The 60,948-nt window shown below is 36.1% G+C and overlaps 1 long non-coding RNA gene and 1 other non-coding gene across 3 annotated transcripts; both read left to right on the forward strand.

The window, feature by feature from the left end:
* Positions 1-7,148: 7,148 nt before the first annotated feature.
* Positions 7,149-7,220, forward strand: TRNAA-CGC (transfer RNA alanine (anticodon CGC)). Its single transcript has one exon. It is a non-coding gene; the product is annotated as a tRNA-Ala (tRNA).
* A 7,680-nt stretch (positions 7,221-14,900) lies between these two features.
* On the forward strand, positions 14,901-40,133 carry LOC138695044 (uncharacterized). Of its 2 annotated transcripts, none has more exons than XR_011331040.1 (7): positions 14,901-14,978; positions 19,456-19,619; positions 20,856-20,998; positions 23,719-24,009; positions 26,696-26,812; positions 32,862-32,970; positions 39,883-40,133. It is a non-coding gene; the product is annotated as an uncharacterized lncRNA (long non-coding RNA). The 2 variants fall into 2 exon arrangements; XR_011331039.1 differs by lacking the exon at positions 14,901-14,978 and adding an exon at positions 15,127-15,230.
* The last annotated feature ends 20,815 nt before the right edge of the window (positions 40,134-60,948 follow it).

Raw genomic sequence — 60,948 nt, forward strand, 5'->3', positions numbered from 1 at the left:
CAACTTTCAGATTTTTTGAGAGCAGACTAGATGACAAAAGCTTCTCAACCGAATAATAACAGGCATTTCCCATATTTATTCTGTGTTTAATTTCCTCCCGAGTATCATTTATATTTGTTACTGTTGCTCCAAGTTATTTGAATTTTTCCACCTCTTCAAAGGATAAATTTCCAATTTTTATATTTCCATTTCGTACAATATTCTAGTCACGAGTCATAATCATATACTTTGTCTTTTCGGATTTACCTCCAAACCTATTTCTTTACTTGCTTCAAGTAAAATTCCCACGTTTTCCCTAATCGTTTGTGGATTTTCTCCTAACATATTCACGTCATCCGCATAGACAATCAGCTCATGTAATCCATTCAATTCCAAACCCTCTCTGTTATCAGTACTAGTACTAGTAATAGTACTAGTAATAGTAGGCCTATAGTACTCATAATAGACCTGTTAGTAATGGTAGCACTGGTAATATTAGTACTTCTACGGTATGTCTCATTCTTTCTCTTCTTATATTCTGTTTCTACTTCACTTCTTTACCATATCTTATAAATCTTTCTTTTCCTCCGTCCATGTCTGTTTTCTTTGTCTTCCCCTTTTTCTTCAATTGATGGTTTTCTTGTCGTAATTTAATTACTAGTTTTCAGCTGATGATAACATAATTTGTACCATGTATCAACATAAAAGAATTCAACTAGAATACAGTTTAAATAATACAGACGTGTACAAAAATGCCGTGAAAGGTTATAAGGATCGTTGACATGGAATTCTATTGAAAAAAAATAGGTATAAGACGGCATTATATTTAGCACAAAGAATCTCGACACACGCGAAAATTCTTTTGAAGTGTCCCTTCGGTAAATATGAGAAATTGCACGTGTTACAGTCTACGACCTGTAACATAGCAATGTCATAACAAGACAGACAAAAGAGAGTTGGAAAGCGAAGCCTGCAAGATGCCTTTGAAGCCAGAAGTTGATAAAGTTGATGTCGGACGGATCACAAGAGCGACATCTAGTAACGTCCCGAACATTTAGGAATAAAACGTTCCGGAAAGGAGAATGTCGCACAAAAAGTAGACAGAAAAAAGTGACGAGGCTATGTTTATAGCTAAGCACTGTCAGTGTAGAACCAAGTCAGTTTCATCCGTTGGATTACTCAAACCTATGCGGGATTATTGACTATGAGTTATAGAGTAAAATTAATCTATTGGGAGCTGAAGAACAGTAATAAGTTCGGAAGAATAATATTTAAGTTATATTTAACTACGCACAAAAATAGTAAAACATCAACATCCCTAATAGAAACAACAACCAAATTTCTTGGCTTACAAATCGATAATGTGTTAAATTGAAAAAATCATATTAAAGAAATTAAGATGTTGTCCATGCAGAAGGTGGAGGGCACAGAGCATTTGTTTTGTAGCATGAGGAGTAAAACATGGCGACTCACTAAACTATATGCAATTTGTTATGTAATTATAACTTATTGCTAGGGCTAGGATTTTGATGACCTATAAATCATAAAAAATGTCCTAAAAAATATTGCATTTATGACCTAAAAATCTTAAAAAAATGCCCTTAAAATTCCCTAAAAGTTGATTTTACATTCTAAAATTGGCTTAATAGGAAAAGGAGTTTTGTGCTATTTAATATTTGGACTAGGACTAGTAATTAAAATAAATTCTAGTACCAACATTTAAGTTTATTTAATTTTACATACATTTTTCTAAGTGGTACACTTTAATTAATTATTTTACCTGATGTAATGTCCATGTAGTCGATCACAAGGCCACTCTTATACGGAATTAGCAGGTATAGAGGAGTCTATATTGAAGGGATGGTTGGACTGATCCATTACATGGGGTATATTAGGCCTACGTTAAAAGTGCAAATTTGTGTAGAAAAACTGTTAAAATATTATACAAAACAAATGGGTATTGGCCACCGGCGTAGCTCGGTCGGTTAAGGCGCTTGCCTGCCGATCCTGAGTTGCGCTCGGGCGCGGGTTCGATTCCCGCTTGGGCTGATTATCTGGTTTTTCCCAACCGTAAGGTAAATGTCAGGTAATCTATGGCGAATCCTCGGCCTCATCTCGCCAAATATCATATCACTATCACCGACTCCATCGACGCTAAATAACCTCGTAGTTGGTACAGCGTCGTTAAATAACCAAGTAAAAAATAAAGGGTATTAATGGACAAAATGTTTATAGACAAAATATCAAAGGAAATAAACATTAGTGTATATTAATAATGGGGATCTGTGGCCAAAATTAAATGAAAATGCCTCAAAAATGTCCGAATAACACAAAAGATACTGTTATGAGTTGAAACAGGCAAAAAATGCAAAAAAAAAAAAATGCCCTAACAAATCACATAACATATAAATACTAAAGCAGCTATGTTTCTGGCTTACTAGAAAAAAGATGCAATTTCATCAAAATCCTAGCCCTACTTATTGCTATTGCGGGATGTAGAGCTTTGAAATTAGGTCCATCTTTTTGATACACGGTATATAGAGACTTAGGAATATATATTGTGACGGCCACGTGAGATTCGATCTCACGACCGACGGAGAAGAGGCATCTGCTTCCTGGGACTGTACTATGGCGGAGAGAAGAGAGGGGAAAGGGCGACGCGGCGAGGGGAGGTTGAGCGCGCATCTCCTGCTTGCCTAGAGAGGCCGAGAAGTCCGTCGAAGTGGAAAAATCGCGAACTCGAACTTTCTCGGTTACGTCGCTGTGGTTATAAATTACGGACGCGAATGAACGACAGATTCATTCATGATTAGTTCAGTCAGTAAGCCAGTGAACAGAGCAAGCCAGCCAGTCTTGTGTACGGAGTTCGACTTGAGTGTGCGTCCGCAACTGTGTGAGCATTAGAAGGCCTGAGTTCGAGTGCAGTGGACCGCAGTTGGAGGGACCTGAGTTCGGGTGCAATGGAGCGCAGTTGGAGGGACCTGAGTTCGAGATACTGTGAACTTGAGTGACTGAGCTAGAAGAACTGTGAACTGAGAACTGACAGTTCTGTGTTGTAAATAGTGCTTTTTGAATATTAGTTAAGATTAACAGTTCATTGTTGTTCGTAATAGTCCAAGTAAATTATCATTGTCGTTTGTGGAGTGCAATAACGAACGCTGTGTTGCTGTGTGGAGAGCAAATCCTATTGTTGAGATAATAAAATTACATTGTTGTCTAGTACTGTAATAAAATTTACAATATTATATAGCTTTCGCGTGTTAAATATTACAGTACCTGGTTAACTAGTTTCAGCCTGTTATTGACCATCTTTAGGCCAATAACAGGCTCAAACTAGTTAACCAGGTAATGCAATATTTAACACGCGAAAGCTATATAATACATATTCCGAAGTGAAATAGTGTTAAAAGTTGTATAATAAAGATGTATATATATATATATATATATATATATATATATATATATATATAAAGACTGTTTATTTTTCATATATTGCAGTTAAATATAAAAACAAAGATTTAGAACTACAGTAAAACCTTCGATTACGAGCATAATTCAATGCGAAAACGTGCTCTCAATCCAAAACACTCACATATCAAAGCGACTTTCTCCATAAAAAAAAATGCAAACTCAGATTAATTCGTTTGACAACCTTTTATTCATATAAAATTCAGTATACTTTGGGTAAAATTTAATATAAAATTGAAACACAAATTACATTGCTGTACTGTATTTTCTTTTTTTAGTTTCTTTCACCTGTTTTACTGCTTAGTAAACTTCTTGAACATTTAAAGAAAATATTTTCACTGTCACTAACGGAACCACTTCTGACTGCTTGACTGACTGGAATCTTTTGCTTTGACTAAGAATCTATCCCATGACACCTGCTTTTACCTCGTACTGCTCGTATTACAAGATATCGCTCGTTTAGCAAACACAACTGTTAATGTTAACTCCTAATGTAATATATAGGACGTAACAGTTTGTTTTGTTACAATATAAATTAATTCAGGCCCCCTTATAACCCCCCTTTTAAATAAAGTATTTTGAATGCCATATAGCCTATAATGTAAGTTACAACGCACTTAATTCAGGCCCCCTTATAACTCCCCTTTTAAATAAAGTATTTTGAATGCCATATAGCCTATAATGTAAGTTACAACGCACTTAATTCAGGCCCCCTTATAACTCCCCTTTTAAATAAAGTATTTTGAATGCCATATAGCCTATAATGTAAGTTACAACGCACTTAATTCAGGCCCCCTCATAACTCCCCTTTTAAATAAAGTATTTTGAATGCCATATAGCCTATAATGTAAGTTACAACGCACTTAATTCAGGCCCCCTTATAACTCCCCTTTTAAATAAAGTATTTTGAATGCCATATAGCCTATAATGTAAGTTACAACGCACTTAATTCAGGCCCCCTTATAACTCCCCTTTTAAATAAAGTATTTTGAATGCCATATAGCCTATAATGTAAGTTACAACGCACTTAATTCAGGCCCCCTTATAACCCCCCTTTTAAATAAAGTATTTTGAATGCCATATAGCCTATAATGTAAGTTACAACGCACTTAATTCAGGCCCCCTTATAACTCCCCTTTTAAATAAAGTATTTTGAATGCCATATAGCCTATAATGTAAGTTACAACGCACTTAATTCAGGCCCCCTTATAACTCCCCTTTTAAATAAAGTATTTTGAATGCCATATAGCCTATAATGTAAGTTACAACGCACTTAATTCAGGCCCCCTTATAACTCCCCTTTTAAATAAAGTATTTTGAATGCCATATAGCCTATAATGTAAGTTACAACGCACTTAATTCAGGCCCCCTTATAACTCCCCTTTTAAATAAAGTATTTTGAATGCCATATAGCCTATAATGTAAGTTACAACGCACTTAATTCAGGCCCCCTTATAACTCCCCTTTTAAATAAAGTATTTTGAATGCCATATAGCCTATAATGTAAGTTACAACGCACTTAATTCAGGCCCCCTTATAACTCCCCTTTTAAATAAAGTATTTTGAATGCCATATAGCCTATAATGTAAGTTACAACGCACTTAATTCAGGCCCCCTTATAACTCCCCTTTTAAATAAAGTATTTTGAATGCCATATAGCCTATAATGTAAGTTACAACGCACTTAATTCAGGCCCCCTTATAACCCCCCTTTTAAATAAAGTATTTTGAATGCCATATAGCCTATAATGTAAGTTACAACGCACTTAATTCAGGCCCCCTTATAACTCCCCTTTTAAATAAAGTATTTTGAATGCCATATAGCCTATAATGTATGTTACAACGCACTTAATTCAGGCCCCCTTATAACCCCCCTTTTAAATAAAGTATTTTGAATGCCATATAGCCTATAATGTAAGTTACAACGCACTTAATTCAGGCCCCCTTATAACTCCCCTTTTAAATAAAGTATTTTGAACGCCATATAGCCTATAATGTAAGTTACAACGCACTTAATTCAGGCCCCCTTATAACTCCCCTTTTAAATAAAGTATTTTGAATGCCATATAGCCTATAATGTAAGTTACAACGCACTTAATTCAGGCCCCCTTATAACTCCCCTTTTAAATAAAGTATTTTGAATGCCATATAGCCTATAATGTAAGTTACAACGCACTTAATTCAGGCCCCCTTATAACTCCCCTTTTAAATAAAGTATTTTGAATGCCATATAGCCTATAATGTAAGTTACAACGCACTTAATTCAGGCCCCCTTATAACTCCCCTTTTAAATAAAATATTTTGAATGCCATATAGCCTATAATGTAAGTTACAACGCACTTAATTCAGGCCCCCTTATAACTCCCCTTTTAAATAAAGTATTTTGAATGCCATATAGCCTATAATGTAAGTCACAACGCACTTAATTCAGGCCCCCTCATAACTCCCCTTTTAAATAAAGTATTTTGAATGCCATATAGCCTATAATGTAAGTTACAACGCACTTAATTCAGGCCCCCTTATAACTCCCCTTTTAAATAAAGTATTTTGAATGCCATATAGCCTATAATGTAAGTTACAACGCACTTAATTCAGGCCCCCTTATAACTCCCCTTTTAAATAAAGTATTTTGAATGCCATATAGCCTATAATGTAAGTTACAACGCACTTAATTCAGGCCCCCTTATAACTCCCCTTTTAAATAAAGTATTTTGAATGCCATATAGCCTATAATGTAAGTTACAACGCACTTAATTCAGGCCCCCTTATAACTCCCCTTTTAAATAAAGTATTTTGAATGCCATATAGCCTATAATGTAAGTTACAACGCTCTTAATTCAGGCCCCCTCATAACTCCCCTTTTAAATAAAGTATTTTGAATGCCATATAGCCTATAATGTAAGTTACAACGCACTTAATTCAGGCCCCCTTATAACTCCCCTTTTAAATAAAGTATTTTGAATGCCATATAGCCTATAATGTAAGTTACAACGCACTTAATTCAGGCCCCCTTATAACTCCCCTTTTAAATAAAGTATTTTGAATGCCATATAGCCTATAATGTAAGTTACAACGCACTTAATTCAGGCCCCCTTATAACTCCCCTTTTAAATAAAGTATTTTGAATGCCATATAGCCTATAATGTAAGTTACAACGCACTTAATTCAGGCCCCCTTATAACTCCCCTTTTAAATAAAGTATTTTGAATGCCATATAGCCTATAATGTAAGTTACAACGAACTTAATTTATATTCCAATTTTCATATAAATCGGTTCAGCCATTATCGCATGAAAAGGTAACAAACATCCATCCATCCATCCAGACAGACAGACATACAAATAAAAATTTCAAAAAAGCGATTTTTGGTTTCAGGATGATTAATTATACATGTTGACACTCATTATTTTTGGAAAATCGAAAATTACCAGAAAAATTTCGGTTGCAGATTTATTATTGGTATAGATTTCTTAACGATACAAACAATCCGTGGCGCCAAAGCCCTTGAAGGGCCCCAAGGACAAATAACTGTGACATCTGTGAGATGCACATCATAACTAGAATCGATTTTGAAGTCATTAAAAATTTGTCCACTAGATGGGAGGTGTTATTTGAACATACAGTTCGCACCATCTTGTGGCAAAAGGCTGCAATTCGTGTAGATTACCTCCGTGATCTGTGATTGCCTCACCCTGCTGTGTGTGGGGGTGTAACTCAGTGGTAGAGTGTCTGCTTCGCATGCAGAAAGTCCTGGGTTCAAATCCCAGCTCCTCCATTACTTTTACATTCCATGTTTCAATACAACACATCGTCCAAGTTAGAAATGAGTTTAGAAAATGGCTGAAGGACCCCTACACTAGACGGAAAAATGGGACAAAAATTAATGAAAGTTTTAAGGGGAGAGGATGGTATTTTTTTTAACTTTTTTCCTATTTGGTGTAAATTATTAATTTTTTGTATGTAGAGAGCTCATAGCTGTGGCAACTCAACCAAATAAAAGTATTTTGAAAAAAAAAATTATTTGGGGGCCCAAATTTGAAAAAAATATATACCCAATGCAGGATTGTACTAAAACCGATATATCTAAACCGTTTTTAAAGATATATTCAAACAGTTTTTGCAATGTATTTGCAAAAGCATGCTCTACAAACTGTCTGTAACAGAATTTTGATATTAGTCCCTACGTTTGTAAAATAAACAATTAAAATTTAATAACAATTTTCTGATTTCCTTTCTTGCAAAGAAACGGACGTATTTTTAAAATGAAATCAATTAACAAAATTCTGTTACAGAGAAAAGTTTCCTAATAGTCTAAAGAATGTGTGTTCTAAATTTCATGCATGTATCTTTAATAGTTCAGAAATTATATCCATTTTTGTCTGGCAATGTAGCAAAAAAAATTAAGTTACTGGAAACTGATAAAAGCGGGCATGTGATTTAAAAATCCACAGCGCAGGAAGTTTAAAAATGACGTCTCAACATCCGATAAGGGCACAAATACCCACAAAATGTTATGCAATGCATTCCACACATATCAAAGGGTATTTTAAAGAAAAAAAAATTTTTTTGAAAATTTAATTTATTGGAAACAACAATAAAAGTGGGCGAGTGATTTAAAAATCCATAACGCAGGGAATTTAAAAATGGCGATCCACACACATCACAGAGTATTTTAAAGAATATATATTTTTTTTTAATTTAGTCATTTTTCATCAAAAATACCATCCTCTCCCCTTAATACATGGCCATAATTCTTCGGTGTCTTAAAAAATTGTAAATTACCAACAGAAACACAATGAAAACTATTTAAAAAATTGTTTAAATTTTTTAAATAAAATGAAGATGTTCAGAAAAAAAGTTTTCAAAATCAAAGCACAAAGTTTAAAACAAATTATAAACATTTTTCTAGATTACTAATCAGAAGCAATTTGGCTTCTAACATTACTCCTACTCAAAATATTTCAGAACTTGAAGACCTCAAATAATTTTATGACATTTTCAAGAGCCTCAACTTTTACAGTAACAAACTCTAAAGTCGGGGCAAATAATGGCAGAGTTACGAGTAATATCATTAGGGTAGTGGGAGTGAGAACAACCAAGCCTAAAACCGAAAGAAACATGTACCGGTATTCAAAAAGTCTTATTACCAGAAGGGATTAGTGATATTTCTTATTCTAAACCTGAAGAAGCCTTTAATAATAAGTAGGTCTATGCTACTGGAATGCAGATAGTGCTAAAAGAGAATAAAGAATATTAAATTATTTTTTTATAAATACAATATCGATTTCTAAAAATGCAAAATGCAATTTCTGAAACTAAAAATTCATTTCAAGAAACAGATTTAATTTCAACTGAAAACTCATCAAATACTTAAGGGTTAGCTACAGCTTACAGCACTAAAATTTTTGGAAATATTCAACATTTTTTTCCTCTGTTACTGTATCTTGTACAATAATGAATATTGGTATGTGTAAAACACTGTCCTTCTGCTATATGAAAAAAATATTCTTAAGATTAAAAAAAATATATATATATATATTTTTTTTTCAAAATTAAAAATGGTGGCAGTTCACAGTGCAGTGATGAAGCGTTTCCCTCATAACTCATAAACTTGTTAACTTTCTCATGTTCTCTCTCTTTTATTTTATTGCTGAAACTCATGTTTACAATATCATGCTCTTTCAACTACATTCCTTAAAAAATAATATTATTTTTATTTTGTGTTAGAAGAAAATACTGATATTTGACCATTTTTAAAATGAATTCATTTTTTATCAGACAATCTATCAAACAATTGATTAAATGGCGATCTTACTCTTGTTAATTATGTAAGCATGTGTGGCTAACAGCTGTTTCGGTGTTACTTGACACCATCCTCAGAGCCTACTAGATCTCTGTGCTATCTCAACTTCGCTGCGTATTGTGTGGGTACGTTCGTGTGATGAGTTGTGTCAAATAGTGTGTGTGTTCTGAAATTGATCTGTGTGTTGAGAATTTGATCAGGGTGTGTTTTAGTGTGTCTGTATATTTCATATTGTTCTAGTGTGTTGAGTTTTTGGTTTTTGGGATGTATGTGTAGGATTTCCATGTCTGTATTTATGTTATTGTATGTGTGGTTAGCATTAGTTATGTGTTCGGCATATGTAGATGTATTGTGTCCTCTGGTTATTGCTTTAATGTGTTCTTTGTATCGAGTTTGGAATGATCTGCCTGTCTGTCCAATATAGAAACTGTCGCAACTATTGCATGTGAGTTTGTATACGCCTGTGTGGTTGTATTTATTTGTTTGTGTTGTTTGTGTGTTGAGATGTCTTTGTAGTGTGTTTTCTGTTCTGTATGCTATGTTATATTTCTGTTTTCTGAATGAGGATGCGATCTTGTGTGTGTTTTTGTTTTCGTATGTTAGTGTGATGTATTTCTTATGTTTGTGTTGTGTTTTGTGTGTTTTTGTGTTTGTTGGTTTTTGTTTTGTCTTCCTTATGATGTTGTCTATTATGTTTGGGTTGTAACCATTTTCTTGTGCTATGTATTTGATTGTGTTCACTTCTTCATTCAAATTTTAAAATTGCTTCCTTTTATATTCCAACAGAAATACCAATAACTATTTGTCTGATTTTGTACAATGCATACATATTATATTCCGGTATAGGGTAAAAGATTTCATTTTCTTCTATTGTACAGCCTGATTCGTTTGGGTATGGATAATATTAATTCATTATTATAAAGTACAAAAATTTCTTGCTGGTTATATTATGATTAAAAGATTTGCATTTCTTGTTATTGTTTTCAATGAGATTTTTCAGATCACTAGGCATTTTATTTAATATTTATCAAAAGAAATCACTGGACATTATTTTTTGTTAGAAACAATTAAATACAGTAATACTTATCATTTGATCAAACAAAAAAGAACAGATTTTTGTCAGTTTTTTTTAAAGCCTACACTAGGAGGTGAATTTTCAGGGTGGAAATATGTTAAACTGTCAGAAGGTGAAATATTTTTAGAAATAAGGTACCGGTACAATTATTTTTTTAAATATTTGACGGCATTCTGACGCAAGTTAACACTAGATTTCAAGACATTGAACAGCTTCAGTTTTGCTCTCTTGCCGATACTTTAAAATTCCTTCAGTATTCAACAATTTTTCCCACTAATGCTCTCTCCACTCTACAAAACACCTTCCCAAATTTGTTCAAGGTAAGTCATTTCAGAACAGAACTAGAGCTTCTCTATGCAGATCATGAGTACCAGAATATTCCTCTGATACAAGCACTAAAACTTTTAAGAGGAAACAAAGACATATTTGAAGAAACCTGTAGGCTCTTTTCTCTCACTGTGACAATACCATCAAGAAGCCTTTCAGTGGAGCGAAGTTTTTCTGCACTCAGCTGCATAAAGTCAAATCTTTGCAATTCAATTACACAAGGGAGATTAACATCATTGGCGTGCATCTCCATTCACAAGGACTTGCTACATGAACTAATTGTGAAGCAGCCATTTCAATACGGCATCATTGAGAAATTCTCCATCTGTTGAGATCAATCAATCTTCTTAATGTATCCAGCTGTTTGCTGACAACAAAAAGTCCACTGTAGTCTATTCAGTTGTTGTTTTTCACGAGAAATGAGGGGTATTTTGATCGGTGTTCATTATAGATGCCTGTTGCTAGTAGCCAGAGTTGGGGTGTAGTCAATATATACTGCAGGGCTGTGTCTTCTGCAACTGGTACTGATGATTTTAATTTACTTCTTTTGTGGTTTATGGATCGACAGTATAGAAGAATGTGTTCCAGATCTTCATCATGATTATTACACCACAGACAAGTAGGATTATCAGAAAGGTGAAATAGGTGTAGGTACAATTGAGTGACAATGTGACCTGTTCTGGCTCCTGTTAAAAATGTTTGAACATGTCTGGGCAAGTTTTTGTACATTTCCAGGTCATTTGGTTTCTCTTGTACAATGGGTACCGGTACTCACCTTGTCATGGTGAGGGGGCTTAAACTTGTTGTTTAAGCTAACAAGTAACAAAGAGATACCCACAGAAGCTGCATTAACACCAATGCAGTCCCACTATATTTTCACTTTCTCCAGAGGTAAAATAGTCCCTCAATCGGATCTCCGGGTAGGGACTGCACTGAGAGATGCCAAGAATCGTACTAAAGTACTTATTTGGAACACCAAAAGTCTCACCATCCAGTCAATCAGAGCCAAGTTCAATATTGAAAAGAACCATATAATGAGACAAAGAGGCAACTATAATACCAAAAGGATTGAAATGTGGTGTCAGTCCAATGCAGAAGCAAAATCCATTCTCTGTAATATAAAAAATGAGGCTAAAAAAAAAGAATAAATTCCATGTCTCATTGGGTAGTACATTTAAAGACCGAGAATTAAAACGAAAAGGCAACATTAACGAAAAAGATATAGACACTCTAAAAATTTTACAATGGAACTCTACGTCTTTAAGAAACAAAATGGATTTATTAACGCAAGAAGTTCAGGACAAAAAGCCTTCTATAATATGCATACAAGAATCTTTTCAGATTGCTGATATTTTAAAATTTTACAAATTTGCTGACTACAAAATTTTTAATCTGCTTCGTGAAGATAGAGGGAGGGGGTGTGTGTGTGTGTGTGTGTGTGTGTGCGTGCTCGCGCGTGCGTGCGTGCGCGTGTGTGTGTATGTGTTTTTTTTTTTTTTAATGCTCTGGATTTAACAATGAAGTCATCATCCTTCTTGCTTCCCAATATTTTGATGGAAGGTCCAAAAATGTCCTAAGAGTTTCACAATTAGCCAGGTGCTCCATCTCCATGTCCTCTTCTCTGGTGCACAGTAAGCATTTAGGTGAATTCAGTACTCCAATAGGATGGAGGGGGGTGGAGGTGTTGTTACCATGATCCACAACTCCATTCATGTAACTGAATCTAAACAACAATTTAAAGGCCAAATTGAATACATTAGGACAAAATTATTACTTTTTTTTTTTTTTTTAAAGATATTATGAAAATCTACTTTAAAGTTGTGCTCTGTAAAATGTACTCCCTTTACAGAAGTGGGTAATAATCTGTTTCTTTCATCTTGCCACTGTATCTCCATCATCTGAAAGTCTCTTTCAAAACTTGAATTGGAGCCATACAATGAAAAATGAAATTCACAAATTTTCCAGAAAAACATTCTTAAAAAATTGAAGAAAGAATTCACTCTGAACATTTAGAAATGTTTTCTGTTCTTGATAATGGCGAACAACACTAACAGATGTTATAGATCTCTTGGATATGGAACAACAAGTTTTGATGGAGAAATCACTGCAATAAGTGAAAGTTTCAGGAATCTTCTATGCCACATCAATAAATTTAAGAATGCAGTTATATTGTCAGACTCCAAAGCAGCTATTCTATCAATAGTCTCTGAACACACACTTTCATCTCAAACAGCAGAAATAACTAAAATGCTCTCTCAATTAATATCACTCAATAAAAGAATTGTATTCCAATGGATACCATCCCATTGTGGAATCCTGGGAAACGAGAATGCGGATGCTTTAGCAAAGAAGGGCAGCACTGCTACTTACAGACCTGTTACTAAATCTACGTATTACTCTGTGAAGAGATTTATTAAATCTACATACTTAGACTTCAACAAACAAAATTTGATAACACAATCCCAAGGGAAAAAATGGAACTCTCTGCATCATAATCCCGATTTACCACGAAAATCGTCTGTAGCTGCATTTACCGGCCATGATTGTTTGGCCAAACACCTGCATAGAATTGGAATATATCAGTCCCCTAACTGCCCATTGTGCAACTCAAACCAAGCAATGGATTTGGAACACCTCAAAATCTGTGCTTCAGTGGCTGACCATGATAATATCTTTGAAAAATATTGGAGTGCAAAAGGTCAAATGACTTTATTGTCATTAGAAAACAACAACATTTACTGGGATCTGTTAGAAATTCTCCTGACCCAGAAGAGCCAGCTTACACGACGTTATTGGTCTCCTGTATGGGGTACCATTTACATGAGAGTCAGCTGCAGGCATTTGGCTTAGTTCAACAGAAAAATTTAAAGCTTCTACCTCCGTCTTTAAAGTTGAAGCCTCAACACTAGCGGGAAGACTTTTAATAACAACCTGAAGAAGTTTTGTTTCACGAGGTTCATGAGAATATAATTGTAAATTTTTAGATTGTAGTATTTCATATAACTTGTTATAATCAGTTCTGCATGAAGCATGATACTTAATGCCGTCAGTAGAATAGCTGATTTTCATGGGTTGACTTAAAAGGTTTTGTAATTTTCGATTATGATAAAAAAATGTTACTTTCGTGAGGTTTTTTGACTACTATAGGAAGGACTCTTGGTTTTCTTTTGAAGGAATCATTATTGGTACATTTTGTTACTGAATGTGAAGATAATGAATAATTTTCACTGACCTGAGGTTCTAGTTCCATCTCGTTAGTTAGAGGTTCAAATGAACTGTGTAATTCCACGTCAGGATGAACTACTGAATCCAAGACACCAGATTGTGGATTAGTAGCATTTGTCTCTTTATCGCTCTTAATTTCATCACTTGATTAAAGTTTCTTTGACGGTGCAGATGTTAGATTACCTGTTTCGATTTCAATGTTGATAGTTTTAGTTTAGATGCAGATTGACGTGAATAAGTTTTTAGCACAGGAGAATTTACGGAACAATATCGTAATTCTAAATCACTATCCACAATGTGTTGAGTATCCTCAGGCGAGGGAAACTGACGTATATTTGTAATATTTTCATTAGACATTTCAATATTGTACGTGTAATGCGTTGCTAAAAATAAAACTGAACTCAATTAGGGGCACAGAAAAATGTCTTATTTAACACAATATTATTAATGTCAAAGACAACTGTTATTAAATTATAACCACAAATAACACTTAAACAATTAAAACACAAAAACACTGATCAAATTAAAACGAAACACTGATTAAATGTTTTTATTCCGGGTAGACTACAAATTCAAAAGATCCGCCATTCAGACCCTACAGAGCAAAGTGTCTTCTTCATATAATCTAGGATATTAGTCATTAGCTAATAGTTGATCTTTCGTCCGTCAGATGGGAGGCACTGTTTGACTGTACTATTCCTGCCATCTAGCGTTGACATGGTGCAATTCATGCAGTTCCGCTCTGTTATCGACTTGATTGTCGACCTGTGTGCGATTTGTGTTATCGATGGGCGGAAAATTTACATCCTGCTAGAGGATTGCCAATTCCCCGATTTTTCCCTCTAGAGCTGGATTTTTTTCGATGTTAGTTTAACGAGTAAATTTATGAAAGTTATAACGCTGATATAAGAATTTAGCTGTTTTTCAACAGTCACAGTCGTTAAATATTCTCATTTTACATTGACAAAATAAGAATTTTGCTGTTTCTGCATTGTTCCATAGCCTGTTTTTTTAAATCTAGTTGGCGGCACTGTGACCATTCGCCATGATTGCAAACTGAGAATAATATGGAGAGCAGCAAGTGATTTCCAACTGGTTTTAAGGTATTTATCTGAATTACTTGTGTAGAAATTTGTATAATATATTATTTGTACTTTGTTTTTATACTATTTTCGACTATTGGAGATTAATGTATTTTATAATACCGAACAGTATTTTTTATGAAGCAACAGTCGGCAACCCTGTAACGAGCGGGACTAGAATATTCAGATCTTCAGCTGTCACCTTTCCCTCCATGTTACGTCCTCATTTCGGCGTCTCTGTAGGTGGAGTATGGACGTAGGATTTACTTGCTGGTAATTTTATATATGTGTTGGAGGGTTATAATGTATTGTAGGTAGACTGTGCGCAGATAGTTTTACTGGCCGTAACATATTTGGCAGTTCGTAATGTTAATTTGCAATATGGCTACATAAAATCTATCACTGTAGATTGAAATTTGAAGCATGCTGCACAAATGAAAACTAGGATAGGCGTAGTGTTTGCGAAATATGGCTGCTGCAAAATCGGACGTGTTGGTTACTATTTTCCGTTGGCATTCTTCCTATGCTCATAACTGTAAATGAATTATCCAGTACCCGTCACTTTTAATTGCCATAGCGTGTAGCGTGGGAATATTATTAATACAGAATTAAATGTCTAGTCTTCTTTAAAAGTATATCGTGGCCATTATAGATCGAAGTAATTGGACATATTGCCCAAAGTCTGTTGCGCTCTGCGGCCATAGCACGTCTCATTTGTAAGTTGGTAAGGTGAATGATTTTAAGATCTGTTTCCACTATAATTTCCATCATTTCAAGCTTCGTCCCAACAGAAATTTGAAGGTACGTTTAGACGTCAGTTGTAGGTTTGTGTCATGCTAGGAATTTGAGATTTTGCTTGGAAGTCCATGGATCTCGGATTATAATCCACGTGTTTCGGATCCGGTGACAATATAGGCCTAATTGTTCAACTAGTACCGACCACTACCGAAGTTTTAATATCTAAAATTCTATGCGAATTTGTGTACGAGAGGTCTAACAAAATTAGAAGTCTCACTTGGAAAGTCATACACTGGTTATAAAAAAAGAAAAGGCCAATACTAAACTGTGCGACAGCACTGTTCCCAAAAAAAAAAAAAAAAACTGAGTATAAATTTCAGAACACAGATACCTTCCTTTTCTTCTTACTCCAAAATTTCAACCCCGGCCACATAAGATAAATGATTGACACTGAACACTTCCGTTAAATGTTAAGCACAGGAACGCCATTTCGATTTCATTTAAGAAACATGCCAAACGAATTATCTTTGCATCAAAAACGGATGCTCCCTGGACCAAATTATCTGTTAGTGAGGTATCCGTATACTGAAATTTTCCCTTCAGTATGGGTGTAGTGTAGACCAGGCTCCTATGGTGCACTCTGGGTGACTACTATGTAAATTGGTCTATGCAAAAGGCTTCGTATGGGTGAATGAGGAAAAGTCAAGTACCAGTATCTGCCATTAGAAAAAAAAAATTCCAGCTCAAACGTCTGGATTTAATGTTCCTAATTATGTTAGGTGTGAAGAATACAATGTATGCAGTTTTGCGTTGTGCGATTTTCTCCTTTCTCCAGTCCTCTTAGCCCCAATTATTTTCCTAAGTATCTTATTATTCTTGAATACTCTTCCTCTTAGCCCCAATTATTTTCCTAAGTATCTTATTATTCTTGAATACCCTTAACCTCTGTTCCTCTTTCAAAGTGAGTTCAGATTTCACAATCATACAGCACAACTGGTATTTAACTGTTTTATAAATTCTAACTTTAAATTTTTTTGAAAATAGACTATATGACAAAAGCTTCTCAACCAAATAGTAGCAGGCTTTCCAATATTTGTTCTGAGTTTAATTTCCTCTTGAATGTCCTATATATATATGTTATTGTTGCTCTATGGCAGGGGTCATCAACACAGAGCACGCTGGGGCTAGTCTCTCTTACCCACGGGTGCACTCCGTAGCTGCTAGCGGGTATGCTCTCTATCTCTCCTTGTTGCACGACAGTGCACACGGGACAGAACTGTGTACCCTTTGCACATTTCAGTGAGTGCTGACGACCACTGCTCTAGGGTATATGAAGGTTTCCACTTCTTCAAATGATAAATTTCCAATTTTTATATTTCCATTTAATATAATCATATACTTTGTTAACCACTGGCGTGGTTCAGTCAGTTAAGGCGCTTGTCTGCCGGTCTGAAGTTGCGTTTGGGCATGGGTTCCATCCTCGCTTGGCCAGATTACCTGGCTGGGTTTTTTCCGAGGTTTTCCCCAACCGTAATGTGACTGCAAGGTAATCTATGGTGAATCCTCGGCCTTGTCTTGCCAAATATCTCGTCATCACCAATCTCATCGACGCTAAATAACCTAGTAGTTGACACAGCGTCGTTAAATAACCAACTAAAATAAAATGTACTTTGTTTTTTCGAGATTTACTTCCAAAGTTATTTCTTTACTTGCTTCAAGTAAAATTCCCGTGTTTTCCCTAATAGTTTGTGGATTTTCTGCTAACATATTCACATCATTCGCATAAACAAGGAGCTGATGTAACCCGTTCAATTCTAAACCCTGTCTGTTAACCTGGACTTTCCTAATGGCATAATCTAGAGCAAAGTTGAAAAGTAAAGTTGATAGTGCATCTCCTTCAGCTTGCAGTGAATTGGAAAATCATCAACTGGCCTATACTGACTCTTCTGTGTGTTTCACTAAGACACATTTTAATTAATCAAACTAGCTTCTTGGGAATACCAAATTCAATAGTAATATTATATAAAATTTCTCTTTTAACAGAGTCCTATTTGAAATCTATGAATGTGTGATGTACTGTGCCTTCACTTTTACATTAGAAAACCGCATAAGAAAGATCTAGTGGATAAACTGTGAGAAGGAATTGCGAAAGAATTTAATACATACGTGAAACCAAATACATTAATTTTATTCGGAGAATAAATCTAATAATATCTATTTGTGATTTTCTCCTGGTAAGGACACAAAATAAATAGGCCTAGATCATTGCTACGATTTCGTCATCAGTTGCCATCATGTCATAATTAAGTAGCAGTACATGGGAAAACGAAATTCTGTTTAGGACAGACCGAAACAATCTTGTCTGGTATCAGACGATCCGAGACAAAATTTGTTCCCTCTGGGATGGAATGTCCAATGCAGTATATTGCCAGCCTAAGTAAAACACGTCTAATAAGCATAGGTCCCAACTCATTACCCTCAAAGTTTCAAGTCACTTGTTTACATATCAACGTCCGGGATTGGTTATACAGGGCATCCATAAAGTCTGGAGTCATAGGACATAATACACATACATGCATATTAGCATTAAAGACTGTGTTCCACATGTCTGCCACCATTTTCAACACGTTCTCATGTGTTTTGCACAATTTCTTTGAATAGTCTTCAACATACGTGGGTTAAGAGCAGCACATGCAGCAATAATTCTTTGACGGAAATGCTCCACATCCTGAATTTTTTTTCAACTTTCACAATCCCCCAAATGGCAAAATCCATAGGGTTTAGGTCTGGTGACCTTGGTGTCCATTCCACAGGTCCTCTTCTCTCAATCCAGTGTCCTGGAAACATTTCATCTGGCCAGTGCCGATTGAAACTTGCATGAGGTGGGGCCCCATCTTGCATAAACTACTCTGGATAGCCAATACCATGAAGTTCTGGTATCATTTCATCCTGAGATAATGTTCTCCGGTGACTGTTGAGTCAAAGAAGAATGGACCAACAATCTTATCATCCCATAAACCACACCACACCATACCATCACTTTTGGAGAGCCTTGCCTTTTATTGGGTTTGCTTGTGAACAATACCTCAAATTTTGTTTGTTCACCTCCCCACATATGTAAAAATTTGCCTCGTCTGAGAACATCACTGTTTCCAGAAAATAGGGATTTACTGTTATTTGGCACAGGAACCATTCACACCTCTCAACCCTTCGGTCAGGATCGTCCTCCATTAGATGATGCATGATCTACAACTTGTAAGGATGGAATTTGGAACCTTTTAAAATTTTATGCATTGTGCTCCGGAGAACACGGATTTCCAAGCTCGTGCACCAGATTGATTTCTTTGGACTAGCGTGAAACTTTGCAAGTACCGGTACCGAAGTCCTGGTATATTCATCTACCGATGGTCTGCCGGAACGCCATTTATCGATCCTGTTTCACGAAATTTCTTCAGTAATTTTCCAACTGCACTTTGTGTTATTGACTTCTCTGGATGCCTACTGTTGAATTCGGCCTGTACGTCTCTCTGTGACCACCCCTTTCTCGTCCACAAAGAAGAATGATCTCCACTCGGTGCTCTTTCGATAGTGACATTATGAACCTATGAACAAACAGAAAAAAATAGTCCTTCTCCTATGATTCCAGACTTTATGGATACTCTGTATATACCAGCAGAAGATATTATTTATAATGATTTGAAATTATTTCATTCAATTTAAAAATCGTTTGCATGACTCATTGTTAGTTTTCGTGTTGCAGGTCGGCCTCTCTTCATCCTTGGGTTCTGCAAGCAGAATTACTGATGTACAACCTTGGTGTGAGTCTGCTGCCCCTTACAAGCATTTGTCTGCCTGACCAACGCTGTGCAGGAGCATCACATGAACTCACAACTGGCATAATGCTGCACCATACTGCACAAGGCTGTAAGTATTGCAGTGTCTTACCAAAATGATATTTCTGTGAGCTATTGAAATGTTTGTTACAGCTAGCTAACTACAGCGCACCCATTTTATTTTCTTACCTCTAATCAGCACTTCCACTTCAGCCCATAGGACAGTCTCAAAACAATCTTTGTATAGGGTGACCAAATTCACATCAATAAAAAAGGACACAAAGCTTCAAAAAGGAGGACATTGTTCGAAAAAAGAGGACAAAATATGTACTTAGATTTAGGCTTGGCCTATATTATAATACTTTAAATTACGTCTGGCTAGCACGTCTGGCCGCAAAACCAGATGACCCGGGTTCGATTCCCGGTTGGAGCAAGTTGAAGTTTTTCGGGGTTTTCCCTCAACCCAATATGAACAAATCCTGGATAACTTTCGGTGCTGGACCCTGGGCTCGACTGGAAGAGGGTGCCTACTGGTAGCGAAAGTAACCAAAACAGTATAGTACATTATGCAATGAGCCTATAATGAAGGTAATTAAGAAGCGAGTATGGATATTTATGAAACAAGCGCAAGCGAGTTTCATAATTTTCATACGAGCTTCTTAATTACCATTATAGGCGAGTTTCATACGACTTTTTATGCTCGACCATATTTCTAACTTGATATTATTAATTTTTGAGCAATGTCCCATATGTTATGAGATGTGCGCAGACGCGAAAGTATTTATTTTTTCCGAGGAACAGATGTCCACATTGACCTTGGTAGGCCATAAGAACCTACAGAGATAACATTGAAATTAAATTAGACATTGAAAAACGAGATGACAAATTGAATTTATTTGAATATTATTTACAATTAACGCTAATTATTATAGTAACAGAACATAACCTTCTGCGACAGTATTGGATTTCCAGCCTCCGTGACTTTTAGCTAATTCTCTTTCGATTGCATATCCGAGAATAATCGATACTTGCAGTTTTATAATGGTAGAAAACTGACCTGTCATTGGCTGAACAGTTGTAACCTGAGTCGTCATTGGCTGAAAGACCTGACCTTTAATGAGTAGGTGTACTTTAATGACATGCATTAAAGGTCTGCTACCAGGTGTATAATTACTACATTTCGGCATGGTCGAGCATAAACTAATTTAAGCAATTGGTGACGAAATTAACGAAAAATAACTAATTAAGAATACTTTAATGATCGTGGTTAACGAAATTACACATATTGTTCTGCTTCACTTTTAATCTTTCTTCGATCTTGGTTAAGGTGGAGCTGAGGGAGCGGTCTGACACAGCTGATGTGACGACATCTGGATGACCAGGATGTTGACCAGCACATAGGTGGTGCTGTGCCTGGATGACTAGTCTGCGTGTGGATTCTGCTGGTGTAATTCACTCATTGATATACAGGTGAGATTTGGGGGCTCTTGACAAATTTATTTTATGAATTACTGGGCTTCTCACGTATGACGCAACTCGAGGTCCCCGGCATTGCTCGGAAAGCATTAGCTTTGTAGGAAGGCAGCACAGCTGGCGGCCTCCCCCATTTCTCGTAACAAAATTAGTCTTGCTGGCTCCTTAGCCGTAAACAATGCATATTACTCAGCTAGTTCAGTTTCATTTGCTATGTGATTGAGTACACGTTTGTTCATTCTTATTGTATGTAGTTCCGTTCACTATGTTATACACTAGGGAGCAACGAGTGTTTAGTGTATTAAACTATACAAGAACAGAGTCGTATGTAGAATGTCAGCTTGCTTATATACAAAAATTTCCCGTGTACATTTTCCCAATAAATCGACAATATGCAAATTACTAGAAAAACTTAGAGAGACTGGATCCATGTTGTACATAAAGAAAACTAGAAAACTAAGTGTTCTTATTAAAGAAAAATTAGATGAGATAGGAGCGGCCTTTAGAAAGCGGTCCGAGGAAATTGTTGCCTCGTTTAGCATTTCAGTAATTTCGGCTTCAGCAGCCGAAAGTGGTAAATCCATGAGTGAAGCGAGTGGATTTATCTGGGAAATCTCAGACCTCAAGTGACATTTTATTAAGACTATTTCGTGAATAAAATAAAAATGTAAATAATATATCCCTAAAATTCGATCACAAAATGTTAATAATTGTATATTAATGAATACTTAACTTGTTCAGACATTGTGAAGTTGAAATAGATGAATATCGATTACTGCAATAAAGAAATTCGATGTTATTATTCAGTAATGCCAATTGCGAAAAGCAAAATACAGGTTTAACAATGTTAATTACATGTACTGCACTTTCTCTTTATTATTATAACATATTAGTACATTATGCAACGAATCTATAATGAAGGTAATTAAGAAGTGAGTATGGATATTTATGAAACGAGTGCAAGCGAGTTTCATAATTTTCATATGAGCTTCTTAATTACCATTATAGGCGAGTTTCATACGACTTTTTATGCCCGACCATATTTCTAACTTGATATGATTAATTTTATTGTATCTGACCTGGAGCAATGTCCCGTATGTTGTGAGATGTGCGCAGACGCGAAAGTATTGATTTTTTCCGAGGAACAGATGTCCACATTGACCTTGCTAGGCCATAAGAACCTACAGAGATAACATTGAAATTAAATTAGACATTGAAAAACGAGATGACAAATTGAATTTATTTGAATATTATTTACAATTAACGCTAATTATTATAGTAACAGAAAACCTTCTGCGACAGTATTGGATTTCCAGCCTCCGTGACTTTTCGCTAATTCTCTTTCGATTGCATATCTGAGAATAATCGATACTTGCTGTTTTTTAACGGTAGAAAGCTGACCTGTCATTGGCTGAACAGTTGTAACCTGAGTCGTCATTGGCTGAAAGACCTGACCTTTAATGAGTAGGTGTACTTCAATGACATGCATTAAAGGTCTGCTACCAGGTGTATAATTACTACATTTCGGCATGGTCGAGCATAAATACATTTTCATTATCTGCTGAAATCATAATTTAATTTAACAGTAACAGTGGGGACAGCTATATACCAATGCTTATGTATTCACAGCGAGACATGTTGCTACACAGTGAAGCCATCTCTGTATAGATAGGCCTAATTAAAACACGAATTTTATTACGCCATATGGAAAGCAGTTTGATCAAAGACATTATTACTATGCAAGGTCTTTGGGTTTGATATGCGATGATGTTACATAAATTTGAACATCTAACTTTCTATTAATTGTTTCATTTCATTCACAAAATACAAATTTTATAGGCTACAATTATAGGTTAAGTTACCTGTGGGAGCAGGACCAATGTAAGCTTGCCTTATTTCGACCTTTACAATCAGTGCTACACTAAAGCATTTTTTATAGCTCGAGAAACGTATTCTTGCTGTAGTGTGTAACGGAACTAAAGCTGCATCTACACAGTTCAATATTCCAATCGCGTATGCGTGCAATCTGGGAAGAATATTGAAAGAATCAAGTTAAAAAGGTACGTTCAATTAAGATGCATAAAGATTTTGTGTCTACATGGTGAGCTGTTTTGAACGTCGTCTTCACTGCGTAAATATATTAATTAATATTAAATATCAATCTTGCATTCATTGCTTTAAAGTTGAAAGGAAAGTTTAACCGTGTAGTTGCATCTTAATGTATTCGTGATCATCAATTTACGGGGAAACAGTTGGCGACAACGACTAAACGAAAGAACGACCATGCGATAAATTGATAGCTATAAATCTGCAAAAATTGTCGCAAAGTGTGACTGTGATTGGTTGGAATTCAAAATTTCATGACTCATTGGTCGAAAATGGAATGACGTCATATAAACGAAATAGTTATTGCAACGCGAGTTTATCATTACATCGGTTTTCATTGTACGGAGGTTGAAATGTACTACAAAAAGTCTATTGCGAGATAAACTGTGTTCAAATATATGTACTTTTTTTTTTTGTTTCATTTAATATTTATTTCATTAAAAGTTGATTGTATTTGATCCTTTCAGAGTTATAGTTAACTGTTTGTAGGGCATATTTGCATGCAGTTGTCTTGGTATATTAAGTCGTCCCTACTTATGTGATACTAATTGAAATTCTATGGATTTATGGAAGAAATTCTATCTGTATTCGTTACTGTCTAACCTTTACAGGACAACAGGAGCGACTCCAGCATCCACGGACTTGGTGTAGGGCAGACTTGGCACTGAAAAATCCTCCTTCCACATCTCTACAAGGGCACCAAGTACAGCTGTGAGGGCCAGTCCTTGGCCATTGTGGAGTTGACATCACTGCAATGCTGCCTGACTGCCAGCCTGAGGGAACGACAACTGGCATCTGGACGATATTGACGCTAGTGATCAGCAGGTAGATGGTGCTGTGCCTGGATGACTAGACTGCCTGAAGATTCTGATGATGCAGCCCACTCTCTCAAGGATGCACAGGTGAGATTTTATAATAATAAATAATATTCATTCATTTCATTCTGCCCAAGGGTAGGTCTTTCACTGCAAACCCAGCAATCTCCAGTCTTTTCTATTTTCTGCCTTTTTCTTAGTCTCCACATTTAATCTATATATCTTAATGTTGTCCATCATCTGATGTCTTCTTCTGCCCCGAATATTTTTCCCGTTCACCATTCCTTCCAGTGCATCCTTCAGAAGGCAGTTCCTTCTCAACCAGTGACCATTCAATTCCTTTTACTCTTCCTGATCAGTTTCAGCATTATTCTGTCTGTCCATTTCACACATTCCATTCTTCTTCATATCCACATTTCAAATGCTTCTAGTCGCTTCTTTTCACTTCATTGTAATGTCCATGTTTCTGCCTCATAATACTACACTCCATACAAAGTACTTCACTAGTCTCTTCCTTAGTTCTTTCTCCAGTCGTCCGCAGAAGATGCTGCTTCTTCTATTAAAAGCTTCCTTTGCCATTGCTATTCTCTTTTTTGATTTCCTGGCAGCAGCTCATGTTACTGCTTATAGTACACCCCAAGTATTTGAAGATGTCCACTTGCCATACTGCCTCATTTAGAATAAATAATAATAATTAATTTATATTATTTTATTTTCTCGTTGTATGAAATGTAGAGAGAAAATACTATGACAAAAGGTGACATTAAAGAATTTTCTAGGTTGCCAGATTACAACAAAATATTTCTTAAAATACTTTGGTTCTTAGAAAATCTTTTTCAAAAACGGAGGTTGGAAATGAAGTTATTTGCGAGTTAGACGCATATACGTTTGTCATATTAAGCAAGGTAGAAAACTTATGTCTTATGGGCCTTTAGTTGGGACCACAGATTATTTGACGTTAAAGGTGAGGTGTCGCAAAAAACGAGGTCACTATAACCAAGTTCTACTGCACTTCAATAAACAAAAGTGAGATGACTGGAAATTTGTCATTTACTCATCACAAAGCAGTCATAGTAAAAGTTCTTCCTCCTTGAGCAGAAATGAGCATAAAAATCTTATTGAATGTAGTTTTTATGGCACTTCCTTAAATAATAATTGACCTTCTACACAAGCTGTTAATGACAATGTCTTCTGAATATATGCGAAACCAATGATTTAAAATTCACTTATAATTGTGAGGATGCCACTCGAAGAATATGTGATAATACGGCAAATGTCAGGTATTTAAGTTATGGCGAATAATCTGCCTTATCTCTCCAAATAAAATTTTGCTGTTATCAATTCCATCGACGCAAAATAACATGGTATTAGATACGACGTCGTTAAATAGTCAATTAAAAATAAACAGCACTTGAAGACATACTTGGTACTGTAATTTGTTGCCTTTATTCAATGTAAAAAAATTCTTCAGAAAAACCAAGATGTTAAGAAACAGTAAATTCTCATTCATCCCTCGCGATCCAAGAAACAGTAAATTCTCAATCATCCCTCGCGATCCAGCTTTCAGGGAGCACTCACTATTACCGTAGAACTTGGTTATAACGACATCCAAGGGACCTTGAAAATTATGTTGTTATAAACGAGTGTTGTAGTAATCGAGATTCATGTTATCAGTCTAGTGACGTGGAAAATGAAAAATAATAAACTTAATTAGGCTTATTTTACATTTATGTATTCACTTTTAAGCATACCATGAACACAAAATACATGTACAGTTATAAATACAGTATTGTGTATTAAAACAGTTTGTTCATTAATCACCAAACTTATTTACTGAGGAGTGAAGTAATCAGTCATTTTACTCTGTTGTCTCCTACTTGGCCAATATACACTTTCTAAATTACATTCTATGTTCATTATTTCAGTTGCAATTTCACTGCTCCTTCTTCTAGCTTCATAGAAATGTTCACAATTCTAATGGCTTCTAAAGTGTCACTCACTTCTTTTAACGGCCATACTGCGTTAAAATGCGTGCACTTAGTGAAAACTGGCCGCATGCAGGTACCGTTAATACTGCATGAATTCGGGCAGGTTGCAATGGGGTGGGGGATCTGCCTGCACTCCAGAGATCTATGATAGAAGGGAACAGTAAAAGATTTGCCAGATTTCAGCAAAATACTTTGGTTCTTAGAAAATGTTATTCCAAACTGAGGTTGAAAATGACGTTATATGCGAGGTAGACGCATATGTGTTTGTCGTATTAAGCAAGGTAGGAAAGCATATGTCTTATGGGGAATTAGTTGGGACCACAGAATATTTGACGTTATAGGCGAGTTGTCGCACAAAATGAGGTCACTATAACCAAGTTCTACTGTATTTTGATGGTGTTATAAATTTTTCCTGCTTAACCATTTCGGTCTTTTATTTTAGCTTCATCAGTTCAACTTGCTTAGAGTAGAGTTATAGGGGGATTATTTTGCTCTTTCTGGAACTTCAAAGCAAGTACAATGTTATTAGAGGGCAAGCTGAAGTTTTAAAAGAGAATATCCAAAACAGTGAGAACATACACAGTCTACTGAAAAATGCTGTAAACTGGTGAAGTGTCCTGATAAAAACTGAATACTGTGTTAGTATAATAGTAAAAGTTACGATTTTGAAAATAAACCTCAGACTCTCCTTCTGTGTTGGCAGTGCTTGTACATGTTAATGGGATGAAACTGGTGGAGTATGTTATATAGCTGTGTGGAGGTCTCATTCATAGTTGCTCTTACAGATCCTGGTTCGTGATGAAGGATGTCTCTGCCATTGCTTCATATCTGAAGCCACAGCAGTCCAGAGTGATGGTGTGTGGAGGTGTGATGTTGCCTGTCCTGGACCAAGGAGACTGAAGGTAAGATGCCTGTAGGATTTATCTTTCAGCAATTTTATTCTTAGTTTGAGGTCATTTATTTTTTCGTAATGAATTTCTTAGTACTGGAAAACCTCTTTTATATGTTTTGCACAAATCACCAAAGCTTGCAACCCGACCCTTTGAAATTTTAACAAATTTTGTCAGTTGCATTCGGTCATGGGCTCGATTCCCACTTGAACTGATTACCTGGTTGGGATTTTTCCGAGGTTTTGCCCAACCATAAGGCACATGTCAGGTAATCTATGGTGATTCCTCGGCCTCATCTCACCAAATATCTTGCGATCACCAAGCCCATCAGTGCTAAATAACCTAGTAGTTGATATAGCGTCGTTAAATAACTAAGAAGAAATTTTTTGTTGGTATAGGATTCATTGTGAGAATGAAATTGCCCCTGATGTTGTAGGGACAATTTTGATTTTTTACATCTGTTGATTCTTTCACTTACTATGAACCATGCATGATATTAAATTTTCATATAGTCTTGGAAACTATTCTCTAACAGGTATACACACATGGATGAGGGAAAGATACTAAATCGTTGTGGCAGCATGAATTAAAATGCTCATTTACAGTCATTCCTTTAAAATGAAGTGCTTGATGTTTAGTACATGTATCATTTATTGGACCTATATGAAGAGTTCACTGCAAAATGAAGGAATGTCGTAAATTTGTGAAAAATGAGATGAACATTCAGTACTATAGATTAAGAGAGTAGAATGCAATACACTTTGTTGCACTGCAAGAAAGATGAAAGCCACCGGCGTGGCTCAGTTGGTTAAGGTGCTTGCTTGCCAGTCTGAAGTTGCGCTCGGGTGCGGATTTGATCCCCACTTGGGCTGATTATCTGGTTGGGTTTTTTCCGAAGTTTTCCCCAACCATAAGGTGAATGCCGGGTAATCTATATTGAATCCTCGGCCTCATCTCGCTATTACCAGTCTCATCAATGCTAAATAACCTAATAGTTGATACAGCATTGTTAAAGTCCACACCTGTGGAGTAATGGTCAGCGCGTCTGGCCGCGAAACCAGGTGGCCCGGGTTCGAATCCTGGTCGGGACAAGTTACCTGGTTGAGGTTTTTTCTGGGGTTTTCCCACAACCCAATACGAGCAAATGCTGGGTAACTTTCGGTGCTGGACCCCGGACTCATTTCACCGGCATTATCACCTTCATTTCATTCAGACGCTAAATAACCTAGATGTTATTAAAACAACACAATAAAAGAAAAGCATCATTAAATAACTAACTAAAAAAAGGAAAAAGAAAGATAAGGTCCAGATCGTGTTAACGAATTGTTATACAACACAAAAATGGAAATGTCAAAGGTTAAATTTCATTTCCTACAAAATGAAATAAATTCGACATTCCCCCTTTTTGCAGTGGACTCTTCAATATCATAATTTTCACACTGTCTTCATTTACAATTTCCTCTCTTGATGCATTGTTCATGGTACCAATGCATTTATATAGACATGCGTCTTTCATTTATTTTTATTTTTTATTTTAGTAGGTTATTTTACGACGCTTTATCAACAGCTCAGGTTATTTAGCGTCTGAATGAGATGAAGGTGATAATGCCGGTGAAATGAGTCCGGGGTCCAACACCGAAAGTTACCCAGCATTGCGTCTTTCATATCTTGAAACTCTAATATTTCTATAACCCCTACCACTTTTCCTTGGATGGCCACGGGCATACATTATGAAAGGATCACTTTGCAATGCTGTAAGAATCTCAGAACTTTTCTTTCGTCATTAACATTTTCATATAACACACTTAATTTACAGTCTTCTGTGAAACAAATGTAACAGTTTCAAATGTGTATCCTGTGAAACAAACTAAAATGGGAAACTGTCTGAAATGCTTATCCCATGAAACAAATGAAACCAGCAAAGATGTCGGCTAGTAATGTCCTAGCAATTGTTATTGACGTTCTTTACTTTCAGTTTAAATAATTTAACATCCAAATTTTAACATTACATTTTTCCTGCAGTCATGATGTTAATAACTTCCGATTGAAACATGACACAACTTCGTAGGTTTTATAATTTTCTCAAAATTTTCATGCCAAGTTCAAATTAAATGCATATTTCAGACCTACTTTCATTTGTTCATATTCACATATACAACAATAATATAACCATGGATGAATATATAATAGGATGCGAAACTTATTGAGTTTCCCGTAATACTTACTAGAGGCGCTGTTGTAGAAATTGATTTTGCTGCCACCTGTTGAGGGGAGTGGTGTTATTACATCTAACAGCGCACCAAGTAGCGAAAACAGTAATTACTCCATGCATATAGCAGCGCACCTGGTGACGAAAATGTTAAACTGTGCAGAAAGTATTCCCTCCCACTCTCATTGATATTCAAAACTAACCCAATTTAAAATAAAACATTTACATTTGTATTCCTCACAGCATCTTCTACTGAAAATTCTTACCAGAGCCAACAGGAAGATAAAGGAGACGATCTATTTTACACTACACTATTAAAATATAACCAGACAGAGACAAAAAATAAAGCAAAAGGTTAGATAATTGGGATTGTATTCTTAGGGTATTTATTGTACAGCGAAGTGGAAAAGTCTGCAAGAACTACTTAGATAGTTCAATTTATTATATTACTATTACTTTACAATACATTCAACATCACTAGTTTTACAACGTCCATAAACATCACTGTTTAACATACACTGCTTATACACACACGTATCACTTTATGTTCACTTATTAGCAAGTTTCTGTCTGCATCTCGTCCCCTCGAGCAATATCCTGAACGGATAAATAGAGAACTCTGGGTAATGTACCCAACACATAGTTCTAATGTTCCCACCTACGACGTTGGGCGCTGATCATCTTATTTCAGCCCCCTGCCGCCAGATGGTGCTGACTGCAGTTTCGCATCCTATTATATATTTATCCATGATATAACTTTTGATGATCCTTGAAATTGTACATGTGCCCAACTCAGAAACGTTCGTAAAAGCAAAATGTTGTCATTCGCAAAAAATTAAGTACTGGTAGTTCATATCATTTTCGTAAATTTTACAGCTTGTAGTTTTCCTTGTGAATTTCATTAGCAAAATTTTCCCGAGCATTCAATATTGAACTAGTTAATACATACAGGGAATTTTTTTAAGAATCAAGTAAATTAGTATTTTATATTTGAGTAACCTTGATATTCTTAGGTATATTATAAATCTGATCATTTTTGTGGTAAGAACAGCACCAAATAGGCGAACTCTAATGCGTGATGAGTCTTGAGCCACGTAGCTTGCAGGTCTCCCTTACCCTTCTGAGAAACAAGGCAGGTAGATGGTGCATTGTTACTTCTGGGTGATGGGGAAGGGCAGGTAAATATTTCTTCTCTGCACTTTACCAGGTGGTCCATCTCTTGAAGTAGTCTACAGCAAATATACTACAACTTCTTCCCTGTAATAGCAAAGTAAGGGTATCCATGTATGATAACATTTGAGTTCAGTGCACATAAAGACACTGTCCATTACCACAATGAGTTCGAAAAAAATATAAAACAAAAGATGCTGGTGTGGAAAAAATATAAAAACAAAAGATGCTGATGTGGAAAAAATATAAAAACAAAAGATGCTGATGTGGAAAAAATGGTGTGGAAAACAAGAGATGCTGATGCGGAAAAAATGGTGCGGAAAAAATATAAAAACAAAAGATGCTGATGCGGAAAAAATATAAAAACAAAAGATGCTGATGTGGAAAAAATATAAAAACAAGAGATGCTGATGCGGAAAAAATGGTGTGGAAAAAAATGTAAAAACAAAAGATGCTGATGCGGAAAAAATATAAAAACAAAAGATGCTGATGTGGAAAAAATATAAAAACAAAAGATGCTGATGTGGAAAAAATGGTGTGGAAAACAAGAGATGCTGATGCGGAAAAAATGGTGCGGAAAAAATATAAAAACAAAAGATGCTGATGCGGAAAAAATATAAAAACAAAAGATGCTGATGTGGAAAAAATATAAAAACAAGAGATGCTGATGCGGAAAAAATGGTGTGGAAAAAAATGTAAAAACAAAAGATGCTGATGTGGAAAAAATATAAAAACAAAGATGCTGATGCGGAAAAAATATAAAAACAAGAGATGCTGATGCGGAAAAAATGGTGTGGAAAAAAATGTAAAAACAAAAGATGCTGATGCGGAAAAAATATAAAAACAAAAGATGCTGATGTGGAAAAAATATAAAAACAAGAGATGCTGATGCGGAAAAAATGGTGTGGAAAAAAATGTAAAAACAAAAGATGCTGATGCGGAAAAAATATAAAAACAAAAGATGCTGATGTGGAAAAAATATAAAAACAAAAGATGCTGATGTGGAAAAAATATAAAAACAAGAGATGCTGATACGGAAAAAATGTGGTGGAGGAAACAAAATGACAAAATGCACTGGCAGCAGTCTTCGATGATTAATAAACTCTGTGATCTGTATCAGTACTGTGAGTAACAAATCACTATGTGGTATCAGCATAATTGTTTCTTCAAAAGATAGAAGAAAGGAAGACTACTATGAAGAGCTCGAATTACTGCAAGTAATTAATAGAGCTCATGCCTTTTGTCAAGACACTCGCAATGTGCAGTATAAATAAATTACAAAACAAAAATCGGACTTAAATAAAAAACTAAAGATTATATACAATGAAAGAAAAAAAGTAAAAGCCGAATTTCTCGCAGATTCTGTATATGGTTCAACATTCTTTATTGCAACAGGATTCCATGGATTGCATGTAATTTTATTATTGGAACAACGTTTCTGTGGAGGGGGCAGGAATAGAAGGGAAGGTCGGGCATGTGTGTATCGAGTTCAAGGCAAAGACAAACTCATTCCCCTATAATTCGTAAGTAGACCCATCCAGTCTCCGGCAGTTCTAATATCCGGCAGCCAATCGCGTTGCAGGTCAGCTACATTTAAACGTGTGCGTCTTGTGATTCGCTGAGGAAGACATTATTCATTTCTTAAGGCTCGATAAATACTTAATATAATCGCCCGCCAATTTGGCTCTTTCATTGGTGTTCGCAGAAAGCACACGAAGATGTTATTTGCTGCTCAATTATTTGCTGAATTACAGTGCATTTGATTTATTATCATAGGAGCTACGACATGATAATGTTTAACGGTGTGGCAAATAGATTCCTTGTATGGTAGCTCGGCAACGAAAGAACAAAAATGGCGAACAATACTACCTACCTAGACTTTATAGAGCCTTCACTTCCTAAGATGTAAGCAAAGAGGAGGAGTCACGCTGGGAATAACAGTGTCGCGGCTTTAGTAGCATGGAAACCTTAGTAGCAATTTAACTCTAATGTATTGGAGCAAGTTCTGAATTTATTACATTTCTCTTATGACATAAATTACGCATTTTTACGCGTCGTGTAGAAATTAATTTTTTATGCGTAACTTCCAAATCCTGACTGTAGCACACTTTAGTGTATCAATGATATCAGAGCAAGCCAAGAAAGGTTTAGACATACTGAGGTTCCATCCTAGATTTACAGTGTGTGTAAGAACCTTGTGGCTGAATGAGGGGGTTCCAAAATTCCTCGTCTGTGTCAAAATTTGGAGGTAAAAGAATGAGCATTCCATATTAGTGGCCAAAGTGCACGTGGTCTTATCCCATATTCCATTTTCAGACCATATCATCACATCCTTCTCTTCTGTCGTATCAGCCCTTCCTTGTTTCTCTGTTCTTATATGTCTGTGATTTTTAGTGTTGAGTTTAGTGCTTTAGTAGTAATCCTGATCTCATATATAACAGATTGCTTAGCCTTATAGGCTTTGACGGCAACAACTTTTATCAATTTCACTATGCTGCCGTCTAGTTACTGCGGAAGTCACGTTGTGACTCTCATTTGAATTGCAGTTGTTCTCAATCGATGGTAGCAATCCTGGTGGTTCTGTCGTTTTTAACATGTGGATGGCCAGTCTGTTATATATGTGATCAGGGGTACGTACACTGTTCTGACTCTGATGTAATGAAAAATGTTTCTTTTTTGCAGCCAGAAGAAAATGAAAGTTGCTGATTATGGCTACGAGAAGTGGGATGGAAAATTGGTGTCAACTGGACTAGATCTGGAATGGAAGTCTTCATAGATTACAGCAACAGAGGCAAGTGTTTTTGTTTGAAATATAAGATCATGTCATACATATGGCTTATAAGTAGATTATTCTTTTCCATGATACAAAGAATACAGAAAGTATTGTCATGCTGCAGAAAGTATATTTCGAGATTTTTACAGAAACACACTTTAAGCATCCCTGATGACATATTTGTGTGCAGCAGTTTGTCCTGATCTGTTCGACTTCTGGTCATATTCATTACCTATAAAGGAATTTATCTGGGAAAGTACAGTTTGTAGTCCCGCGCCGTGGCATCGTGGTCTAAGGCATCCTGCCTAAGACTCGCGTTACAGAATGCATGCTGGTCCGAGTCCTCATGAGGGAAGAAATTTTCTCATGAAATTTCGGCCAGTGTATGGGACCAGTGCCTACCCAGCATCGTGATGCACTTGGGGAGCTATGATAGGTAGCGAAATGTAGTTATGCAAACCCAGCTATAACGGCTGGGAGGCTCATCGTGCTAACCACATGATACCTCCATTCTGGTTGGATGATCGTCCACCTCTGCTTTGGCATGTGGTTGTGAGGCCAGGAGCTGGCTGGTAGGTCTTGGCCCTTCATGGGCTGTAGCGCCACGGATTATTTTTTAAGTACAGTTTGTATGAAACAAAAGATTACCTGACAGAAATTATTTGTACTTGTGTACAAGTTTTTACCTGTACTCTTTCTAGGGAATAGGCAAAATTGAGAATGATTAAAATAGAGAAAGATAGTTTGCCATGAAGTTTGATGTAGGGGGTACATAGAAGAACTTATGGCTGGGAAGAGATGGCAATGATAATTGTGAATATTGATGAGAATGCAAATAAGAAGTGTAACAGTGATACAGACATCCTGTATTCCACCTGTTCCCATTTTCAAAATTCACTAAATGCATATGACTACTTAATTTATTTCACTACACACAAAAATTTGTGACAAAATAGCAGATGACATACCTGAAATTACTATTGGTGTAGTCTGAGCCATTTAGGAAGACGTTCAAAAGGGAGGAAACGTTTGAGTGAGAGCACTGACTTCTCCTAGAGAAGGGTTTGGAACATGTACAGGTCACTGTAATATTTCATGTTTCTCGATGCATGGGATCCTCAGTAACTTTGTGATCGGACAAACTGCTGTACTGCTATTTAAGACCTTGCAGTAAGTAGTATAGTACAATAGTCGCTTGCCAAATGGGGAAAACAATATTTTAAAATGACAAAATATCATGACGAAAACAGTAAGGACCACGATAAAAACAAAAATCATGACGAGAATTACAGTAAGGTCAATGACCTGGACTGTGATAAGGATCACAAGAACTACTAAAATAATGGCTATGACAAAGACAACAAGGACCACTAGGTCAGTGACAAAGATCACTACAACGACCACACTTGTAACAGCAACCAGGATAAGAAACATGACAATGACAATAAATAAAACAAATAGCACAATAGGAACCATGGCCAAGACAAAAAGGACCACAAAGTCGGTGACAAGAGCTACGATTAGAAACATGACAAAGATAGGGTCCACAAGGACAAGAAGACCATAATAATGATCACTAAAAGAACCACGCCTATGAGTTACCACAATAAGGACCATGATAAAAACCATGGCAAAGACAAGGACCAGAATAAAAACCATTACAAAGACAACAAGGACCATAATGAGGACTGTGATGAAGACAGCTTGGACCACAACAAACATGACGATAACTAAGGACAATGATATGGAACATGACAAAGATGAGAATCACTGCAAGGATCATATGAAAGATAACAAGGACCACGACAAGTACCACAACGACTAAGATAATAAGAAAGACAACAAGGAACAAGACAAGGACTATGATGATTGAGGTAATGGCAATGACAAAGTCAAGAACCATGATAAAGATAACAAAAACCACAACAAATATCACGACTAAGATAATGACAATGACAAAGTCAAGGACCATGATAAAGATAACAAAAACCACGACAAATATCACGACTAAGATAATGACAATGACAAAGTCAAGAACCATGATAAAGATAACAAAAACCACGACAAATATCACGACTAAGATAATGACAATGACAAAGTCAAGGACCATGATAAAGATAACAAAAACCACAACAAATATCACGACTAAGATAATGACAATGACAAAGTCAAGGACCATGATAAAGATAACAAAAACCACGACAAATATCACGACTAAGATAATGACAATGACAAAGTCAAGAACCATGATAAAGATAACAAAAACCACGACAAATATCACGACTAAGATAATGACAATGACAAAGTCAAGGACCATGATAAAGATAACAAAAACCACGACAAATATCACGACTAAGATAATGACAATGACAAAGTCAAGGACCATGATAAAGATAACAAGAACCACGACAAATATCACGACTAAGATAATGACTTTGACAAAGTCAAGAACCATGATAAAGATAACAAGAACCACGACAAATATCACGACTAAGATAATGACTTTGACAAAGTCTAGGACCATGATAAAGATAACAAGAACCACGACAAATATCACGACTAAGATAATGACTTTGACAAAGTCTAGGACTATGATAAAGATAACAAAAACCACGACAAATATCACGACTAAGATAATGACAGTGACAAAGTTAAGAACCATGATAAAGATAACAAAAACCACGACAAATATCACGACTAAGATAATGACAATGACAAAGTCAAGGACCATGATAAAGATAACAAAAACCACGACAAATATCACGACTAAGATAATGACTTTGACAAAGTCTACGACCATGATAAAGATAACAAGAACCACGACAAATATCACGACTAAGATAATGACTTTGACAAAGTCAAGAACCATGATAAAGATAACAAAAACCACGACAAATATCACGACTAAGATAATGACAATGACAAAGTCAAGGACCATGATAAAGATAACAAGAACCACGACAAATATCACGACTAAGATAATGACTTTGACAAAGTCAAGAACCATGATAAAGATAACAAGAACCACGACAAATATCACGACTAAGATAATGACTTTGACAAAGTCTAGGACCATGATAAAGATAACAAGAACCACGACAAATATCACGACTAAGATAATGACTTTGACAAAGTCTAGGACTATGATAAAGATAACAAAAACCACGACAAATATCACGACTAAGATAATGACAGTGACAAAGTTAAGAACCATGATAAAGATAACAAGAACCACGACAAATATCACGACTAAGATAATGACTTTGACAAAGTCTAGGACCATGATAAAGATAACAAGAACCACGACAAATATCACGACTAAGATAATGACTTTGACAAAGTCTAGGACTATGATAAAGATAACAAGAACCACGACAAATATCACGACTAAGATAATGACTTTGACAAAGTCTAGGACCATGATAAAGATAACAAGAACCACGACAAATATCACGACTAAGATAATGACTTTGACAAAGTCAGGACCATGATAAAGATAACAAAAACCACAACAAATGTCACAACTAAGATAATGGCCGTAACAAAGGCAACAAGGACCATGATAAAGAGAACAAATGCACGACAAATATCACGACTAAGATAATAAACATGACAAAGTTAACAAGGATCACAATAGGGAACATTACAAAGATGACAAGGGCCACAACAAATATCACAGTGACTGAAATAATGACCATGACAAAGGTAACAAGGACCACAGTAAAGAATATGACAAAGGCAACAAGAACCATGACATATCGCGATGACTAAGTTAATGGCTGTGACAAAGAAAACAGAAAGGACCATGACAGGTACTTCTGTGACTAACATAATAACCATCAGAAAGGCAAAAAGAACCACAATAAGAAACATGATAAAGACGAGAACCACAATATGGACCACGATAAAGATAACAAGGACAGCGAGAAATACTATAAGTAAAATATTGACCATGAGAAAGGTACAAGGACCACAATAAGGAACATGACAAAGACGAGAACCACAATATGGACCACGATAAAGATAACAAGGACCACAATAAGGAACATGACAAAGACGAGAACCACAATATGGACCATGATAAAGATAACAAGGACAGCGAGAAATACTGTAAGTAAAATAATGACCATGAGAAGGGTACAAGGACCACAATAAGAAACATGACAAAGACGAGAACCACAATATGGACCACAATAAAGATAACAAGGACAGTGAGAAATACTATAAGTAAAATATTGACCATGAGAAAGGTACAAGGACCACAATAAGGAACATGACAAAGACGAGAACCACAATATGGACCACGATAAAGATAACAAGGACAGTGAGAAATACTATAAGTAAAATATTGACCATGAGAAAGGTACAAGGACCACAATAAGAAACATGACAAAGACGAGAACCACAATATGGACCACGATAAAGATAACAAGGACAGTGAGAAATACTGTAAGTAAAATAATGACCATGAGAAGGGTACAAGGACCACAATAAGGAACATGACAAAGACGAGAACCACAATATGGACCACGATAAAGATAACAAGGACAGCGAGAAATACTAAAAGTAAAATATTGACCATGAGAAAGGTACAAGGACCACAATAAGGAACATGACAAAGACGAGAACCACAATAAAGATAACAAGGACAGTGAGAAATACTATAAGTAAAATATTGACCATGAGAAAGGTACAAGGACCACAATAAGGAACATGACAAAGACGAGAACCACAATATGGACCACGATAAAGATAACAAGGACAGTGAGAAATAATAAGTAAAATATTGACCATGAGAAGGGTACAAGGACCACAGTAAGGAACATGACAAAGACGAGAACCACAATATGGACCATGAGAAGGGTACAAGGACCACAATAAGGAACATGACAAAGACGAGAACCACAATATGGACCATGATAAAGATAATAAGGACAGTGAGAAATACTGTAAGTAAAAATAATGACCATGAGAAAGGTACAAGGACCACAATAAGGAACATGACAAAGACGAGAACCACAATATGGACCATGATAAAGGTAACAAGGACAGCGAGAAATACTGTAAGTAAAATATTGACCATGAGAAAGGTACAAGGACCACAATAAGGAACATGACAAAGACGAGAACCACAATATGGACCATGATAAAGATAACAAGGACAGCGAGAAATACTGTAAGTAAAATATTGACCATGAGAAGGGTACAAGGACCACAATAAGGAACATGACAAAGACGAGAACCACAATATGGACTATGATAAAGATAACAAGGACAGCGAGAAATACTGTAAGTAGACCACAATAAGGAACATGACAAAGACGAGAACCACAATATGGACCATGATAAAGATAACAAGGACAGCGAGAAATACTGTAAGTAGAATAATGACCATGAGAAAGGTACAAGGACCACAATAAGAAACATGACAAAGGTAACAAGGACCACAGTAAAGAATATGACAAAGGCAACAAGGACCATGACATATTGCGATGACTAAGATAATGGCTGTGACAAAGAAAACAGAAAGGACCATGAAGGTACTTCTGTGACTAAGATATGACCATCAGAAAGGCAAAAAGAACCGCAATAAGAAACATGACAAAGGTAACAAGGACCATGACAACTAAATAATGGCCATGAAAAATGCAAGAAAGCTATAAGGCTCATGACAAGTACCATGATGTTAAGATAATGGCCATGACAAAGACAAAGGACCACAAGGTTAATGATAAGAACCATGCCTGCTATAGTGACCATGATAGGCAACTAGAACCATGATGAGGGTCATGACAAGGACAACAAAAAGCATTATGACGAGATAACCATGAGAGAGAGAAAACTTCGTATATGGCTATGTCTGAGGGATGCTTGAAAATTGTAATTTTCGAAATGGACGGTCTTATAGCATTACATTTTCTCTTTATATGAGATAATAAAAAAAGTGTATTTTGTTTGATGCATTATTAAAGCCTTGGTTTTCTGAACTCATGCATGTGACATGCAAGGCCTGCTTGCACAAATCTGGACTACAGGAGAGATAGTGAGCGGTTTCTGTAGTTGTAATCCTACATCTCGCAGTTATAGAAATCATTGTCTGGATTTGTGAGGTGGGCCTTGCATATCATGTGTTGCTTCAGAAAAACCAAGGCTTTATGGAAATAGATCTGTACCAAGCATATGCAATTGAAAAGTGTGATCCCAAAACTTGCCCAGTCTATTTGGCCATTTTTATAATTCATACATGTATATGATTTTTTTAGACCTCTCTTGTTTTAAGCTTTTTTCCTTCAAAAACAACTCAAAACCTTGTCTAAAAGTTTGTGTTATTGTGCATGTCAGTTGAAAACACGCTCAGTCTGTAGATAGACGGGTGGATAAAAAATCTAGCCCAGTCCTTTCATAAAAATGGACAAAGCATGTGGGATCATGCTCTTCAGTTACAGAAAAATCACTAGTCTGACAACTCTAAGTAAAAATCCTGTAAAATATGTCAATTTATTGTCTTTCATCTGTTTCTCCCAAATTATCAGAAAGGTTCTGTAATACTAGCATTGCAGGCAATAGCCAAATCCGAATTTTTTCTTAGCATGTTGGGCAAACTGTGCCTGCAAGCTGAACATTGCCAGTTCCAACTTTCTTATATCAATAAATTCCAAAGTCTCAATTATTTCACACTGAATATAATGTACTGTTTCAGAATAACTATAAGTGCAAGTCTTAGAAAAATAGTACTGGTACAGTTTAAATACAGGGAGCAGAAGTGAAATTTGTTGTATGAAGTAAATGCTCGTAAATTCCACTTACCCTAATATTTCTCTGTAAAACAAAAACCCTCTCTAAATACATGTTGTTGCTGATATTTATTTTTGCACTATGTGAAATAAATGGAGCAAGTTTCTTACCAGTCTTTGTACTCTTTCTTTGCAGATTTGCTGCAGCCACTACTGGACACTGCAGGTTTGGATGGAAGACTGCAATATGTAGGCAAGATTCTGCTTGCTTCAAGTGTTGATAGTGCTATCCATTGAAGACTGTCAGTTCTTCACAAGTGTTTTAAGTTTTATCTGAGTGCATTGTGGACAGTAGATATGAACATGAATGAGATGAAGTTATAGTGAAAGTATTCTATCTCTGTAACTTGTATGATATATTTCATGAATAAATTGTGATTATTGTAAGGAGTGCATTTATTTGTGGACTAGAATATAAAACTGTAGAACACCCCCTCTAAAAAAAATTTAATTTTCCCGCCAAAAAAGATAGTATATATCAGCTATACCTGCCTTTTATACTAGCTGTAGATGTGCTCGAGGCAGAGCTGTGGTTTTAAATGAAGTCATTTGTTTTTAAAGTCCTCAATTTATAGGCTACACTAGAGAACTCTAGTGTACAAATTGTATACTATATTATGCTGAGTGTATGGTATTTTGTACTAAGTTCTTGATTGTAAATTGTTAGAGTTCATTTCATTACAACTGCTACACTAGAGCTCTCTAGTGTAGTAGTTGTAATGAAATGAACTCTAACAATTTACAATCAAGAACTTAGCACAAAATACCATACACTCAGCATAATATAGTATACAATTTGTACACTAGAGTTCTCTAGTGTAGCCTATAAATTGAGGACTTTAAAAACAAATGACTTCATTTAAAGCCACAACTCTGCCTCGAGCACATCCACAGGTACTATAAAAGGCGGGTATAACTGATATATACTATCTTTTTTGGCGGGAAAATTTTTTCAAACGAAAAGGGGTCCCTCTAGGAAAGGTGGAAGTTCCAGGAGAAACAACAAAGCATAAGACATATACTCTTCAATTAAAACATTTAATTAAGCAGCACAAGTCATGTTACAAAGGTATACAACTGTAATCTCATTGATTCCTTGGAAAAAAATCCACAACACTTTAACATTATTATGAAATAGGCTGCAATACAATTTTATAACATTTAAATCACAAAGATTTAGTGAAGATTATGGCCAATTTCATCCATCTCTTTAAAATTCTATTTCTGTGCTTATTAGTACAACAGTTTAAATTTTTAAGACTGCTGCAAGACATTTTCCTGAACATGAAAGAATTTAGCCAGTTCAAATAGGGAAACCACTCAAAATTCAAACTTTTCATAAACCTACATTTTAAAGCTTCATATTGCTGTGAAAAATCCAATATGGGAGCTTTAAAATGCAGTTTTCTCAAAACTTTAATTTTGATTTGGTTTCCTTTTGAACTGGGCTGTTGAAATTATGTTTATCTGAAAACAAATGCACTAGTTGATACATTCAAGCTATCAAAAACTGTTTTATGAAGGGTATTAGAAAAAAAATGGGAACAAAGAATGTCCCCAAAGTTATATACAGATTTTTAGGATATAGAACTTAGATTAGGCAATTTTTCCGTTCTCATATCCATTCTCAGTTTATTGTGGACCAGGCCTTACTGAATCTGAATGGCTTGAAACAATGAAATTCATTCTTGCTTTTACTATTAAAATGCAACTGAAGACAAATCTACAGTATAATTCAGTGTTGCAATCAAGAGAACTTAAAAAGAAACAGAATACATAAACCAGTTAATAAAGTACAGTGAAACCTCATTGCATCTGTCCCATTACAGTTTCCCCACCTTTTTCCATTCAATGTAATGTTTTTAATATTCTACTATAGTTTGCTGCTATAGGTCTCGCAACCAGATTACCGACAGAAGGAATGCAAATCAAACACTGCAATAAGGAAGAGCGGGCAAGGGGAAAGGTCACGAGATAATCTGAATGATATTCAAGAGTACAGTCGGAAGAGAAATGACATCGATAGAATCAGTCTTGCGTTGTGATAGTTACATTACAACTTTAGTTTGTTCCATTGCATGTGAATGCATGTCTTGTATCGCATGGTATTATTATTTCATTCATAAACATGTTGCACATTTAATTAGCTTCGAATTTCTCTCTTGCTACATTCTTTATTTCCACAGCAATGTCCTCATTTGTTCACCTTCTTGGAAGAGACTACTTCCATCAGCTCGCACCTCTACCCCTCGGCATGCCTACATACACACGTCAAAACAGACAGCAACACCACCATTGCTTTTTGGTAATCGTTTCTTGCGCAAGCTATACAAGGTTTGAGTTCTGATATGTGAAGAATAATACAATCACAGGTTGCAGTGCTGGGAGTGGCAAACAAGGTGTTAGTTCAGGTGAAATAGTTGTTTGTTTTGTACTTGAGTAATTTACAGTGTCTAAGTCTTATTGATGGTAATAACCAGTGGTTCATCAGAATCGAAAAAGAAAATCAGCTCTTTTACAAGCCAAAGCCATGAATTTATATACAGGTCACATGAATATTTTAAGAAGCGAGACAATGGAGGATCATTAAAAGTGTAGCGTCTTTCTACTCGAGTATTAACAGAATGTAAGTAAAGTAGAGTCTGTTTCATTTGATATACTTTCATTGTAATGTTTATTTATTTATATATTTTTTTGGGTTATTTTACGACACTATATCAACATCTAGATTATTTAGAATCTGAATGAAATGGTGATAATGCCAGTGAAATGAGACCGGGGTCCAGCACCAAAAGTTACCCAGCATTTACTCGTATTGGGTTGAGGGAAAACCCTGGAAAAAAAAAACCTCAACCAGGTAACTTGCCCTGAGCAGGATTCGAACCTGGGCCACCTGGTTTCGCAGCCAGACACACTGACTATTCATTGTAATGTTAATGCTATTCCCATAGTCTGTGGTAATATACTGTATATATGATTTACATATGTTTTCGGATTAGTTTTTATTCTGTTATTTATCTGTGTACATTGACGAAAGATATGCTCTACATTTGTGTAAAATGATTTACATACACATTCGCATTAGTTTTTTGTGATCTACACTAGCTGTGTACATTAACAAAGGGCGTGATCTAAGTTATGTGTAAAATGATTTATAGGCACACCTACACATTTGAATTAGTTTTTATTCTGCAGCTCAAAATCGGCTGGCAAGTGCACAACAGTTCTCATTCAATCTGTACATATCGGCAACACTGTCTCCCTCAGTCACAAGAAATGTCAGAGCCACAGAACGACTGGCTGTACTATAGTGTGGGACACTGGAACTTTAACGTGAATAATACTTCAAAAACCAGTCCGCATAAAAGATGATTGGTCTAGACCTAAAAGTATTATAACACTAGCAAACAACAGCTCACAACCAATTTATTGTACTCAACTGAAGGAATTTATGACTATTGGCTTAATGCTAACATCCCGTAACTCCACTCAATTTATTTTTGTCAGCAGATACTATTTCTCGCACATTCGACCTAAAGGCTAAAGGTACTTCGTGTTGCAGTAGCGGCACGTTACTTTTATATATTTCTGATTTTGATAAATGGAAATATCCATGTAACGATTATGCAGTGAAATTTTGAAATCCCGATCAGTGTGTCTATATATAAGGGTGCGAACATTATACAATAACGATGATTACACGATGAAATACAGTTAATATATAATCACGAAATTAAGCAAAGATATACAGCATTAACTCAAAATCCCAACAAGAACAAAACATTACACAGCATGTACTGTAAAATTTTACATTATATCCGATTCATAGTTTTCTGCCCAAAGGCAGATCTTTCATTGCAAACCCAGCATTCTCCAGTCTTTCCTATTTTCTGCCTTCCTTTTAGTCTCCGCATACGATCCATTATATCTTAATGTTGTCTATCACCTGATATCTTCTGCCATGAACTTTTCAACAGTTAAAAATTAAATGAATCCATTGTGGTGGCTATTATACACGTAAACAGTAATTTTTAATGATTTCTCAGTATTATTTTCCTGTATTTATCTTTTTCTTCCCAGTTCCCCCTAAAAAGAACTACGGATATCTTCTGCCATGAACTTTTCAACAGTTAAAAATTAAATGAATCCATTGTGGTGGCTATTATACACGTAAACAGTAATTTTTAATGATTTCTCAGTATTATTTTCCTGTATTTATCTTTTTCTTCCCAGTTCCCCCTAAAAAGAACTACGGATATCTTCTGCCATGAACTTTTCAACAGTTAAAAATTAAATGAATCCATTGTGGTGGCTATTATACACGTAAACAGTAATTTTTAATGATTTCTCAGTATTATTTTCCTGTATTTATCTTTTTCTTCCCAGTTCCCCCTAAAAAGAACTACGGATATCTTCTGCCATGAACTTTTCAACAGTTAAAAATTAAATGAATCCATTGTGGTGGCTATTATACACGTAAACAGTAATTTTTAATGATTTCTCAGTATTATTTTCCTGTATTTATCTTTTTCTTCCCAGTTCCCCCTAAAAAGAACTACGGATATCTTCTGCCATGAACTTTTCAACAGTTAAAAATTAAATGAATCCATTGTGGTGGCTATTATACACGTAAACAGTAATTTTTAATGATTTCTCAGTATTATTTTCCTGTATTTATCTTTTTCTTCCCAGTTCCCCCTAAAAAGAACTACGGATATCTTCTGCCATGAACTTTTCAACAGTTAAAAATTAAATGAATCCATTGTGGTGGCTATTATACACGTAAACAGTAATTTTTAATGATTTCTCAGTATTATTTTCCTGTATTTATCTTTTTCTTCCCAGTTCCCCCTAAAAAGAACTACGAATATCTTCTGCCATGAACTTTTCAACAGTTAAAAATTAAATGAATCCATTGTGGTGGCTATTATACACGTAAACAGTAATTTTTAATGATTTCTCAGTATTATTTTCCTGTATTTATCTTTTTCTTCCCAGTTCCCCCTAAAAAGAACTACGGATATCTTCTGCCATGAACTTTTCAACAGTTAAAAATTAAATGAATCCATTGTGGTGGCTATTATACACGTAAACAGTAATTTTTAATGATTTCTCAGTATTATTTTCCTGTATTTATCTTTTTCTTCCCAGTTCCCCCTAAAAAGAACTACAGATATCTTCTGCCATGAACTTTTCAACAGTTAAAAATTAAATGAATCCATTGTGGTGGCTATTATACACGTAAACAGTAATTTTTAATGATTTCTCAGTATTATTTTCCTGTATTTATCTTTTTCTTCCCAGTTCCCCCTAAAAAGAACTACGGATATCTTCTGCCATGAACTTTTCAACAGTTAAAAATTAAATGAATCCATTGTGGTGGCTATTATACACGTAAACAGTAATTTTTAATGATTTCTCAGTATTATTTTCCTGTATTTATCTTTTTCTTCCCAGTTCTCCCTAAAAAGAACTACGGATATCTTCTGCCATGAACTTTTCAATAGTTAAAAATTAAATGAATCCATTGTGTTGGCTATTATATACGTAAACAGTAATTTTTAATGGTTTCTCAGTATTATTTTCCTGTATTTATCTTTTTCTTCCCAGTTCCCCCTAAAAAGAACTACGGATATCTTCTGCCATGAACTTTTCAACAGTTAAAAATTAAATGAATCCATTGTGGTGGCTATTATACACGTAAACAGTAATTTTTAATGATTTCTCAGTATTATTTCCCTGTATTTATCTTTTTCTTCCCAGTTCTCCCTAAAAAGAACTACGGATATCTTCTGCCATGAACTTTTCAACAGTTAAAAATTAAATGAATCCATTGTGGTGGCTATTCTACACGTAAACAGTAATTTTTAATGATTTCTCAGTATTATTTTCCTGTATTTATCTTTTTCTTCCCAGTTCTCCCTAAAAAGAACTACGAATATCTTCTGCCATGAACTTTTCAACAGTTAAAAATTAAATGAATCCATTGTGGTGGCTATTCTACACGTAAACAGTAATTTTTAATGATTTCTCAGTATTATTTTCCTGTATTTATCTTTTTCTTCCCAGTTCTCCCTAAAAAGAACTACGAATATCTTCTGCCATGAACTTTTCAACAGTTAAAAATTAAATGAATCCATTGTGGTGGCTATTCTACACGTAAACAGTAATTTTTAATGATTTCTCAGTATTATTTCCCTGTATTTATCTTTTTCTTCCCAGTTCTCCCTAAAAAGAACTACAGATATCTTCTGCCATGAACTTTTCAACAGTTAAAAATTAAATGAATCCATTGTGGTGGCTATTCTACACGTAAACAGTAATTTTTAATGATTTCTCAGTATTATTTCCCTGTATTTATCTTTTTCTTCCCAGTTCTCCCTAAAAAGAACTACGGATATCTTCTGCCATGAACTTTTCAACAGTTAAAAATTAAATGAATCCATTGTGGTGGCTATTCTACACATAAACAGTAATTTTTAATGATTTCTCAGTATTATTTTCCTGTATTTATCTTTTTCTTCCCAGTTCTCCCTAAAAAGAACTACGGATATCTTCTGCCATGAACTTTTCAACAGTTAAAAATTAAATGAATCCATTGTGGTGGCTATTCTACACGTAAACAGTAATTTTTAATGATTTCTCAGTATTATTTCCCTGTATTTATCTTTTTTTTCCCAGTTCTCCCTAAAAAGAACTACAGATATCTTCTGCCATGAACTTTTCAACAGTTAAAAATTAAATGAATCCATTGTGGTGGCTATTATACACGTAAACAGTAATTTTTAATGATTTCTCAGTATTATTTTCCTGTATTTATCTTTTTCTTCAGAGTTCTCCCTAAAAAGAATTTCGGATATCTTCTGCCATGAACTTTTCAACAGTTAAAAATTAAATGAATCCATTGTGGTGGCTATTATACACGTAAACAGTAATTTTTAATGATTTCTCAGTATTATTTTCCTGTATTTATCTTTTTCTTCCCACTTCCCCCTAAAAAGAACTACGGATTGAGGTTTCACTGTACAATTTTCAATTTTGAACAGAAAAATATAATTTTTAAAGGGCTGTAGAGTCATTAACAGACGTTGGAATTGGCCATTATTACGTGATTTAAAATTTTACAGAAATTTATTTAATCTGATGTTTAACTTATCCTATTAATCTATGTAACCATAACTATCTGTATACACAATATATACTTTTCAATCTGATTTAGACTTCAAATACATTTTACATTACAATTCATTACATTCTAATCCATTCCAACTTAAACTCACGACATCCTTGTCAATTTTTTCACTTCTCCATACCAGTTCTGCTAGATGGTCTCAGGAGAAATTGTTGTCCTCTCTGCTGGCCCATGGAGAAACGACCTGGAGAAGAATACAAAAGAATATCAGTTCAATGTTAGGTGAAATCACAGTCTAGTATATACAGTCACAAAGCTCAATACGTAGTAAATATGCAAACATTAGATAGTTGCTCACCACTAGGATCGCTAATATCACCTCATTATAGGCAATACAAAATAGTACCGCCACAGTCTATTGTTTCTAGCACCCTCAAAACTCAAGCTTCGTGACTGTATATAAGAGATTGTGGGTGAAATGTACTTTATCTATTTTAGAATTTATTTTTCAATATCCTCATTCATCCTGGCTGAGGACAGTTTTAAGTTATGCAATTATATGAATTTAGATCATGCATGTATACCACAGGTTCTGTGGAATACCACAATAATATGAAGAAAAATGGGTTTGTTCTTTATAATGAGATTTCAGTCCGCATTACTATTCCTGTCACACTGCAGTATGTATGTAGGTTTGTTTTGTGTACTGTAGTTTTATCATCACTGTCATACTGCAGTAAATATGCAGATTTGTTCTGTGTGGTTCTTATCTTAACGGTCGTAGTCATGATTCTTGTGTCCATGTCACTGTCCTTATTGTGATCCTCGTTATGGACCATTTTGTGATTATCATGGTCATGGTTAAATGTTATGTTCTATTTAACGACGCTCGCAACTGTTGAGGTTATATCAGCGCCCCCAGTGTGCCGGAGTTTTGTCCCGCAGGAGTTTTTTTACATGCCAGTAAATCTACTGACATAAGCCTGTAGCATTTAAGCACACTTAAATGCCATCAACCTGGCCTGGAATTGAAGCCGCAACCTCGGGCATAGAAGGCCAGCACTATACAAACTGCGCCAACCAGGTCGACACAGTCATGGTCCAAATAACCCTTATCGTGGTCCATGTCATGCTTCTTATTGTTGTCCATGCCATGATCCTTTTCATGATTGTCTTTGTCACGGTTCTTGTTGTCTTTGTCATGGTTTTTGTTGTCTTTGTCGTGGTCGTTATCAAAGTTCTTGTTTCTATGTTCCTTATCATGGTTCCTGTTGTGTCATGATCCTTATCGTGTTTCTTGTTTTTGCCATGTTCTTTTATCGTGATTCTTATTGCCTTAGTCATGGTCCTTACCATGGTCCATGTCATAGTTGTCTTTATCATGTTCATCATGGTTGTTTTTATCGTGTTCCTTATCATGGTGCTAGTCACAATCCTCCTCATGGTCTTTATCGCAGTTCTTGTTGTCTTTGTCATGTCCCTTACTGTGGTCCTTGTCATTGTCATGTTCCTTATCGTGCTTCTTGTCTTTGTCATGGTTCTTGTTGCCTTTATCACAATTCTTGTCAAGATGCTTGTCATGATCATTTTTCTCGTCTTCCTTATAGTTGTCATTGTTGTCATGTTCTTTATAGTGGTCACTGTTTTCGTGTGTTCCTTACGGTGGTTCTTCTTGTCCTTGTCATGCTCTTTATTATGGTTCTTGTTGCTTTCATCATAATCCTTATCATGATGCTTGCTGTGGTTATTGTTTTCGTTGTGTCCCTTATAGTGGTTCTTTTTGTCTTTGTCGCAGTTTTTGTTTTCTTTGTCATGGTCCTTACCACAGTTCTTGTTTTTATGTTCCTTATCATGGTTCCTGTTGTCTGTCGTGGCCCTTACCGTGGGCCATGTCATAGTTGTCTTTATCATCTTCATCATGTTCCTTATCGTGGTTCTTGTTGCCTTTATCACAATTCTTGTCAAGATGCTTGTCATGGCCATTTTTCTCGTGTTCCTTATTGTTGTCATGTTCTTTATAGTGGTCACTGTTTTCATGTGTTCCTTATAGTGGTTCTTCTTGTCTTTGACATGATCTTTATTATGGTTCTTGTTGCCTTCATCATAATCCTTGTCATGATGCTGTTGTGGTCATTGTTTTCGTTGTGTCCCTTATAGTGGTTCTTCTTGTCTTTGTCATGTTCCTTATATTGTTGTTCTTGTCTGTCATGTTCTTTATCATGGTTCTTGTTGCCTTTATCACAATCCTTGTTATGATCCTTGTCATGGTCAACGTCATTGTGTTCCTTATAGTGATGCTTGTCTCTATCATGTTCCTTATCATGGTTCTTGTCGTTTTTGTCAGGTTCCTTATTGTGGTTCCTGTTGCCTTTGTCTTGGTCTTTATCATGGTCCTTATGGTTGTTTTCTTTGTCATGAATGTCATGATCCTTATTGCCTTTGTCATAGTTCTTACCTTAGTCATCATGGTCGCAGTCCTTGTCGTGATTTTTATTGTTCTTGTTGTCTTTTGTCATGTTTCTTACATAGTCGTCCTTGTTGCCTTTGTCATGGCCCGCATCTTAGTCATCTGTGGTCATGGTCCCTGTGATCCTTATCATGGCCCATATCATGGTCCTCCTCAATCTTTGTCATGGTCATTTTGTCATTGTATGGTCCTTATCGTGGTCCATGTCATAGTCTTTATCATGTTCCTCATCATGGTTCTTGTTCCTTTGTCATGATCTTTATTGTGGTCAATGTTGTGATTGTTTTTATCATGTTCCTTATCATAGTCCTTGCTGTTTCCCATGTTCCTTATGATTCTTGTTGCTTTGTCATGGTGCTGGTCACGATCTTCGTCATGGTCCTTACTGTGGTCCTTGTTACCTTTGTCATGTTCCTTATTGTGGTTCTTGTTGTCTTAGTCATGTTCCTTATCGTACTTGTCTGTCATGGTTCTTATTGCTTTTATCACAATTCTTGTCATGATGCTAGTAGTGGTCATTGTTGTCATCGTGTTCCTTATAGTGATTCTTGTTGTCTCTGTCATGTTCCTAATATCGTTGTTTTTGTGTTTGTCATGCTTTTTATCATAGTTCTTGTTGCTTTCATCACAATCCTTGTCATGATGCTTGTGTTCATTATTTTTGTTGTCTCTCTTATAGTTTTTCTTGTCATATTTGTCATTTTCCTTTAATCGTAGATCTTGTCTGTCATGTTCTTTATCTTGGTTCTTCTTGCCTTTATTACAATCCTTGTCATGAGTCTTGTCATAGTAGTCCTTGTTGCCTTTGTCATGGCCCGCATCTTAGTCACCTGTGGTCATGGTCCTTGTGATCCTTATCATGGCCCATATCATGGTCCTCCTCATAATCTTTGTCGTGGTCATTTTGTCTTTGTATGGTCCTTATCGTGGTCCATGTCATAGCCTTTATCACGTTCCTCATCATGGTTCTTGTTGCCTTTATCATGTTCCTTATCATAGTTCTTGTTGCCTTTGTCATGATCTTTATTGTGGTCAATGTTGTGGCTTTTATCATGTTCTTTATAGTTCTTGCTGTTTCCCATGTTCCTTATGATTCTTGTTGCTTTGTCATGGTGCTGGTCACGATCTTCGTCATGGTCCTTACTGTGGTCCTTGTTACCTTTGTCATGTTCCTTATTGTGGTTCTTGTTGTCTTAGTCATGTTCCTTATCGTACTTGTCTGTCATGGTTCTTATTGCCTTTATCACAATTCTTGTCATGATGCTTGTAGTGGTCATTGTTGTCATCGTGTTCCTTATAGTGATTCTTGTCTCTGTCATGTTCCTAATATCGTTGTTTTTGTGTTTGTCATGCTTTTTATCATAGTTCTTGTTGCTTTCATCACAATCCTTGTCATGATGCTTGTGTTCATTATTTTTGTTGTCTCTCTTATAGTTTTTCTTGTCATCTTAGTCATTTTCCTTAAATCGTAGCTCTTGTCTGTCATGTTCTTTATCATGGTTCTTCCTGCCTTTATTACAATCCTTGTCATGATTCTTTCATAGTAGTCCTTGTTGCCTTTGTCATGCCCCGCATCTTAGTCATCTGTGTTCATGGTCCTTGTGATCCTTATCATGGCCCATATCATGGTCCTCCTCATAATCTTTGTCGTGGTCATTTTGTCTTTGTATGGTCCTTATCGTGGTCCATGTCATAGCCTTTATCACGTTCCTCATCATGGTTCTTGTTGCCTTTGTCATGATCTTTATTGTGGTCAATGTTGTGGTTGTTTTTATCACGTTCCTTATAATTCTTGCTGTTTCCCATGTTCCTTATTGATTCTTGTTGCTTTGTCATGGTGCTGGTCACGGTCTTCGTCATGGTCAATATTGTTGGTTCTTGTTGTCTTTGTCACGTTCCTTACTGTGGTCCTTGTCATTGTCATGTTTCTTATCACAATTCATGTCATAATGCTTGTCGTCGTGTCATTGTTGTCATCGTGTTCCTTATGGTGACTCTTGTTTTTGTCATGTTCCTAATATCGTTGTTTTTGTGTTTGTCATGTTCTTTATCATAGTTCTTGTTGCTTTCATCACAATCCTTGTCATGATGCTTGTGTTCATTGTTTTTGTTCTCTCTCTCATAGTTTTTCTTGTCATCTTTGTCATTTTCCTTAAATCGTAGCTCTTGCCTGTCATGTTCTTTATCTTGGTTCTTCTTGCCTTTATTACAATTCTTGTCATGATTCTTGTCATGGTCATAGTTGTGATCATGTTCCTTACAGTGATTATTGTTGTCTCTGTCATGTTCCTAATATCGTTGTTTTGGTGTTTGTCATGCTTTTTATCATAGTTCTTGTTGTTTTCATCACAATCCTCGTCATGATGCTTGTGTTCATTATTTTTGTTGTTTCTCTCATAGTTTTTCTTGTCATCTTTGTCATTTTCCTTAAATTGTTGCTCTCGTCTGTCATGTTCTTCATCTTGGTTCTTCTTGCCTTTATTACAATCCTTGTCATGGTCATAGTTGTCATCATGTTCCTTACAGTGATTCTTGTTGTCTCTGTCATGTTCCTAATATCGTTGTTCTTGTGTTTGTCATGCTCTTTATCATAGTTCTTGTTGCTTTCATCACAATCCTCGTCATGATGCTTGTGTTCATTGTTTTTGTTCTCTCTCTTATAGTTTTTGTCATCTTTGTTATTTTCCTCAAATCGTTGCTCTTGTCTGTCATGTTCTTCATCATGGTTCTTCTTGGCTTTATTACAATCCTGTTATGATGCTTGTCGTGGTCAAGGTTGTCATTGTGTTCCTTATAATGGTTCTTGTCTTTATCATGATTCTTATCATGGTTCTTTTGCTTTTGTCAGGTTCCTCCTTGCTGTCTTTGTCATGGCCCATATCTTAGTCATCTGTAGTCATGGTTCTATTTTTGTGACTTGAAAATTATACTGGTTTCTCCAACTGACAATAACTTTTGTATTACACAAATGTAAATCTAGTCTTCATTGCAAGGTCCTAAATTTCAAAGCTTCATGTTGCTGTGAAAAATCTAACACACTAATTAGAAAGTTACAGTGGATAACAGAATTTGGAATAATTTCAACAATCTTTGATTTTTCACAGCAACATGAAACTTTAAAAAGCAGGTTTCATTAAACTTTAAATTTTTAGTGGTTTCCCTTTTGAACTGAGCTGTCAAAATAAGCCTACAAAGAGGAAACTACAATGGAAAATTATGTCAAGTTAAGATTCTGCTAGTGGAAACTAACATTTTGAAGTAAGACTACATATTTAGTTTTCACTTTTAATGATAATAAGTAATTGTCTTGATTATTTCGTACTGTCTTACAGGTCACACAGTGGAAGTCAATACGTGTGCATGCAGTTACCCAGTTGCAACGAAGATTGCAATACAACGCAGAAGTATCATTCTGATAAGACACTGCAATACTCACAGCTGCACTGTAAAGCGGCATTCTGTCACTTGCAGCTACAGCTATGGTCCACGTGATGCTCCTGCACAGCGTTGGTCAGGCGGTCAAATGCACCAGGATGCAGCAGACACACCCAGGTTGTACATCAGTTCATTCTGCTTGTGGAACCCAAGAATGAAGAGCGGCCGACCTGCAACATGAATAATAAAATACAGATCAGATTTCTTTTTAAATTGTAACTTAATTGGATGCCTTAAATATCAATAAACAATATATATTATTATATATGATGTTGTCTAATATAATTTACAACAGAAGTGACTTTACTAGAGATTCCTTTCAGATTGTATATGCAAGTCGCACAATGGAAGTCAAGAGAACATCTGTGGACAGTGAAAAAGCACTGCTTAGATATAAAAGTAAGAAAGTAATTATTTACTTTAGCTGACATCGCGTTTTCTCAACGAAATTTATCTAAACGCATTGATGTGACTTCGGGAAATGCATACAAATCACTAAAATTGAATGGAAAGCAATATAAAATAGCTCTAACCTTGTCAGAATCCTCAGTCTCCTGTCATAGCTATCCTCTCATCTAATCCACTTTAACCCCATCAGCCTCATGTCACTAGCTACCCCTTCGCCTAACCCACTCTAACCTTGTCACATTCCTCGACATCACGTCACTTAGCTACCTCTTACATAACCTAATCTTCAACTCGCAATATTTATTTATATGCCAGTGGAAAGTAAAACACAGTGCGACACGATCCCCACAATGTGACACTAATGCTAATGTATCTGTTTCCATTATAGCACAAGACAAAATGACAGACCAAGTCGTTAACACATCACAACACCCTCTATACAAAAGAAAACGAACACACCAACCCTCAGTTGGACCCTGTAAACTATATTGTAAAGTGTACACTGAAGAATACCCAAGAATACATACCTTAAAGTACTAATTGTATAAAATGGAAATATTATTTTCTGCTCTATTTTAGTAGTTTATATGTATTTCTAAATCAAAGAGTTCTGCATAAATTTTGTCTAGAAAATGCGTCGCCAAGAAAAGTAAATAATTAACAAGAACAAAATGGTTCACATAGTCACCCAGTTGAAACTACTCTAATAGCACACAGAAGTATAATTCTGGTAAGACACTGTAATACTTACAGACTTGTATACTATGATGTTCCTCCACAGCATTGGTCAGGCAGTCAAATGTGGTATGGGGCAGCAGATTCACACCCAGGTTGTACATCAGTTCATTCTGCTTGTGGAACCCAAGAATGAAGAGCGGCCGACCTGCAACATGATCAATAAAATACAAATATGAATTCTTTTTAAATTTTAACTATAACAATCTGATGCCTTGATTACCAATGCACCAAAGATTCTAATAGCACACAGACAATGCATTCTGGTAAGATAATGCAATACTCACAGCTGCACTGTCATGCAGAGTTCTGCAAGTTGCAGTCACAGCTGTCGGTCCAGGTGATACTCCTGCACAGCGTTGGTCAACCAGTCAGATGCTTGTAAGGGGCAGCAGATTCACACCCAGGTTGTACATCAGTTCATTCTGCTTGTAGAATCCAAGAATGAAGACAGCGACCTGCAACATGAATAATAAATACGAATCCTTTTTAGATTTTAACTATAACAATCTGATGCCTTGATTACCAATGCAACAAAGATTCTAATAGCACAATGAAGTATCATTCTCGTAAGATAATGCAATACTCACAGCTGCACTGTGATGCAGCATACTGCCAGTTGCAGTCACAGCTGTCGGTCCAGGCGATGCTTCTGCACAGCATTGATCAGCCAGTCAAATGCTTGTATGGTGCAGCAGATTCACACCCAGGTTGTACATCAGTTCAGCCTGCTTGAATGAAGAGCGGCTGACCTGCAACATGAATAATAAAATACAGATACGAATCCTTTTTAAATTTTAACTGTAACAATCTGATGTCTTGATTACCAATGCAACAAAGATTCTAATAGCACACAGAAGTATCATTCTGGTAAGACAATGCAATACTCACAGCTGCACTGTGATGCAGCATTCTGTCAGTTGCAGTCACAGCTATCGGCCCAGGTGATGCTCCTGCACAGCATTGGTCAGGCAGTCAAATGCATGTATGGGGCAGCAGATTCACACCCGGGTTGTACATCAGTTCATTCTGCTTGTTGAACCCAAGGATGAAGAGCGGTCGACCTGCAACATGATCAATAAAATACAGATATGAATCCTTTTTAAATTTTAACTGTAACAATCTGATGCCTTAATTACCAATGCAACAAAGATTCTAATAGCACACAGAAGTACCATTCTGGTGAGATAATGCAATACTCACAGCTGCACTGTGATGCAGCATTCTGCCAGTTGCAGCCACAGTTGTGGGTCCACATGATGTTCCTGCACAGCGTTGGTGAGGCAGTCAAATGCTTGTATGGGGCAGCAGATTCACACCCAGATTGTACATCAGTTCATTCTGCTTGTTGAACCCAAGAATGAAGAGAGCGACCTGCAACACAAATAATAAAAAAAAGTCAGAACAGTAACGTGAACTTCGAGCCCAAAAGAAACTGTCTCACACTGTGGATTATCGTCCCATGAGTCACTACACAACTTTTGAACAAAAGGGGACATAACCTACAAGAAAAAACACACACACACACACACACACAAATGAGAAAGTAAAACTTGTCAACTTTGAATAGACAAGCAATGACACCATATCCTACAGTCAATGTTCACTCCATTTTCTATTTACAGCTGAAGACATGCTACTGATCTCTCAAGAAACTGCTGATGACTGACCGGCACCTCAAATGGTTTCCTATGATATACACAATGAAAATTTGAAATCCGCACTTTCCATTTTGTTTACACCGGAACATTTTATTTTTACCAACATTTATAATATTAGAATAACTCTTCTCGGGTTCTCAGCCAGGTGAGTTTGAGATTTGCTTCCAAGCTTTCGACGGCTAGCTCTGCCATCTTCTTCAGGGAATGAAGTGATGTGGGACCATGTCTAGCCAGTATATATGCAATAGTAGGGCTTCCCGCTGCAGGCCAATCAGGAGCTAGTTGCTAGTCCCGACCGCCAGGCGCATTCTGGTTGGTGGAAGTGGTAGCCAATCAGGAGCAGAGCTAGCCGTCGAAAGCTTGGAAGCAAATATCCAACTCACCTAGCTGAGAACCCGAGAAGAGTTATTCTACATCAAATGCCGGGAAAGCCACAAGTCATATATTTCTAATATTAACCTAGCTATACCTTTTGATTAATGGTTGAGAACCGGAAACACTGTTTGCTACTTCTTCCACGACCGGAGTTTAATGATACCAGCGTAAAATATAAACAAATCACTTTACTATGTATAGGAGGGAAAAAAAGTAGTGCATCCATTTACGTAAACTAGAAAATATCATGATTCTGAGTTCGATAATTTCCGTTATGTTTTTATTTAATGAAGTACAATAAGCAGGCATGCCAAAACCCTGCACATTGTGCAGTAGTCTCTGTGCAATGTGCACTTTCTATTCCCCTACCTGGAGGGAGTGAATTGCCTTGGAGGGGAACACGACAGGGCTATATATTTTTTTTAGTAGGTTATTTTACGACGCTTTATCAACAGCTCAGGTTATTTAGCGTCTGAATGAGATGAAGGTGATGATGCCGGTGAAATGAGTCCTGGTTTCGCGGCTAGACGTACTAACCGTTACTACACAGGTGTGGACGACAGGGCTATACAGATCTGCAACAGCATATCACTTTTTCTTTCAGTAAAGCAGTTTCAGTAAGGGTGCTGATTTGGCTGTGTCTGTGAATGAGTTATGATAAAGTGAGGAGTTCACAGATAACGAAGAGAAGAAATTACGAATTAAGTTATATAACATAACTGTTATGATTTCCTCAGCCAACAATAATTGTTTTAAAATGAAAGGCTTTCGTCAGCCCATATCGAGGTAATAGTGTTGTGACAGTTTAGATCAGATTAGTAAAGTTCTCAAAATATGATATTGCCAGCGCTTATTTCTTAATCAGTAGGTTATCTGGTTACCAGAAATTTACTGTATATGCAACAGGATTACAAAGATAGGAACTTCTACACCACAGATGCTATGACCTCTAGTGAGTGGATGCAGGGATCATAATACGAACTATGCCACAATTTGGGTTTGAATTATCAAGCCATATCCACAGTCCACAACTGTGGAATAATGGTCAGCACGTTTGGCTATGAAACGAGCTTATGGACTTAGTTTTTGGTAACCTGTCACTGATCCTCTATGTCTGTCATCCTGACCAATGTTCGATTTGGCACAAACGAAAATAATTACCAAAAAGATATGCAGAAGGTGAAGTCAAAACTTTAATGTTGATTACTTCAAGACCTGATATATTTAGCCCTATGATGAGGATACCGATTCTTGAGGGTTTCAGGAAAATCCTGATAGCAAATTGACTGGCGTTGAGGGAGGGGGGGGGCGGAAAGGAAGTAAGGAATCCGAAACCTGAAGTTTATCCCAACATTTGGAGCGGCATTTTTATTATAGTAATATGCAAGAAAAATGCAAATGGAGGAAACTGAGTTTAAAGATTTCGTTCCAAATATTTAAAGGGCTACCCACAGCGTATTTAAACGTTGGCCGAAACAGGGGATTGAAGGGGCGTACCTGCAGGAAAATTTGTGGAGGGGTTCTCTGTTGGAACGTTGCTTGAAAAAAAAAAAAAAAAAAAAAAAAAAAAAAAAAAAAAAAAAAACCGTGGAAACAGATCCTAATATATTTTAGCTGACCAGGCTTCGTGATATCGTATAACCACTGCTTACGCTAAAAGCTCATGTACCAATACCCAACATGGCCACCGTACGCAACACACTTCATGTAAAACGTCAAGTTTACTTAACAGATTATTAAAATAATTTGCTTAGATCTATAATGGCCAACCACTATTTTATTTGGTACCTTTTATTTATGTTAGATATAGCTAAGCTCACTGTAACATATTACAGAATTTATATCGAGCAATTTATACATTTCTGACATCACTAGCCACCTGTCAGCTGTACTAAGACATATAAGTTATGAAAAATGCTTGCTATCGCATTTGTGAAAACATTCTTTCGATCTCTATTTACAGCACTAAACTCGTAGCTGTAACTGAAATGTAATATAATGCAAATAAAAGTAATTAGTATTAATCTATGAATCTCAATACGCAAAAACCAACCTTCTATCCTCATGGCTCCTCGCTAAAAGAAATTCCTCCTCTTTCAGCATTTCTATGTTTCTTTTTTCTACCACCAGGGGCGAAACTAACGTTGCTATGGCAATGTAGTTAAATATGATAGTTAAAAACTCGCTATAATACAATATAGAAGTCGCTGAATAAAATTACATTCTCAATGTAAAATGAGGCAGTTTTGGGATAAATTCCAGAACATAGATAGCACCATTTCCCTCTTACTTCAAAATTCCAACCTTGTACACACAAAATAAATTATTGGCACTGAAAAGTGCCTTTTCTTAAATATAATGATGCGCATTCGACAAACGCAGACAAATCTGCTCTTTTTAGTATTTTAAGACATAATTTGGTAGGTGCAATCCGTGTTCTAAAATTTTCCTCAGTTTTGTCACTGTGAGTACTAAAAATCCGGTAAATCCCTATACAAATTTGATAAATTTTACCCGTTAAACTAACACGAAAAAACACCAGATCTAGCGGGGCAATTGCTGCATTGGCTAAGCTGCTGATTGCTGTACAGAGTCAAACGAGAAACTTTCTTAAATTGTCGATTTCAATGTCAATTCATCAATTATATCGTGTTTGACACATTATCGACATACTAATAATTCGTTTGTAATTATGATAATTTAGTGGTACTAGGGCTAGTTACATTTCGTTCTTTAATTTAGACTCTAGTTGATACTTCGTACTCCCTGGCGGTAAATATAAAGATGCCTTTAGCGCCCTTGGTGTTTTCACGATGTTAGGGCGACGTTGAACTCTAAAAGAAAGGGTCACGGACCTACATCCTCCCTTACACAAATTTCGGCATTTTCTAAACTAGAGTCTTCAGAAAATCATAGCCTTGGTTACCGCATGTCGCATACTGCTGCCCTCTCTCCCCACTCGCTCTGTTCAGGCTTTTAACATCTTCCGCGATTCTACCCTGCTGATGTTCAGTTGTGTTTACAGTAAGCCTCCTACTCATGTGGTAGCTGTTAGATTATGCTCATTTTCGGCTTTCCTTCTTAAAAATTCTTCGACATTGCATCAAACAAAATGGTGAAAAAAGGAGTGAGAGAAGTGGCCAACAGGCTTGGAGGTCACACAGACGCTCCTCTGATCTAAAAATTTCTAAACAGTAAATCTACTGACATGAGCCTATCGCATTTAAGCACACTTAAATGATATCGACCTGGCCCGGGATCGAACCCGCAACCTTGGGCATAGAAGGCTAGCACTATACCAACTCTCCAACCAGGTCGACAATTTCTTGTAAGAATGCACAATCACGCACCAATACTTTTTAATTGTTTCTCATCCCATTCATTCATTCATTCATTCATTCATTCATTCATTCATTCATTCATTCATTCATTCATTCATTCATTTATTCATTCTCCTGGCAGTAGCAAGAAGAAAATTACAGAACAAACAAACAAGGACGCACACAGGATCCAATCTCAGTGGTAGCAAGATGGTTAGAAAATTAGAGGAAATGGATGGACGAGGAGAGAGAAAACTGAACATGAAAAATAGCCGATAGTTTAAAGCACTCGCTTTTGTTGAATGGCTTACTGAACACGTAGAGAAGAAAAAAACGCGTAAAAAATAAAAATCTCAGTGGTAGCATTTGCTACCACTGGCTACCCCCTGTGGGCGCCCTTGCAAACAAATGACTAGCAAATATCGGAGTACCATATCATGGATATTTTCATCCATGACTATATATTCAAATGTTTATATTTATTTAAAACTTTACACATTTAGGATCAGTGGTCACTAGCGATAAATAACATGTCCAAAGAAATCTCTAATAGATTAATGAAAGCAAACAGAGCATATTTCGGCTTGAAATATCACTTTAGTTCGCATGCTCTATCCAGGAAAATAAAAGTTATCCTTTACAAAACATTAGTGAGACCAGTTTTGACATATGCGGCAGAAACGTGGTCAATCTCCAAAAAAGATGAAAAAAGACTGGAGATTTTCGAAAGAAAGATTCTGCGAAGGATCTATGGCCCAACATTTGAGGAAGGTCTCTGGAGGAGGAGATGCAACTATGAATTATATAGACTTCTAGGAGAGCCAAATATAATCCATACAGTTAAAACTAGCAGATTGAGGTGGGCAGGACATGTAATACGCATGGACCCAAGTGAACCTTGCAAAAAAATTGTAATAACAAATCCGGGAGGTCAGAGAAGACGAGGTCGACCGCACTTGCGATGGATTGATGGAGTGGAAGAGGATGCCAGAAAGTTGGGGTGCAAGAATTGGAAGGCTGCTACACAAGACAGAGACGGATGGATGGTGACAATTACTAAGGGAGGCCCAGGCCCACCAAGGGCTGTAGCGCCAATGATGATGATGATGATATTTATTTAACATACCTTGTCATACAGAGAAATATTGGTTTCATCAAGCTAATTCAAAGTATTGTGTACACTAATTTACACTAAGAACAATGTTTTAGTAAACATTATCTTACATTTAATCTAAATTTACTATAATTTAAAACATAAAATATTTTCATAAGAAAATTTTACAGTCTGATTGCGGGAATTTCAAGCTATCTTTTCATGGATGATCCAGTGAACATTTTTCATTTGGACTTGGATGATACTTCATTATTGCCTAAGAGAGCCTGGACATATCCATTCTCATGACATGATCTTTCCAGTACCGCAGATATCTGGAAATGTAGTCTAAGATTGGTGATATAGATATTAAGTTCTTGTAGCAAATATTTATTTTTCTTCAGTCCCATTTGTTGTAGCTGGGTGTTACGTGCATTATCTCGCAGATTGTTAACTGGCTTTTGTCTCTCTTCCTGAAAATCCATGGTCTGCTCCCAAACACAGGACCGGTCTTGCCACTATTTTATATGGATGAATACTGATTGACTTTGTACTAATGATAGTTTTCAAACTATA

Source organism: Periplaneta americana, chromosome 2 (assembly GCF_040183065.1).
Source record: "Periplaneta americana isolate PAMFEO1 chromosome 2, P.americana_PAMFEO1_priV1, whole genome shotgun sequence".
Taxonomy (NCBI): domain Eukaryota; kingdom Metazoa; phylum Arthropoda; class Insecta; order Blattodea; family Blattidae; genus Periplaneta; species Periplaneta americana.